We start from the raw sequence: 70562 nt of genomic DNA, 5'->3' as shown, positions 1-70562 counted from the left end.
TTTTTCCACCTTGAACAGGTTTTCAAACACCTCAGGGAAGCAAACCTTCGTCTAAAACCCAGAAAGTGTCATATGTGAAACCTCAGGCTGACTGTCTGACACATTGTTCCAACAGAACGTATTACACCAAATCATGAGAAAATTCACGCAGTAATGAAATTTCCACTATCTACGTATACCGGGACAGTGATTAAAATGTAAAAAGGGCCTTCTTATGGCAAGTGACTGTATATTGCACCTCCAATACGCAAGAGGCATGCATGAATATAGAAGAGGAAAACAATCAAGGCTCTAAAGAGTTAGCTGGCGAAAAACGATTCCTTTTCAAGTTTTACATGCGAACTGCTTCGTTCGTTTTTGACTACTCGAGTCATGTTTGTGTTTTTTGGGGTAGGGCTGTTTGTTCGCAAATTAACCTTTTTCCCGTTTAACTTATTTACCTAGTTTTAACTCTAACCCTGCATTTGTAAATGTAAATTCCTGTTTTGGTCGTGTTCTAGCCTTTAAGTCCCATTTCACTGTACAATTATTCTTCTTTTTTCAGAGTTACTATTTCTCGCTACGCAAATTGCTTGTGCAACACGCATCAGGCATTTCTGTCAAAATCAATTACTAAGTTTTAATAGTTTAACATTAAGTGTACGTAATTTCTGTCATGTCACGTTTCCAAGATAATGCAGTTTTCGACTTGTATTTTAGGTTTTGTTATTTTCTTGTAACGTTATTAGTCACTTTTTTATTTTGCAGTTTCTTATACTCATCCACAGATAATTTTGTTTTGTAATCTGTGAATTACTTTAATGTTTTTTACTCATGTTGTTAACTTTTTCAAGTTTATTTTCCTTTCTTGTAATATAGTCAATATTCTGTTGCATGTAAATATTTAGTTTGATTTGTATTTTTTTCAACTAGGTGTAATCCATTAGTTAATCCCGTTTATTTTTATTTTTTCTAGTTTATTTTGTTTCATTTATTCGCTTGCTGTATTGCTGATGAGTTTTGGCTTTTAATAAACAATAAGAACATAAAACATCCTTGAATCCTACTTGTTCCTACCAGCCTTTCCGCAGCCGACTGTTACATTTTGGTGTCAGAAGTGGGATTCAAGTGTAAAGATCTACTGCTTATGCAAGCAGGGGACTGCGGATCCGAGTATGTGGTCTTTACCAAAAACAACCCCCTGACCCTCATACAGTCCAAGAGTAAGCTGAAAGAGGTGGAACAGCGGTGGACAGCTGAATTAGCTAACTTCAATTTCAGGATCGAGTACCGTCCTGGCAGACACAATGCCAATGCTGATGCCCTGAGCCGGATCAGGTGGGTGACTCTTGCAAGAGAAATGCTGAAGAAATAGAGGATGCCGCAATGCTGAAGAAAGATAGGATGCCGGACACCACACAACCAATGCTGCTGAAATGTTAGCTACTGATGCTGATACCACCAGAATTCCTGAGAGAGTGCAGATGGGACTGCTGAAGGATGCTATCCGAGTCCATGTTTTAGGAGTGACGAGACCGGCTGACGAGTGTGCCGAATAGGCAACCTCCCTTCCATCCATCCCAAGAGATCAGAGTGCCGCTTTGCTGCAGCTGTTGCAAGTCTGAAAGACTATTTGAACCTAGGAAGAAAACCCTCCGAGAAGAAAGGAAGCAAGAGACACAACAAACTTTACAGCTGGTGAGCTATCTAGGTGACATTGTTGAGAAAGATAGTGTGTTTATTATTTAGCATTATTGCTGCAAAGCCACTTGAAGTGTTGGCCATGGATTTCACTCAGCTAGAACCAGCATCGGAGGACAGTCGAGAGAATGTATTGGTGCTGACTGATGTCTTCACAAAATTCACTGTGGCGATTCACAAGGAAATGGCCAGTGTGAAAGATTTAACCGAACCTTGCATGAGCTGTTGCGCACCTCACCTGCTGAGGAGAAGAGGAGATGGGGGATTGGCCTGACCATTTGAAAGAGTTGTGCTTTGCTTACAATGCTACTCCTTCATGTTCTTAACTTTTTAAAGTTTATTTTCCTTTCTTGTAATATTGTCAATATTCTGTTGCATGTAAACATTTGGTTTGTTTTGTAATTTTTTCTACTAGGTGTAATGCATTAGTCATTCCCGCTTATTTTTATTTTTCTAGTTTATTTTTTTCGTTTATTCGCTTGCTGTATTGCTGATGAGTTTTGGCTTTCAATAAACAATTGCATAAGAACATCCTTGATTCCTACTCGTTCTGAATGTGACACGTTAATTGCTTTCCACCAGACGTACATCAGTGCCAGGAGCAGCTATTGTCACTTTTCTGAAAGTCCAGAAGAAACAGCACCAATGACAAACAAAAGGAAGCAGCAGGAAGAAAATGGCCAATTAAAGAAACAAAGGAACTTCCCAAGATCAGAGGATCTTGAGTTTGACAAAGATGGGCTCCAAGAAAAAAGTAAATAAAATGAAGGACTGATGGAGAAAAACTCATAACCTCATAACCTTATATAAGAATAGAATAAAAAATGAAAAGCCAAACTCAGTAAGGTCATCCTTTCAGCAGTAGGAAACACTGGCAAAGGTATGCAAGACTGCATTTAGGAAATGCTGGATTATCAGGAAGCAAGATAGAGGTTTTGCTAAAAAAAATAATCCTGATAGTCCATGTATATGGCAAGATCAACAAGGGCACCAAGAAAGTTTTTACTCTTTGTGAAGAACAGAGTCATTGACTTTATCTGCTCCCATGAAGCGAAGACAAATGCTAAAAGGTATTCTGACTGGAAAATTTCAATGCGTAAAATGTGGTCTATTAAGTTCCTTACAGAAAACTGTGATTTAAAGACAACCAGTTTTAGACTACAAAACAAAGAACCAGTTCTAAGTTTGACATCTTTCAGAAATATATTTTATAGTGAGTTGAAGGAAATGCTCAGTTTTTAGAAAATCAAGGCAGGATACATGCAAAAATTGTGATCAAAATACCAATGATGTCAATGAAGAAAAAAGAAACATCAGGCTTCACGAGGCTCTAAACGGGTAGCAGAGAATATAAAAAGAGCTGCTAACGAAACTAAAAGAACTGAACACATAGAAACTGAATTTTCTGTTAACGAACAGTCAGTGCATGACATGGTACAACGTGCCGTTCGGCAAGAAGTCTCCAAGCTCAGCCAAGTTTCTCCGTCAGTAAAAGCAACTCCATCGCCCCATAAAAAGTCCAAGACAGTGGGAAAGATCAATCTATCTCCAAAAATTGGAAACAGCAACGCCGTCGAGATTTCAGCCAAGATGCCGGTAACCAGCGCAGCTGGTAACACAGGCGTTGCCATGTCACCCTGCACCGAGACATCAAACACAATGGTCTCAAATGGCGTCGAGACATGCTTGCTGAACAACAGCCATTTGTTTGTCGCCGGAACGAACACAGATGTCTTGTTCTCGCAGAATGAAGCCTCTGTGCTCAACATGGTGATGACTTATTGTTTGATGCTCGACATGTTTGCCTCTGTCGAATTCACAAAAGTGTTTATCGCACCATTCAGCAACACAACCGATGTCTTGACAGACAGGACCAGCATGTTGATGCAGCACCAGTTCCAGTCTGCATTGGTGATCGTTGAAGGCAAGTTCACAGCAGAAGCAGTTTCATTTCTGACAGAGATGGGAACGGCATATCCGCCACAGCCACAGATGGAGTACAGTCCTTCAAGATACGCGCCCATCGACAACACGCCATTCCTGCCCAAGCTGCTTGGTATTATCCACAAGCATGATGCGCGAATCACACACAACCCAATGGAGTACACCTTCTTGCACACCACGCCACATCACAAGAAAAGGGGTGTCACCTCTGCATTTGTCGTGATGGACATTGATCTCTCCCTGTTGCATGTAAACATTTGGTTTGTTTTGCATTTTTTTTCTACTAGGTGTAATCCATTAGTCATTCCTGTTTACTTTTATTTTTCTAGTTTATTTTTTTCGTTTATTCGCTTGCTGTATTGCTGATGAGTTTTGGCTTTCAATAAACAATAAGAACATCCTTGATTCCTACTCGTTCTGAATGTGATATGTTAATTGCTTTCCAACAGACGTACATCAGTGCCAGGAGCAGCTATTGTCACTTTTCTGAAAGTCCAGAAGAAACAGCACCAATGGCAAACAAAAGGAAGCAGCAGGAAGAAAATGGCCAATTAAAGAAACAAAGGAACTTCCCAAGATCAGAGGATCTTGAGTTTGACAAAGATGGGCTCCAAGAAAAAGTAAATAAAATGAAGGACTGATGGAGAAAAACTCATAACCTTATAACCTTATATAAGAATAGGATAAAAAAGGAAAAACCAAACTCAGTAAGGTCATCCTTTAAGCAGTAGGAAACACTGGCAAAGGTGTGCAAGACTGCATTTAGGAAATGCTGGATTATCAGGTAGCAATTAAGATAGAGGTTTTGCTAAAAATAAATAATCCTGATAGTCCATCTATATGGCAAGATCAACAAGGGCACCAAGAAAGTTTTTACTCTTTGTGAAGAACAGAGTCATTGACTTTATCTGCTCCCATGAAGTGAAGACAAATGCTAAAAGGTATTCTGACTGGAAAATTTCAATGCGTAAAATGTGGTCTATTAAGTTCCTTACAGAAAACTGTGATTTAAAGACAACCAGTTTTAGACTACAAAACAAAGAACCAGTTCTAAGTTTTACATCTTTCAGAAATATATTCTATAGTGAGTTGAAGAAAATGCTCAGTTTTAGAAAATCAAGGCAGGATACATGCAAAAATTGTGATCAAAATACCAATGATGTCAATGAAGAAAAAAGAAACATCAGACTTCACGAGGCTCTAAACGGGTAGCAGAAAATATAAAAAGAGCTGCTAAAAGAAACTAAAAGAACTGAACACATAGAAACTAAATTTTCTGTTAACGAACAGTCAGTGCGTGACATGGTACAACGTGCCGTTCAGCAAGAAGCCTCCAAGCTCAGCCAAGTTTCTCCGTCAGTAAAAGCAACTCCATCGCCCCATAAAAAGTCCAAGACAGTGGGAAAGATCAATCTATCTCCAAAAATCGGAAACAGCAACGCCGTCGAGATTTCAGCCAAGATGTCGGTAACCAGCGCAGCTGGTAACACAGGCGTTGCCATGTCACCCTGCACCGAGACATCAAACACAATGGTCTCAAATGGCGTCGAGACATGCTTGCTGAACAACAGCCATTTGTTTGTCGCCGGAACGAACACAGATGTCTTGTTCTCGCAGAATGAAGCCTCTGTGCTCAACATGGCGATGACTTATTGTTTGATGCTCGACATGTTTGCCTCTGTCGAATTCACAAAAGTGTTTATCGCACCATTCAGCAACACAACCGATGTTTTGACAGACAGGACCAGCATGTTGATGCAGCACCAGTTCCAGTCTGCATTGGTGATCGTTGAAGGCAAGTTCACAGCAGAAGCAGTTTCATTTCTGACAGAGATGGGAACAACATATCCGCCACAGCCACAGATGGAGTACAGTCGTTCAAGATACGCGCCCATCGACAACACGCCATTCCTGCCCAAGCTGCTTGGTATTATCCACAAGCATGATGCGCGAATCACACACAACCCAATGGAGTACACCTTCTTGCACACCACGCCACATCACAAGAAAAGGGGTGTCACCTCTGCATTTGTCGTGATGGACATTGATCTCTCCCTGTTGCATGTAAACATTTGGTTTGTTTTGCATTTTTTTTCTACTAGGTGTAATCCATTAGTCATTCCTGTTTACTTTTATTTTTCTAGTTTATTTTTTTCGTTTATCAGTGCCAGGAGCAGCTATTGTCACTTTTCTGAAAGTCCAGAAGAAACAGCACCAATGACAAACAAAAGGAAGCAGCAGGAAGAAAATGGCCAATTAAAGAAACAAAGGAACTTCCCAAGATCAGAGGATCTTGAGTTTGACAAAGATGGGCTCCAAGAAAAAGTAAATAAAATGAAGGACTGATGGAGAAAAACTCATAACCTTATAACCTTATATAAGAATAGGATAAAAAAGGAAAAACCAAACTCAGTAAGGTCATCCTTTAAGCAGTAGGAAACACTGGCAAAGGTATGCAAGACTGCATTTAGGAAATGCTGGATTATCAGGTAGCAATTAAGATAGAGGTTTTGCTAAAAATAAATAATCCTGATAGTCCATGTATATGACAAGATCAACAAGGGCACCAAGAAAGTTTTTACTCTTTGTGAAGAACAGAGTCATTGACTTTATCTGCTCCCATGAAGTGAAGACAAATGCTAAAAGGTATTCTGACTGGAAAATTTCAATGCGTAAAATGTGGTCTATTACATGTAAGTTCCTTACAGAAAACTGTGATTTAAAGACAACCAGTTTTAGACTACAAAACAAAGAACCAGTTCTAAGTTTTACATCTTTCAGAAATATATTTTATAATGAGTTGAAGGAAATGCTCAGTTTTTAGAAAATCAAGGCAGGATACATGCAAAAATTGTGATCAAAATACCAATGATGTCAATGAAGAAAAAAGAAACATCAGGCTTCACGAGGCTCTAAACGGGTAGCAGAGAATATAAAAAGAGCTGCTAACGAAACTAAAAATAACTGAACACATAGAAACTGAATTTTCTGTTAACGGACAGTCAGTGCATGACATGGTACAATGTGCCATTTGACAGGAAGTCTCCAAGCTCAGCCCAGTTTCTCCGTCAGTAAAAGCAACTCCATCGGCCCATAAAAAGTCCACGACAATGGGAAAGATCAATCTCCAAAAATCGGAAACAGCAACGCTGTCGAGATTCCAGGCAAGATGCCCGTAACCAGCGCAGCTCGTTGCCCGCAGCCAAAAGTGCACAAGGGAGACGAAGTCGATCAAAACAGCGGAGACGACCCAAGAAACCGAATGTAAGGTTTTCTGATAGCCGCTCTCCCTCTGTTTCTTGTCGGCAGCATTCAATTGTACATAATACTTTCATTTCAATAATTTATTGATTTTTTTATGTTTTCAGTTTGTATTTTTTGCTTCACTTCACTTCATAATGGATTGGGTGGTCCTACCATGCGATCACATTGTCTGCATTTATTGCTTTACCAAAAAGAAAAAGAAACTTAAGAAGATGAAAGATAGTGGCTGTGGGTAAGAAAAATTTGGGTTTATTTGTACTAATTAGTAGTAAATAAAATGAAGGATGGAGAAAAGGTGAGAAAAACATATAACCTTACATGTATATAAGAATAGGATTAAAAAGAAAAAGCCACACTCTGGCCTAACAAACTAAGACAATAATATTACTGCGTTATCTTTCAACACTGTGAAGCTGATATTTATGTAGAATGAACACAGTACATGTACGTGCATTAAAAAAAATTACCAAAAAAAATTAAACGTTTTTTTCTCATAGTAAACCAAGAATGTTTTAAACAGTAAGGCAGTCCTGTCAGCGGTAGGGTACTGTGACTGTTGCTGGTGTGATAAGATGAACTGGTCATTAGGGTTTACTAACAGTCATTAAACTGAAGGGCCAAAACCAACAGATCTCAAGACTTTTTGAAACGTATCAAGTGCACACAGCATCTCATGATTTGGGCAGACAACTCAACACTTTTAAACCATGGTCACCTGCTTTTGAATGTAAATGGGTCATCACTGCTGGTTTGTGGAGATTCAAAAAGAAAATAATGAAACTGATGAACAATAATGTGATGAAAATTAAGTTGAGAAAGGTTTTTTTGTTTAAAGGGGTTGAGAATGGGATATCTGCCTTTTGTACATCAATGTCCAATTAATCTTTTTCCACTTTGAACAGGTTTTCAAAACACCTCAGGGAAGCAAACCTTCGTCTGAAACCCAGAAAGTGTCATTTGTGAAACCTCAGGCTGACTGTCTCTGACACATTGTTCCAACAGAACGTATTCATGCAGTAATGGAATTTCCACTACCTACGTATACCACAGAGATTAAGGCATAAAATGCAAAAAGGGCCTTCTTACGGCAAGCGACAGTATATTGCACCTGCAATACGCAAGACGCATGAATAGAGAAGAGGATAACAATCCAGGATTTTGGAAAGAGGAAGTTGGTTTCTATTTGGATGGAGTGTCTTTTCTTTTTAAGACGAGTCCTATCAGCAGAGCAAGCTGCCGGCATTAAACAAGAAAAATCCAGGGGAGAGAGGGCTACCTCTTAAGTAGAATACACACCGATACACATGGTCGGAGGTAGTCCAAGCCAAACTTGGTGGTGTCGACGTGTCATGCGTTGTGGATTCAGGTTCCATGGTGTCCTTCGTGACGGAAGACTTCTACAATAAGAAACTTAAGGCGACTTGCGGACGAGTGAGAGATGGCCAAATGCTGACCCTGCGTGCCACTAACAAGCTTGAGATTCCGTACCTGGGCTACCTGGAGTTGTCTACAGAGGTCGATGGGGTAAGAGTACCTAGCTGTGGTGTACTAGTCCTAAAGGACACCCCAGCCACTACCAGACAGAAGTGTACCTGGTCTCCTTACGTCGTAGGAGTTACAATGAAAGGTAATTATAACAGAAAGGGAAGAGACTGAGCTTGCTGCTCAGGCTGAAGAAAGCAGCAGTCACAGCATGGTGGTTGATATTTGGAACAATTATCTTGCCGGAATATAAAAACTAAACCTTGCTGTATTAAAAGAAATCTTAACCTTGTTAAGGCAATTAATTTCCAAGAACGATTGATAGTAAAGTAAAGTAAAGTAAAGTCTGTCCCCAAACCATGAGGCCCATGAACGATTGATACAAAGCATCAATTAAATGCTAAACACCGTTATAGATTGTTTGCCTTGGGATGCCCCTGAACAAATTTGTTTAACATGCTTACCAATGACATCCCAAACAGCTACAGCCAAATTTCCTGTAGTGTAGAGCCAGTAGAGGCTCTACACTTACGCTGCTCTGTCTACCTACAGCCTGACTGACTTAGGAGAAATGTAGATGACAGACCCCATCATTAGACGTTTTCACTTCTACTGGTCAAGTCAAAAACCCACTCCTCACGAAAATAGATAAGAAACCTAAGACACTCCCGAATGAACAACGACGTGGAAGCCTGGACTAACAAGAGTGTATGCTCCACATCTCAGCAACCTCTTCTCCGTGTCTGTCCAGCAATAGAACATCTCCTTGCCACAGACTTTATCGTTTTGTAGCCAGCCACAGATGCATGACAGAATGTTCTTGTCATGACTGATGTTTTTTCCAAAGTTACTCACGCAGTTTTAACTAAAAATTAGCAAGCAAGTACTACAGCAAAGGTTTGACTGAAAGAATGGTTCTTTAAATATGGCTTTAATCATTTTTGTGAGGTTTTGTTTACCTTGAAGTTATATGCATCTTTGCCTTGTGCGAAACCTTGTTCATCTTGTGTCTCAAGAGTTTGAGGGAATTTTTGTTTTTGAAGACCTAATGGCAGTTTTGAGTGCCTTAAGCTTTCAAAGTATGGTTGAACAGCGTTACTCTGAGCTTGACGATATTTCATTCTTTACGTTACTCTTTTCTCTAGTTGTTTCAGTAATTATGGATATGATAAGTAACTGGACTTTTGTCTTTTGCCAGACACTAAAGAGTTCTACCAATTGCAAATACCCCATTGAGTGGATGTGCCTTCCCTGTGGCTGGTTGAGTTGTTTTAAACAGAGGCAAAATATCCTCCGACATTTGTTTCAGTGCCTTTACTGTGGCCAGTTGTTGTTCCAGGAGCGGGTTCCCTTTATGACTGGCTTGTTACAACACAGGTCGCTGCCTGGATGACGAAATAGAAATGAGCTGCACGAGCTCGTTTAGTTTATACCCATCAGAAAAAAATCATAGTTTAGATAAACTTTGTTTTTATGTACATTTTTATTATTGAACATTGGTAATTTGCGTATCAAACTTTTCCATGAGCCTGCACGGCCACATTCCTTATAAGGAATCTGAAGATCAGGACCTTTGCGTATTCTGTCAACAATACTTTCAAAATTCAATGATACACGATGCCGCTTTGCACATTAAGTTAATGGATTAGGTTGAATATCAATTGCCTTATCTCTCGTCAAAACCGACGGACAAGCGAAAACCTATACCTCAGATCTGCCACCAGTGCACTTTAAATAATGATTGTGGCGCAATTGCGCCAAGAAGTATCACGCAACCACATCATCATGACGGCGAGAGATCATGACTTTGTGGAAGACTTTTCGACGGACGATGAAGCAGTCGAAGAAAATGAAGACCCCAACCAGCTCTGGTAGGTGGAAGACGTGCTAGATCTCCGCGGAGAAGAGTATACAGGTTCTCGTTCAGTTGAAAAATTATAGCTCCGAGTTTGACTCATGGATAGATCTTTGGTCAAACCCGGAGCTAAGATCTTTCCTCGAACAGAACCAAGCGAATCCCGATAGTTCGAGCTTGGCAAGACATCTGGTGCCAGCCTACGACCCTAATGACGAGCAGAGGCTCAGCATTCGGCAAGCTGTATTTGATGAGCTTGGTGCACAGCGTGCAACGCCAAATGCTGAACGCGGAAGGGCTAGGAGGTCTTACTCTGATATCACAGAAACAGCTTACCCTTAAGATCCCTCGAAAACCGTGCTGTCTTGTAGAATGTTGAGAGCGCGAAGTAAATTGTAAAGTAAATTGTTTCTTTGAGAACATTTTTAAGCTGTTGTAGGTTGCGTGAGTTGAACGTCTGCAGATCAATAGAGGTAATCGGTTACCTAGTAACTCTCTGAAGAACGAGAGGATTACTGACAGATAACTTGCAAATACGCGAGATCGAATGCTGGCTTTTCAAGAGGACATCAATTAACACAGAGCTCTTGTTGCTCACTAGTACTACTTAGTAGCATAGCAACTAACCAGCCTACACCACTCAGGAATAACCGGATTAAGTCTGGTATTTCGCCGCGAAAGCTCGATACGATAATATGTTTGAAGAATCTTAGATGAGTTTTGTTTATATAATATTTTTCGTGATATCTTGGTAATATTTTGCAGTATATTTTGGTAGTTTTTCACTATTTGCTGTATGGATTGGGTATGACACTATCAAGTGTCACTGCATGACTAAGTATTCAACTTTTTGCGGTACAAAGACGACTTGTCTGCTTATTTCGCATTTTGCTTATTTCATTAGAAATATGAATTTTAAGGCTTTATGAGCTTTATCAATTTTGTAGAATTTCCTTGTTTTTAATATCTATCTTTCTCAACTTTTTGGCATTGAGGGAAATGCTTTGTCTAAGAAGGGGGCATTTGTTGCTTCCGTTCGAGTCTTTTGATGAAAGGGACTGATTGCCCACACTGATGTTTTTGGTTGTTTACCTTTAAGGGCCCTTATCGCTTTTTCTGTAGTCTTCATCAGTGGATATGTTTGGGTTAGTTCCTCGAATGAGGCAAATGTGGCTGGAATTCATAAGGAGAAATCCAGACTTGAAGATCAACCTTTCAAGACAAAAGAATAACGACTCCTAATAGTTAGGTAGGTACGTATTTTATTTGATGTCAGTAATACTGCACTCCATGCGGCGATTCTTGAGTCTGACTCCCTTGCGTGTTTCCAGTCTGGACTGCGCGATTACATAGGTAGCAATTAGAAAGTATGTGCGGCATGTCATTTTTATTTATTTAGTTGTTTACCCATAGAATTTTAGAATTTTTAAAATAATATATATATTTTTTTTAGAATTTTTAGAATCTTTTTTACATTTAGAATTTTTCAGTTATTATACATGTACATATTGTATTTTACTTATTTTTAGACGTTGGTGTGATATCCAAATGGGCTTTTTACCGACATAATAAAATATAGATGTAGATATAAAAGTTAACGGAGACAAGAAGGATATTGACTATGTTATACCTTACATTATGCGACAGAATCACACTACAGGAGGTCAAGAACTAGAAAAAAGTACTTTGAATCAAGTACAACTGTGAGGCAAATGTGGCTTGAATTCATTACGAGAAACCCAGACTTTATGATCGACCTTTTAAGACAGAAGAATAAAGGACTCATAATGAACGTTATCTTAGGCAAGAAAGAAGGCTAATGACTACATTAGCTCGCATAGAAATGTAATGTGACAGAATCACACTACAGGAGGTCAAGAACATGAAAAAAGTACTTTGAATCGAATTCATTACGAGAAACCCAGACTTTATGATCGAACTTTTAAGACAGAAGAATAAAGGACTCATAATGAAAGTTATCTTAGGCAAGAAGGAAGGCTAATGCATACAAATGTAATGCGACAGAATCACACTACAGGAGGTCAGGAACATGAAAAAGTACTTTGAATTGAACTCATAAGGATAAACCCAGACTTCAGGATCAACGTAAATTGTTATTACAATTGTTATTACAATATTTTAAGAAGCATATTTTAATTTACATCGGGTTTTTATATTTTTAGTCAATTTTTAATTAAAATTGTAAATGCACTGAGACTTCTGGTAGTGCGCAACAAACATTATTCTGGCACAAATGTCTGCTATTCAGGAGACTGTGGCATCATCAGTACATGAAGTGATGAGTGTTCTTCAAAACATGAAGCTTAACCAGGGCAGTATGATGACCTACGTATACTAAAGCACTTGTACTTTCTATGTCGCTACCCCTCTGGGCCTAAACCTTTCTCTGGGCAAGAGGTTGTTTGATCGGTCGGAAAACCGATCCAAGGGCTGATCGGGCATAAAACGTTGACTATGTCATCCCTTAAAAAACAAAGCTGGTCACTGACTCCTCAACTTGTTACTCGCCTTAATATCCGATGTTTCTAAGGGACCAGAGTTTGTTTGCTGGCCTACTACTCGGAACAGAAGATGCAGACAACCAGAGAATGACTGGCTTGCCACTCATAAAGAGTGCCTGAGAGATGCATACCTCAATGCAGGGGAGCAACTCAAGACACTAAGCAGATGTCAGGAAAGCTGCAAACGACAAGAAAAGATTTGACCCATCAGTTAAGGAAGGACAGCTTGTGTACCTTTGCAGTCCCCAAAAAGGAAGAAACGATATCCAAGACGCATGGGACCCAACCCTGTATCAATTGAACACCTGTATTACTAGTCATGAGTTGTTGTCAGTTTCACCCTTGCGTAACATAACACTCGCTTGGTTTGTTTTCATTACTCGCATAGTTTTAATTTGTAGTTTCTTGTTGTTGCTTTAGATATCATTTCCCTTTAGTTGTTATCTTTAGACTCGCAGTTTAGTAATTTACGCATGTTTGTTTCTTAGCGCTATTGACCTTTTTTTAGCCTTTTATTGTTGCCTTTTGTGCTTACTTACTGGATTTCTGTCTTTTTGTTTCTGCCTATTTTTGTAGGTCGTTTTTATATTGTTTGGCCAATAAATAAACATATACGGAGTTCACATTTGTCATTTGTTGCTTGCCTGGCTTGGTCACATTTTGGTACCAGGAGTGGGGTTAGTGAGAATATTGGTTCCAAATTTAAAGCACAAAGGGCACATAGAAGTTATAAAAGGGCAATAGAAGCCACTCCCAAGATGGCGGGGCAGGAGGTGGCAGCACTGAAGACCAAACTAGAAGAACTTGAGGAACAACAAAAACAAGCGCATGACCTGCTCAAGACACTGCAAGCGCAAGCCGCCTCGCAACAGCAGGGCACCCCGGGAACAGGAGGCACCCCACCCAAGCCAGAAACAAGGCAGCTAGTGGTTGTCCCCAATGAACATCGACTTAGAAAATTCAGTGGTAAACAAGGGGAAAACGAACTGTCGATTGACGACTTTATTGACAACGCAAAAAGCGCGGTTACCTCTAGAGGACTACCCCCGTCCAAACAAGCAACTTTCATTTTCTCCTATTTGGAAGGACCCGCAAAAGAAGAGACCAAGTTGTTCCCTAAGGGTGACCTAAAGGAACCTGAAAAAAATCTTCGGCCTACATAGGAATTATAAAAGGGTAATAGAAGCCATTCCTGAACTTGAGGAACTTAAAAGCAAGTGCATGACCTGCTAAAAACACTGCAAGCCGGGTCACTACAGCAGGGTACCCATGGGCAGAAGGCACCCCACCTAAGCCAGAAACAAGGCAACTAGTGGTAGTCCCCAATAAACATCGGCTAAGGAAATTCAGTGATAGATAAGGGGAGAATGAACCGTCATTGACAATTTCATTGACAATGCAAAAAGTGTGATTACCTGCTGGGGACTGACCCTGTCCAAACAATTTGAATTATGTGAAAAAAATGAATTATGAATTATGTGAAAAATGTAGAAAGATTAAGATTGAAGAATAGAGAGCAGTACCTCAAAAATAGAGAGTTCCAACAATTGCAAGGAGAAAAATTGCAAGGAGAAAAATTTCAAACAGGGGTGCAAAGATTCTGGTCTTAAGTAGGGGACAATCAAACAGTTAAAATAATGATCTTGAGGAAGCTTTGAAGTTAATCAATAAGGATTTAAGGATTTAAGCCTAGGTCAGAGGAAAATATTGTTGCAAGTCCTGGCATTACTGAATAGTAAAGGGAAAAGCCATATGTCTAAGGAGACCAAATCAAGTGAGACCGTCCCTATGACTATGAAGTCATTAGCCAACGACACAGGCCAGGAGGAATTGCTGAAAAAGAATGGAACAATCTCAATAGATGACCCATTATCAGGCATTCTTCGAGCCACTAGAAAGAGACCAGCAGGATCATAGAAAACTTGTTTTCGTTGGAGCAAATCTCTAAAATGCATCACTTCCATAAATGTGCACTACAGCGTTTAGAGTTTGTTATTGCATGGCATTTGAAGAAAACAAAGGTAATGACATGCATGATGGTGACTTTAATACATGACTTAAAAAGGTAAAGGTAAAGCAACTTTATTTATACACGGTTTGTGTTTAAAGCTAGAAGCTTGTGGGGCCGTAACCGTAACCAGTATCACATTCAAGTACATTCCAAAACTATAACACCCCAAAAAAGTGGGAAAACCATCCACAAATTTACACAATGTTTGACCAAAATATATAGCCCCATATTGAATGTCTGGAAATCAGTTTTCAAAAGGTTATCCCAATGGGGCAGGGGGCCACCCCCCCCCCCCCATACTCTCACCAAACGATGCACAGTATGCATCATGTCAAGCTGCTCTGCGACTCCACACAAACCCTAGCTGCCTTCTTTTTGGATGGAACCTGCCATTCAAAAGCCTACTGCCAACCCTGCTACCTAAGTTGAGAGAATTTGTTTAAAGATCACAACCATTTCAAGTTGGTGATCATGATCATTTTATTCATTCTCATAACCTTTGCTCACGTACTCATCTTGGCTAATAAGTATAACTATGAGCTAGATATTTTAAAGGGATAAAGCAAGCCAAGATTAAATCGCAGCATGATTGCATTTCCACTTCTCAGAATGTATAACCCATTGATGCAAAGCTTAAATTCAGAACGGAAGAGAAATTGAGAGGGTAACATTGTAAACGAGATTGAAAGAAAATAAAACGCAACCATTAGAAAGATACAGTCCTTTTGATTGTGAACCAGCATCATGAGAAGTTACCAAACATGTGGTACAAAAAGACAAGAAATATAAGTGGAGAAGTAGTTGGTGAACTTGCCGACTTTCACTTTGTTTACCTTTGTTTGGTTTAACGTTTTCCCTTTTAATATTTAACTTCTGTTACTAATCCACACAAAAGGGAATTCAATTTTTTAAAATATTTGGTGCATTTTCTTAATCATTGTACATCAATTATAACACTATATAGGTGCTAAATAATCTATTTTTTACATAGTAATGTAAGCACATTGAGTTTTTTTAAATGTGCCCCAAAACTTTATTACAATTATATTATTTATATTAAAGAAGTGTTCGGAAGTGTTAGAAGAAAGCAAATTCAGAAAAGGCTTTTGGAAGAAAAAGTCCCATGTGGTACACATCCACATCAAATTATATATTAGTTAATTTCAATTTTCTGTAGAGGGAGCACACTGACATTTATGTATTTTTATCTTATTTGTTATTTGTTAATTGTATTTATGTAGTGCCTTTGTTGTAAATTAAGTATTCATTAAATGCAACAAAAAAAAAAACAAAAAAAAATCCAGCAGATTATAAGCTAGCCTGTGATTTGGGACAACAGAATGAGACTGAGTCATGCATCGCATGCGTCTACGGCACCGGCTTGGACAAAGAGCTCAAATACGCCTTTTATAATTGCTGCATGGATCTGTATGGCGCAAAAGGTAAATAATCTGACGACTTGTTAACTTTATTGACTTAACCTTGTCATGTTGTGTTACAATTGTGACCCTCCACGGGAAAACAGGTAAAAAGGTGATGACACGGGCACGCTAATTTGACACCCTAAACAAAAGAAAATTCTGTTAACACGTTAGCACCGTGTCAGAACGCACGACTCATTAAAATTTTCGTTTGATATGGCACGGAAAAAACAAAAAAACCGTGTCCATTCTAACAAAGAAGTGTGTCAGGATTTGGATAACAAAAACAGCGAGCTAGATGACACGCTAAGCGAGCGCAATGACACACTCACCAAGCTAAATGACACGGCAAGCAAGTGAAATGCAAACTGTGTCGAAACGCTCACTACACTTACCTGCTATCCATGTTTTCACTTTTTTATATGTCTCTGTTGTCCTAAGAAATTTCTGCATTGGCAGACTTAATGTTTATTATCGATTGCACCTTTTTAATAATACTGTTTGTAGATTTTACTACTAAAATTCGTTTTTCTTGAGCTAAATATTTTTATCCTTCGCATGGTTTCCACGAAAATATCCCACTGAGACATGTTTCCCGACAGCGAGACATTTAGGAATTCTCCTGCAGATAGTGGCAAACACGATGTGAAACCAGCACATCCACACACAAACTTGTTTTCGTCAGAGCAAATCTCTAAAATGCATCGCTTCCATAAATGTGCACTACAGCTTTTAGAGTTTGTTATTGCACGGCATTTGAAGAATACAAAGGTAATGACATGCATGATGGTGACTTTTATACATGACTTAAAAAGGTAAAGGTAAAGCAACTTTATTTATACACGGTTTGTGTTTAAAGCTAGAAGCTTGTGGGGCCGTAATCATAACCAGTATGATTGCATTTCCACTTCTCAGAATGTATAACCCATTGATGCAAAGCTTAAATTCAGAACGGAAAAGAAATTGAGAGGGTAACATTGTAAACGAGATTGAAAGAAAATAAAACGCAACCATTAGAAAGATACAGTCCTTTTGATTGTGAACCAGCATCATGAGAAGTTACCAAACATGTGGTACAAAAAGACAAGAAATATAAGTGGAGAAGTAGTTGGTGAACTTGCCGACTTTCACTTTGTTTACCTTTGTTTGGTTTAATGTTTTCCCTTTTAATATTTAACTTCTGTTACTAATCCACACAAAAGGGAATTCAATTTTTTAAAATATTTGGTGCATTTTCTTTATCATTGTACATAAATTTATATCAAAGATCAGATATCCCAATATCTTTCAAGCTTGTGCAAACAGATAGTGGACTAGTTGCACATGACATCCTCACAGATAAAAAGAAATACAGAAATTTCAAAGCCTGACTTATTTTGTCACTATAGAAATGAAATGCTATTTTTGGGTAAGTTAAAAGTCATCAATGCAATTGAAAATGAGAGGTGGGGAAAGGGATTCCTGAAGTGTTTGTTCCTATTTTTGGATAATTACCTAAGCAAATTGATAATCTGTAATCATTGGCTAGCACACCCTAACCACTGTCACATGATTATTCCTTTAAATCATTGTACATAGATTTTTTTGAGTTCTAATAAAGCTGTTGTGTAAGTACTTGGCCTGATTCACTGCATACTCTAAAGTAGTACCTCAAACCTGAATACACAACTGGCAACAAGGATGGCCATTCTGGAAACAATAGAGTCCTTCAACCCCAGTTCAGAAGACTGAAACATATACTGCAAACGTTTTAACCAGTACATGATCCCAAACAATATTAAGATGAAAAGAAGATTGTGGCTGAGTTTCTGACCTTGATAGGCAGCAAGACCTCAATGTCTAGAGAGATTTGCTAGCTTCGTCAAAACCATCTGATATCAAGTATGAAGATTTGGTAAACACTTTACGAAACCACTATGAGCCAAAAGCCTTTCGTGATGGGCAAACGATTTCACTTGCACAAGCTTGAACAATACAAGGGAAAGTGTTGCAGCATTAACAATGCAGCCCTATTATTTTTGATTCATTTTTAGAAACCGTACCTAGCTCTCATGTAACCTTAATTTTAAGTAGTTGTTCAATTTATTTCATTTATTACTGTTTTAGAAAATTATAACACTATATAGGTGCTAAATAATCTATTTTTTACATAGTAATGTAAGCACATTGAGTTTTTTTAAATGTGCCCCAAAACTTTATTATAATTATATTATTTATATTAAAGAAGTGTTCGGAAGTGTTAGAAGAAAGCAAATTCAGAAAAGGCTTTTGGAAGAAAAAGTCCCATGTGGTACACATCCACATCAAATTATATATTAGTTAATTTCAATTTTCTGTAGAGGGAGCGCACTGACATTTATGTATTTTTATCTTATTTGTTATTTGTTAATTGTATTTATGTAGTGCCTTTGTTGTAAATTAAGTATTCATTAAATGCAACAAAAAAAAAAAACAAAAAAAAATCCAGCAGATTATAAGCTAGCCTGTGATTTGGGACAACAGAATGAGACTGAGTCATGCATCGCATGCGTCTACGGCACCGGCTTGGACAAAGAGCTCAAATACGCCTTTTATAATTGCTGCATGGATCTGTATGGCGCAAAAGGTAAATAATCTGACGACTTGTTAACTTTATTGACTTAACCTTGTCATGTTGTGTTACAATTGTGACCCTCCACGGGAAAACAGGTAAAAAGGTGATGACACGGGCACGCTAATTTGACACGCTAAACAAAAGAAAATTCTGTTAACACGTTAGCACCGTGTCAGAACGCACGACTCATTAAAATTTTCGTTTGATATGGCACGGAAAAAACAAAAAAACCGTGTCCATTCTAACAAAGAAGTGTGTCAGGATTTGGATAACAAAAACAGCGAGCTAGATGACACGCTAAGCGAGCGCAATGACACACTCACCAAGCTAAATGACACGGCAAGCAAGTGAAATGCAAACTGTGTCGAAACGCTCACTACACTTACCTGCTATCCATGTTTTCACTTTTTTATATGTCTCTGTTGTCCTAAGAAATTTCTGCATTGGCAGACTTAATGTTTATTATCGATTGCACCTTTTTAATAATACTGTTTGTAGGTTTTACTACTAAAATTCGTTTTTCTTGAGCTAAATATTTTTATCCTTCGCATGGTTTCCACGAAAATATCCCACTGAGACATGTTTCCCGACAGCGAGACATTTAGGAATTCTCCTGCAGATAGTGGCAAACACGATGTGAAACCAGCACATCCACACACAAACTTGTTTTCGTCAGAGCAAATCTCTAAAATGCATCGCTTCCATAAATGTGCACTACAGCTTTTAGAGTTTGTTATTGCACGGCATTTGAAGAATACAAAGGTAATGACATGAATGATGGTGACTTTTATACATGACTTAAAAAGGTAAAGGTAAAGCAACTTTATTTATACACGGTTTGTGTTTAAAGCTAGAAGCTTGTGGGGCCGTAATCATAACCAGTATGATTGCATTTCCACTTCTCAGAATGTATAACCCATTGATGCAAAGCTTAAATTCAGAACGGAAAAGAAATTGAGAGGGTAACATTGTAAACGAGATTGAAAGAAAATAAAACGCAACCATTAGAAAGATACAGTCCTTTTGATTGTGAACCAGCATCATGAGAAGTTACCAAACATGTGGTACAAAAAGACAAGAAATATAAGTGGAGAAGTAGTTGGTGAACTTGCCGACTTTCACTTTGTTTACCTTTGTTTGGTTTAATGTTTTCCCTTTTAATATTTAACTTCTGTTACTAATCCACACAAAAGGGAATTCAATTTTTTAAAATATTTGGTGCATTTTCTTTATCATTGTACATCAATTTATATCAAAGATCAGATATCCCAATATCTTTCAAGCTTGTGCAAACAGATAGTGGACTAGTTGCACATGACATCCTCACAGATAAAAAGAAATACAGAAATTTCAAAGCCTGACTTATTTTGTCACTATAGAAATGAAATGCTATTTTTGGGTAAGTTAAAAGTCATCAATGCAATTGAAAATGAGAGGTGGGGAAAGGGATTCCTGAAGTGTTTGTTCCTATTTTTGGATAATTACCTAAGCAAATTGATAATCTGTAATCATTGGCTAGCACACCCTAACCACTGTCACATGATTATTCCTTTAAATCATTGTACATAGATTTTTTTGAGTTCTAATAAAGCTGTTGTGTAAGTACTTGGCCTGATTCACTGCATACTCTAAAGTAGTACCTCAAACCTGAATACACAACTGGCAACAAGGATGGCCATTCTGGAAACAATAGAGTCCTTCAACCCCAGTTCAGAAGACTGAAACATATACTGCAAACGTTTTAACCAGTACATGATCCCAAACAATATCAAGATGAAAAGAAGATTGTGGCTGAGTTTCTGACCTTGATAGGCAGCAAGACCTCAATGTCTAGAGAGATTTGCTAGCTTCGTCAAAACCATCTGATATCAAGTATGAAGATTTGGTAAACACTTTACGAAACCACTAGCTATGACCCAAAAGCCGTTCGTGATGGGCAAACGATTTCACTTGCACAAGCTTGAACAACACAAGGGAAAGTGTTGCAGCATTAACAGTGCAGCCCTATTATTTTTGATTTATTTTTAGAAACCGTACCTAGCTCTCATGTAACCTTAATTTTACGTAGTTGTTCAATTTATTTCATTTATTACTGTTTTAGAAAATTATAACACTATATAGGTGCTAAATAATCTATTTTTTACATAGTAATGTAAGCACATTGAGTTTTTTTAAATGTGCCCCAAAAACCTTTATTATAATTATATTATTTATATTAAAGAAGTGTTCGGAAGTGTTAGAAGCAAGTAAATTCAGAAAAGGCTTTTGGAAGAAAAAGTCCCATGTGGTGCACATCCACATCAAATTATATATTAGTTAATTTCAATTTTCTGTAGAGGGAGCGCACTGACATTTATGTATTTTTTTCTTATTTGTTATTTGTTAATTGTATTTATGTAGTGCCTTTGTTATAAATTAAGTATTCATTAAATGCAACAACAACAACAAAAAAAAAAATCCAGCAGATTATAAGCTAGCCTGTGATTTGGGACAACAGAATGAGACTGAGTCATGCATCGCACGCGTCTACGGCACCGGCTTGGACAAAGAGCTCAAATACGCCTTTTATAATTGCTGCGTGGATCTGTATGGCGCAAAAGGTAAATAATCTGACGACTTGTTAACTTTATTGACTTAACCTTGTCATGTTGTGTTACAATTGTGACCCTCCACGGGAAAACAGGTAAAAAGGTGATGACACGGGCACGCTAATTTGACACGCTAAACAAAAGAAAATTCTGTTAACACGTTAGCACCGTGTCAGAACGCACGACTCATTAAAATTTTCTTTTGTTTTATATGGCACGGAAAAAACAAAAAAAAAGTGTCCATTCTAACAAAGAAGTGTGTCAGAATTTGGAAAACAAAAACAGCGGGCTAGATGACACGCTAAGCGAGCGCAATGACACGCTCACCAAGCTAAATGACATGGCAAGCAAGTGAAATGCAAACCGTGTCGAAACGCTCACTACACTAACCTGCTATCCATGTTTTCACTTTTTTATATGTCTCTGTTGTCCTAAGAAATTTCTGCATTGGCAGACTTAATGTTTATTATCGATTGCGCCTTTTTAATAATACTGTTTGTAGATTTTACTACTAAAATTCGTTTTTTCTTGAGCTAAATATTTTTATCCTTCGCATGGTTTCCACGAAAATATCCCACTAAGACATGTTTTCCGACAGCGAGACATTTAGGAATTCTCCTGCAGATAGTGGCAAACACGATGTGAAACCAGCACATCCACACACAAATGCCCAGGCTAAAAAAGCCGCATTTGCCTTGTGGCAAGAACAGCATATTTTCAAAAAGCTGTTTTCAGATAAAAACAAAAATGCATTATTTAATTTTCTCTTGAACCTTTGTAATAAAAAAGAAATAAGGACTAGTTCTTGTATGAAAAAATCAGGATAGGTCACCAAGCAGTCTTTTGAGAAAATCAGTTGATACAAACCCATTTATAATGACAGCTGTCAACCTTTTTAAGCCTCCTTAAATAGGCATGTATGTAACCTTGGCAAAAAGGCTTAGTTATTCCTGCACGCCTGAGTCAAAACCAAAGTCCCAGTTCCATTCTGGGAGAGATTAATTAAGAAGAATTGGATCACTTAAAGAGTACGGGAGTAATTAAAAAGGTCAACACCTGACCTAAGTGGGACGCAAGTGGAAATTACAGTATGGCCCTGGTGCAGTCCTCCAGAAGAGGGACGGATTGCCTATGCTTCACACATGTTATCCAAAAGCAAGCATAATAAGGCACAGATCAAAAAAAAGAAGCACTCCCCATAAGTTTTGGAGTAAAGAAATTTCACTATTTTAAATGTTCTCGAAACTGATGGAGATCAAGTTGTGTCCAAGTGGCCGAACAACAATTAATTACAAGATTCCAAGCCAGGGACTGGTGTGCAAAGAAGCCTTTTTGAAATGTTATGGTATAAGTCAACAAAGACACTTGTATAAGGAAGGAAGTTTTTTAGCCACACATCACAAACTGTTGACCACCTTGCTAGGGCCAAAGACTTGAATCACGACTCTGGCAGCCGCACAATTACAAAGATGGGCAGATTGCTGCGTATCAATATAGGTCAAGTTTAATCCAAAAATCAGTAATTTAGTATGTTATGTCGCCATGGTGAATTGTGATTGGCCTTAAATTGTTCTTTAATCAAATTCGTACTTAACCCTTTCTCACCTGAACCAACCAACACCAGCCAAGTAGAAATGCGCTGTTATTCCTGAACCAGCCAAACCCGGCCAAAAAAAGTCATTGTTTTCTAAGGTCTTTCCCTTCTCCAATAAAGAATATATTTTCACCAGCTCTTTTTCTATTGTTGTCAAGATATTGACCAATCATATTGTAGTTACTGCTCATTACAAAGGCCTCACTAGGAAGAGCTAGAGCTGCTGGTTTTGTCTTGCATTGCAAACAAAATGCACAAACATGGCAGCAGTCACAAAACATTTCTTTGAAAGAAACCTTTGTGCTTTGCGAGAAGTTACACCACTGAGTCTTTTATCAACTTAGCAAACACAAAAGCAAAAAAACTTCCTTTAAAAAGGGAATTTGCTTTATTAACTCTAAATTAAGTAACCACGGTTTGAAAATGGTGAGGCGAGAAGATCCTTAAGATGTTAGTTTTAAGAAGAATACAGGGCGATTTTTAGGGATACTGATGAAGAAGACAGGAAAGCAATGAAGAAAATACCATGGTTGAGAGCGATGGTGAAGAACCATCACAATGGACAGTGACTTAAGTAACATTTAATTTATCTAGCTTACTGAATACATTGTATGTAAATTAGATCTTTTGTGTGAATATTTATGTTATGTTTTCCTTTTCTTTTTTTTTTTCCTGTAAATATTTGTGTAATGTATCGTAATTTGATGTAAATAAATGCTGTTAATTAAAAATAAAAATAAAAAAATAAAAAATAAATATTATACCGGCTAAACCGACGAAATATGGAATTAAAGTGGTAGCTGATTCTTTGAATGGTTACATTATCAATTTTTTCTGTTTACTTAGGAAGCCAAGGAGAAATTCAAAGGTGCTATGGCCTGGCTCATCCATTTCTCATGTTTTCTTTAATAATTTCTCTTCAAGCCCTTTTTTCGATTTTTTTTTGCTTGTTTACAAGCAAAAAGTAGGAGAATAGCGTTTACATAGGCTAAAATCTGAACCGGAAGGGATCGCATTCTTGTTAACTCTCAAGGGACTGTTTTAATTTCTCAAGGGAATACTTTCCGCTGTGGGTGATCAAAGTGCGTGACTTGTAAAGTGTCACTCTATAGTTGTGCTTCAGCACTTCCGTTCTTGTAGAAAAAACGTGACTTGTCAAATTTACAAACATTATATAAGAATCAAAAACGTGAGTAGCCCAAATCTTACGTCACATAACCAATTAAGAATGTAAGGGGTTCAGCGCTCGAAGGCAGCGAAGTTTAAAACGATTAAAAACGCAATTTTTACGAGTACAAGTCTTTAGGCGCTAATATTAATTTAACCTAAAACGATTAACAACGCAAATTTGTACTCGTACAAGTCTTTCACACACTAAAACGTTGCTAATAGTTAACCAAAGGGAACTCATTTCGTGACAATTGATTATTTCTGCTGAGTTGCACAATTTAGAATTGCAACATCATCTAGCGAAGCGCACTATCACTAAAAATAGATTTCGCCACATGATACCCCCCCCCCCTCCCCGCGTGAGTCGGACAACAATTCGACACATGATAGATAGAGGGCGAAAATATTATGCAATTCAAACGCCTTTCTAATGGAATTGACGGCGGGTTTGATTTTAATAAAGCTGTTATTTATCCCCATTACTATTACAGACTGCAGCTACAGCTGCCGAGCTCGATCAGTGTATATTAAATAGTATTTGCCGCGACAATTGTGTAACGAAATTGACCTCTTTAAATATTCGGGTCAGGCAATGGGACCGATCGGACGAGCGTTTCTTTGTGTAATTTTGTGGTGGCATAAATCTGAGGTTAGCTCTCAGAGCTCTGTTGTGTTGCAAAATGTGCCCGGCTAAGAACAGTGTAAACGTTTTGCATTTCTCATAAAAATAAATGTTTTCTTTCAGCAAATCCCGGCAGCAAATCGGGCCTTTATAATCCATTCAATAACTGAGAGTAAAACATTTTACACATTTATTGAATAATCGCTCTGTTTGACAAACCTTTTATTTTAAAACCACGGTTTGAGCTTTCTACGTTGCACAGGTAAGGCTTTCCGAATTCCGAGCCAATCTGGCCATGGTTTTGTGAAACAATCGCTAAATATGCCTACAAAGCGCCCGCCAACCATACATTGCTCTTACAGAGAGCGGTTTTTTTGTCCGAATTTTGACTCACATCGGGGGTCAAATTCTGTGACGTGATTAGTGCGCTTCGCTAATTGCAACTTCATTAAATGTGTTAAGTGATATTTATAAGTGTTTTTGTAGCCTGTTGTGAAATTAGTTCCGGTGGAAAAAGTAAACGTTAAACGTTTCTTCTGTTCAGAAGTTAATATAATGCATCGCCATTAGAAAAATAAACAGCAACTGCTTTGCTGGAAATGTAGTCGTTAGAAATGGCATGTGTAGCCGTAAGGTAAAGAATAACGCGAGGAGAAGCGGCTTTTGGTAATATCCAAACGAAAATTTACTTCTCAATGTGGGGTGAGACAAAAGGTAACTCTGTCGCGCGTAACCTTACCTGCGATCAGGCGTTATTTTTCTGCATTAAGCCGAGTAGAAATCTTTCTAACTCGAAAGGAAACAACTATTTCGATTAAACATGTTAAAGGCAAACGTCAAAGTTTACCTTTTTTAACCAAGCCAAAGTATATGAGTCGCAAAGCACCCAGCCGTCGCGACTGACAAATACAGCATTTACACCGCGAAAATAAAAAATGCTTGAACTGAATGACGTTTGAATTCTTCCATGATATGTTCGAACAACAATGGCCAGGATAAACATTCTACTCATACTAACTTCATGCAAAAAAAGTCGATATCTCGAAGAGATCTTTGATCTCTTGTATGAGTTACTCGCTTAGCAAACATACAAGTGTTCAACAGTAAGATGCACACGCAAAGATCTGCTGCCACATGCTAAAAATTAACTTTGTAAACCAGCACAAACAAATATGCCTCAAAGAAGAGGCATTTCATTTACAAAAATTATGGCATGACAAGCAAGAGGTGGCATTTTTGCTGACAAATGTATTGCCTCAGGGCCTTCTCGGATCATGCAACAGAAGAAAAATGGAAGGAAAATCAACATTCAAAAGCAGTGTGTCTCGGATAATTACACTGCAAACATGGGCAGTGTAGACTGAGCCGATCTTACTATACTGTTGGAAGGCAGTCATAAAAAATGGTATTGTTACATCTTCTGGTTCCCTTTCAAGTCGCTACTTGGAATGGTTACGTCCTTGATTGTGAACACTGAAGAAGCCATCAGCAAAAAGGACCACAAGCAAATTTAATTTTCTTTTTATGAACACAAAAGTTTCGAGTGACTGAACTTTGACAGCTTTCTTATTTGCAGCTTTCATTTAAAACAAATCAATAATTTAATCTTATTTATGCTAATTGTTTTTTTTACTCAAATACTATGGACTGCAATTTGTACACTTTCAAATGAGATAGATAGTCCACACTGCTGTAAATATCTGTTTAGATATTAAATAACATGCAATTCTATTAAGTTTTTGTCTTTTTGTGTCAGTCAGAAAAGAGTTTAGAGTTTACTCAATCAGAGAGCTTTATTTTGACTATTTGTCTCTGTTATGATAACGTACATTTAGGAACTCTTTGTTTTACAAGCCAATAGTTCTCTGGTTGGCACATAAAAACATTACGTGACCTCACTGATATCTTCGTTATTTACCCTGGTGGAAATATATCAGATGTAATTTCATACGTGTTTCGTGCATTAAACAGATTATCACTTACCTCAAAATGGCGGCCAACACCCATGACAAGAATGCTTCAGATGCTTCTGTGTTCTTTGCGCAGTTCTTCAGAAACGACAGAAACCACACCAAAAAGATGGACTGTTAGGCCAGGAACTCTACTCCACTCCACTCCTCTTTACTCCCCTTCATATTAAGAACTCTCTTTCTGTGAAATATCCAAGAGACATTCGTGAAATTACGAACAGACACAAATCGAAGTCTAGCTTTCATGATGTTGTCGAAACGAACCGAACGCCTCGATCGAGTGGACAAACATTCTTCGATTTTACTGTAAAACCAGCCGTAAAGATGAATAAATGGACGCAGTTTTAAAACGACTTACCTCAACCAGTCATGCCTCTGATTGATTTGCTTCTCGTGGCATTTCAGGCCGTTAAATGGGAGGAAATCGAAGGAACTCTACTCGCAGAGAAAGCTAGGGAAGGTCTGAAATCGCTCTCAAATATCCTCTCAAAAAATGTCACTTGAAACCCGATAGCATAAACTCCGCTGATCATGTATCGCGCGCACTCACCGAACACGATCTTTTGGCGCCAAAAATTTCACTGTTATTTTTCTGGGGAGGGGAATAAAAATATTGAAAACATAATTGTTTGTAGGGCCTAAAAAGACAAAATAAAATTGATTGCAAACACGATATGTATAAATAATACATTTCGAAATATGTGGAACGATCCACACAACGATAGGACTAATCAAGTCTATGGACTATTTTTAGATGAACACAACGAGGGTCCTGAAGGGGGCGTCCCAAATCCCAGTCCAGTTCCCGTTCCCAGGCTTCAAATCCCAGTTCCCAGGCTATTTTTGGTCGAAACCCCAGTAGATAAACAAGAAATCTCATTTCCAAAAGTACAGGTTAAAAACCTGTGCATATAATGACTACAATATATAATATAATAACTTAAAAGGGCAAACTGTTGATATTTGGATATTTTTCATGTGTGCCAAGTATGCTACTTGTTCTACCGTGTGTAATACTGCCCCCCCCCCCCCCCCCCCCCCCCCCCCCCCTGGGTAATACCGCCGCATTGTTCGAAGAAACATATTTCAAATCGATAATCATAGTGCGCCGATAGCATTCGCTCATGCTGGACGACGTCATTGTGGTGTTTGATTTCCGATTTCTGATACGGAGGCCAAAACGTGGGAAAATACTGACTTTTTGCGTCATCAAAGCGGGATAATTCGAGTATTTGTGTGAAATTATAGAGTCAGAGACTAGCAAGTCTCGCAAAGAAGAGAAATCCCATTCCCATTTTCCAAAGTGTTTGTCCCATTCCCAGTGGTAAAATCCCAGTCCCAGTGCACGAATCCCATTTTCCCAGCCCAAAAAGAGGCAAATCTCAGCTTCCATTTTACCCCTTCAGGATCCTCACCAACGGATCCTGGTGGATCTGATCAGCAAATTGTATAAATACGAACAAATTAAAAAAAAAAAACAGAAAGGCTGACCGTACGGTAAAGGGATTGAATTGGATATTTGTCTATTTTTTTGAAAAAAATGTTTGCGGAAGTTCACTCACTAAAAAAAATATTTGCAGTGGAATTTTTTTCTTTCCTTCCCCTCCATGCCCTCAAAGAAAATAATCATCCTTCCCTAAAATCAGCTGCGTGTGAGACTTATCCTGGAGGGACGGACCATTATTTTTTTTTGGGGGGGGGGAGGGGCTATTTTCTGGTCAAGACGATTTGTTTTAAAGATTTTTTTCGGATCTTTTTTCCCCATGGCTCCCCTTGCACGATTTGTTTTTCAGCCGTTTTTTCTGTGCAGGAATTTTTTTAGGGGAAATGTACCCCCCCCCCCCCCCCCCCACAGAAAAATAATCATTTGTCTCTTAACTTTATACTTCTCTCGCCGCTTTGGTAAATTAGTTAAGCTTAGTTGATCTGTTCGGGAGAATATTGACCGTGGTCAAGAAACGGTGATAGAAAATTATTCAGAAAAAGTAAGTGTTATAGGTTTAAAATAATAACAGTTAAACAGTATATCTACAGTTAAACAGTTTTGTTGAATTTGTTCGCTTTCAAAAATAATGTAAAGAATGTAATATCACGCCGTTTTAAGATCAGTCAACATTTTGATTTTCGAGCCCGGTGCGCGCCCTCGGTATCCAGTGTTAATAATTTTTTTTGGAAAGAATTTAAATAATTGTTTTAAAAAAATTAAATTTTCTATGAAATCGTTGACTTCTTTTGATCTCGATAAGTGTTCTAAACCTATTGTTGCTTCTCCATTCATGTAAACGCCAGAAGTTGGCTTGCTCAAAAGATTCCAAGCACAATCGGGACAAGCTAACGGCTTGCTACAAATTCGGATATTTTTAGGAACTAATTTCACTTTTAATTTTTATTTTAGCCCGAAGCTTCGTCCACAAAGCCTTCTGGTTCCTGTTTTAGCCTGCCAACGCCAACCAGGGACCCCAGGGGTAAACTCCCGGGCCCAGGGCGGTACTCGGGGTTTAAACATGTTAAGGTGACGGGGATGATAGAAGGATTTTTTGGGTTTCAAAGTTTCAATTCCGGGAGTTTTTTGGGAGGAAATTTTGCCACGTATTTTTTTGATTAAAGTAGGGATTTTGGGGGGTATTTAAAATGATCTTAAGATTTGTAATAGTGCTTTAGCTGCCAAATAAAGTAAAAACAAACATGTTCTGTTGATTTCTTGAGGGTTAATTTTTGGTTAAGGGATTTTTTGGGTCTTGATTTTTGCCCCCATTCGATCATCCCCGTCACTTGAAACCCCCCCGCCCCCCCGGGAGGCGGGGAGGCTCCGATCGAAAGGAGTACCTTTTTCAGGCCTAAGGTATTTAAAAGAATAGGGATTTTTCAGATCTAGGTATATGAAAGGATAGGGAAATCGGTCATTAAAAAGGCCTTTAAATAATTTTAAAAATATTTTGAACAGACGCAACTTATAGCTACTGTATCGTCTTACATGTAATTTATTAAACGCTAGTATATGTCATGTCGTGTAGGCATATGAAAGGGCTACTTTTTTCCAATAAAAGGCATACGAAACGGGTGCCTTTTCTGTCAAAATGGTATAAAAGGGTAAGGCTCAATGACGCCAGCACGGAATTTAGCTCGGGAGTTTTATAGCCTGGCTTTCTGAAATTCCCATGCAGTGAATGTGACGTGCGCCTCCTTCATCACTCATCATGGTCAAGTCAATGGGGTCAGGCCAGGCAGGGAACACAAATGGGATCACGGTTCATGGTATTTAGGACATCATTGCAGTGTTTATACCGTAATTTTTGTATCAGGGTAAAAAAAGTGAATAAAAGTGGAACAGGGAACGAAAAGGATGACAAACGTCGTTAAAACCATCACCAGAAGCATAGTTGATATGCTTCTGCCATCACTCTTTTTTTCCCTTGGATGATGGAATAAAATTACGTAATCAACATTATTCACAGGCCGACTGTGCATGCCAACGGGCCAGGCTATCTCTAAATCGAGGAGCTGGAAATCGGGAACGAGGAACCTGGGAATGGGGAACGAGGAACGGGGAATCTCTAAAATGAGGAGTCTCTAAGAGGGCCATCTCTAAAACAGGAAATCTCTTAAAGGGAGGATCTCTAAAACAGGGAATTTCTAAAATAGGGAATCTCTAAAGGGGGGCATCTCTAAAATGGGGAATCTCTAGAATGGAGAATCTCTAAAATAGGGAATCTTTAAAATGGGAAGTCTTTAAAAGAGAGACGCCCCATTTTAGAGATTCCCTGTTCCTCGTCCCCCGTTCCTCGCCTCCTTTTCCCCGTTCCCCGTATAAGAGGTAGCCCAACGGACACCGCAGTGCAAAAACTACTAGACTAGGTACAACAGAGCTCTCACATTTCAGGCTAAGCTGATCCAAAATTTCTCGAAAACGGACTTGATAAAGTTTATTCGATGTTTCTTTCCTCTCGACCAAAATTAGTTGGAAATCAGAACTCAGCAATTATAAACAGCAATCTACCCTTGATTGTTTTAGGCGCGTCATGCAATGTGCATGCAGTTGCGCAATTCAAATCACGTCTGTTCCTCGTTTGTTGCTGTTTATAAATACGATATTTCATAATATTCAAAGTAATTGCAAGTGTATTGGGAAACTCAGTTGCGACCCTTCATAATAAAAGGCGGTTGAAACTATATTTCGGGGACTCTGGTCTGTTCTTCCCGAAAAGAAGAGATTTCGTTCTGGACATTAGTATTGAAGCCGTTTTCGACATCACAACACACAAGTTATGGTGAGTTTGTTTTACTCTGAGCTTTTTACGTTCCTGTTTGGCGTGCTTTGAGAACGACAAATCCTGAGTGCTAACAATTATTTTAACTGCTTAACCACCTCAGTGTCTGAGTTGTAAAATTTAACGTTCCTTTATTGTATGTTTCACGGCATGATATGAATTTCTGGCAACGAATATTCAGTCGTTATCAATCGGGTTCTGTTCTTTTTACAATCGTGCAATATCTGTTTCTCGTGATAATGTTATGGCTAAAACGAGATGAAATGAAAGTTGCTAGGCTCGCGAATTGGGCTTAAAACCCTCGCAAATTTATATTATAGCGAAAGGATATACACAACAGTCAGTTTTGTTACATCCATTGGGCATACAGGTATGCAACAGAACAAAAGCTTACCCTGGAGTTTACCTGAGTTTACGGAACAAAACGTGCTTCTGGTTGTAAATTCTTTCCTGTACATGTTAATGCTTGCGAAATAAATAACCTGAGAAAAATCAAAGAACAGTTATAAAAAAGATGGAAATAGTACAGAACTCGTTTTTTAAATCCCCTGTATACCCAAAGGAAAAGTACTCTTATTTCACAAGACCGGAAGCTCGAAAAGTTCGCGCATTTTCCCCCTTTTCCGGTTTCGCGCTGTGATATTGGTTCAAAATTTTTTTACTTATCCCTCAAACTCCAATTTTATTATATTTGGTTATCTTTTCTTTGTAGGTGGAAAAGCGAAGATTACTGAAACTACCAACAACATCCGATGATCACAAGAAAACAGACGCTGCAATAAGCCACCGCTGGCTTCCAAAACCATTACCACGCTCAACTGAAATCGACCTTGCAAGTTTCCACGGAGAGAAACCCAGCTTAAGGCTTATGGCAAAGTACGAAAAATTCTCAACTGTTTGTCATTTAACCAGTTGTAAAAAGGCAAAAAGAATAATCGAGGACGGGGGTCTTGATGAGGAAAAAGGGAATTTTCATTCACTGCTTGTCAACAAGTCGTGCGAGGTCAAAGGTGTTGGTTTCGTGGCAAATACGGAGAGGACCGTTGAGGAGCTGAAGGCGACAAGTACTGAAGGGGAGAGTCTGCAGGTTAAATGGCTGATTGGCCTTCACGGAGATTCTGGTGACTGTGTTTATTATAGTTACTGTCGGATCTTGTCCATTGTTTGTAGGGACGGCGGAGCTTTTTCCAATTGGGGAGCTGACTGGTGAATTGAAGTGGGGGGCCTTAAAGACTCTTAGTAAGTCTTTATTTTTTCGGAAATATTAGCTCCCCAGTTCCCCCGGTTCCGCGGTCCCTGGTACATTTTCCTCAGTATAGAAGCCATTGCTGAATTATAGGCCTGGGAAACAAGGCTGGTACACACGAAGAAATGGCAAAAATTAAGGGTTTTTTTTAACAGATTCTACTGTTGATATGGTTACCAGTGACGTAATGAAAATGACCACAACTTGTTGAGCAATGATTGGACATATGTTTGATATTACAATTGAAGTAGCAACTGATAAATATTTAAAGTACTGACCCATCATCTCTGACTCATCTTTTATTTATTTCGTTAAAACAATTTGGGTGGGTAACAGTTTGGCAAACAACTTAGTAGAACATGCTGCAGTTACAGTTACACACTTATTACAGTTCTTATATCTGAGGAGAACTGAGTATACTTCTAAACTTAGACTGAGTGATTAGAGCGGTTTTCACTTGAGTGTCGAAAGTTAATTCCGTTTGCTTTGGTTTTGCATTGCTACGCTTAGTGATTGGCTCAAAAATCTCGCGCCACTTTCTCAGCCAATCAGAACTAAAACCAAAACCAATGACTCGCTCGCGCACGTTTTCCCGCGCTTCGTGCCGGCTACATGTATTTGCTTCTAGTTTTGATTGGTTCACTGGATTGTCTGTGTTCTTTGTGGTTGGCCAGAGTAATTACTTTGGTTTTGGTTTTACGACACTCAATTGAAAACTGCTCTATAATATAATATGATCAACAAACTGTTATGGTGAAATATGAACTCAAGCGTGTACGCAATTTTGCGTTTAGAAATACGATTTCCACCCTGAAAAACAGGTATTGTGAACAGGAAACCTTCACGCTATCGCGTCACTGACGATGACGTCAACAGATGGCATCATTACATCATGGACATCACGGACTACGCCAACACATCGGTGTGTCGCATCCTCGTCACCCCTCGCGTCTACCGCCATTTGATTCCTTACGACCCCACAAAACTGGGTGGACCGTGGTACTGGGACCTAGCTAATGATGAGCATTACTGCCTGAAGAGAGTGTTGGGATACAATGGTTCCGAGCGCGCTTTGGTGACTGAATTTTGGCGGGAATCTGACTTCGTCGGCTTGTCAGCCCCAGGCCCTGACTGGAGCGTGATACGAGACATAGGTAAGCACTGTCGAGAATAATAACATGTTTTGGTTCACTTCATTGAAAAAAAAAAACACAGACTCTGATTGGTCTACTACCGTGTAGCATGCCAATTGCTGCCGATAATATTCGTTTTATGCACAGTACTGTCCTGTCTGGGAGATTGGCGCTTTTCACAGCTTTGTACACAGGGTCTTTGTTCCCCTTGACCAGCGGTCGGGAAACGAGCGTCAAGCTTGCGCATTAAGGAAAGAAGACTCGAGGTACGAGATTGGCGCTTTTCACTTCATCTCCGGTAGAAGTTTCCATTCTGAGAAAGAGTTTGGAAAATACGTTTACTTTGTCGAAGGACCTAAGTTATTGTCAAACTCTGTTGTTCATTAACTTATCAATGGCTTGCATAGTCTCCTTCGCAGCTGTCATTATTTGGGATGTCGCGCAACGCTCCCCCAAAAGGAACGGCTGCTCACATTCCAGCAAGTGGAGCGAGCGTTGCGTGACATCCCAATAACGGTTGCAAATGAGACTATGGCTTGCATTTTTATTTATGTCTATTTTTCGCCATCTGCTAATAATTGATCCTTAAATTGAAGTTGTTGACTTTCATCCAACAATTACTTGTTTATTAATTTTGAGAAAGATGTAATGTTCATCGTGTCACAAGTTTAACCCATAACCTCCCAAAACACCGGGTGGGCGCCAATCTACTGAGCTATGGAAAGACTCGTGGTGAGCAAGAACGTACTGGGTTCATATATAATTTAATTTAATTTATTAATTTAATTTAATTTAATTTATTACAATTTATGGCTAAGGCTTAGGCTAAAAAAAACAAGGCCAAAGGATGAAATGCAAAAGAGTCAAGGACCCCATATTAAAGCAGATCACCTAAGATACTAAAATAAAAAATACAAAAAAGAAAGTGAAATTATAATAGTAACAAATAAGTAAACAAGAAAAATATTTAAAAAATTTGCTGATCCATAAAAAAACTTTCTAACTAATGCTTTAAAAGAATTCACACTTGTTGCCTCACGAATGAAAAGCGGAAGCGAATTCCATGTTCCCACTACTCTATGGGAATAGAGTAGTGGGAACATGGATCCTGCATACTGCCTGTGCCACGCTCGTAACATAATAAACAAACACGTACCCTTTCTCATTTCACTAACGAACTTGAAATTCACCATAATTCTTTATTTCTCACTATACTTGTAATTTTTTTTCCTGTTAGAGTTTATCCACCCCGTGACATCTCGTACCGCTAACGGAGACATTGATGACGCGGAGCTACTTGTGCTCTCCTGGGTTCACAGTCAGTCGGAGACGTTCATCAAAAGCCTGGATGGCGTCAAAGGTTTGGCAAAGACTCGCCTACAGTCAGCTGTGCAGGATGTTCTGAAAGAGCTTCCCTCTGTTGCAAAGAAATTTAATCAAACGTCCGAAGCCATTTTTTTTCTTTCTTTTTCCCCTCTTTTTTTTTTTTTTTCTCCTTTTTTTTTTTTTATTTTTTTTACAAAAAAAAAAAAAAAAACCCCCCCCTTCAAAAAAAAAAAAAAAAAAAAAAAAATTTAAAAAATTTTTTTTTAAAAAAAAAAAAAAAAAAAAAAAAATAAAAAAAGTTTGATTTTTGGGGAAAATGACAAAAATTTTTTTAAAAAAAAAAAATTTTTTTTTTTTTGGGGAAAATTTTGAACAAATTTTTGAAAAAATACGGGCAAATTTTTTGGAAATCTCGAGCAACTTGTGGAAAGCCCTATCCGAACAAACACCATTTATGTGCACAATGATGCCGTTGCCTCGCTCGCCGCACACTCTCCCCCGCGGGGTAATATTTGTAACGAGGTACAGGTTTCAAGCAGTTTAGTTTCAGTGAAAGCGTGTTTGGGTTTACTGTGCCAAAGTCGAAATTTAAATGACTTGAGAGAATACCTTGTTGAGAACCCTGTGAGTCTGCAAGCTCTTTTCCAATGGTTAAGTGATTAATGACTCGATGCTTTATACTACAATTTACATAGACTCGAGGACTTTCAAGGGTTCATCATCTCATAACTCTATTTAAGTCGCCGTTCAGACCAGGCAATGTTGCGGACTTCTACAGAGTCCGCTCTACCAAAACAAAGGCTATCAATTTGCGGATTTTGTCGTCTAAGGCTACGTAACTTATTACATGTAAACTGACGCAAACGAAATAAATGTACTGAGAACAAATTGTGTTTTTTTCTTTGTTTGAAATTGTGACGATTTTACTTGGGTGAGGGGTGGGGGATATAAAAACAATGCATGATTAGAGCGGTTTTCACTTGAGTGTCGAAAGTAATCATGACTCGCGCGCGCACGTTTTCCCGCGCTTCGTGCCAGCTACATGTATTTGCTTTTAGTTTTGATTGGTTCACTGGATTGTCTATGTCCTTTTTGATTGGCCAGAGTAATTACTTTGGTTTTGGTTTTACGACACTCAATTGAAAACTGCTCTATTGTAGTCGTGTATTGAGCTCAATCTACTGTTTTCAGATTTGCATAAATACGTTCGTTCTACGGTCTTACAACTTTAATACAATAGGGCGATATTGCTCCTGAGAACAACATTTTCAAGAAACATAGTACACTTGGTTTTGCAATATCACAAACCACAGAAGGTCGAGATTATGAACTTCTGCTAACTACATTTATGGGTTAGCCACGGAGTTAGCCACGGTTGTATGTCCCTCTGTACTAACATTACAAAGGTATAATAGCAGCGTTCACGGAGAATCGGTTAATTTCAAGAAACGGAAAAGAAGCAAAAATGCCGGGTGAAAATGTATGCAGTGTTCAGCAGTCCTCTCTTGTATGAAAGAAAGTCAATTCGTTTTTTTCTGTTAATATCAGCAGCAATATCCTAGTTCAAAAGGAAAGCCTTAGTTAATCAATGCCTTCCAGTTTTTTTGGCTCATTGTTTCGTTCGGTGCTTGTTAGCGTTAGCTGATTATTCGTCGACTGATTTAGTTTTCCCTAGCTCAGTAAGCAACTGAATTTATTAATAGTTGAATAGTTCATGTTGATCAATTTTCTTTTCTTTTGTGACTTTTGCCGTTAATGAAGTTGTCTCTTCAGTTAAGAGAGCTCAAGAGTGGGTAATTCCCTTTATTGAGTGGTTTTTGTCATTGCTCGAGTAAGCTTTTTTTGGACAATCGAAAACTGACTGGGGCTGTCTGTTACGACAACTTGACAACTTTTTTGAGGGAGGGGAGTGGTGGTAATATAACCCTGCAATAGACCAGCCTCGCATCCAGGGGGGAGAAGCAATGCTATCATTCCCTTCGTCCAACGGAAGTCAGCTACCTTGTGTTTGCTGTAATTTGCAATATTCGTATGCAAGCTAGCTTTAAGCTTTAAACGGAGGAAAAAAGAAGAAATATTTATGGTGCAATTAAAGGCAAGAAACAGGGCATAGATTCCTGATATTAAAGTTAAGGGGCTAATTTTTTCGCGTTATCGTGAAATATTGGTCCGATATTAATTTTCAATGGATCCCTTACACTTTTGCAATATAAAATTATAAAATGAGATCTCAGAACTGACAAAATAATTCATACAGATCTTTTGCAAGCAAAAAATGACACTTGACATTAGCACAAAGTTTAGCTGATATTATTAATCACTTTGGTTGCAGTATGTATAGAATACAGTGAAATTTTAACACAAAAATGTCAACCTATTATATCGCATTCAGAAAAAACCAAACCGGAAACCTAACAATTAAAATATCAATCCAATACTTATTGCGGTTGATTAAGCAACTATATTTATTTTGACGACGATAATTTGAGTAATTTAAGCATTCATTCTTTGAAACCAGAAAAGCATGTCGAATTTCATTTCAGTGTTCAATATGTCCTCTCAGACCTCTTAATCTGCAGTTATACACTTTTACATTGTATAAAGATACCTTCAATTAACATCAAGCCTGTTCGTTTACACGGAAAGAAGACCCTGAGCTACAAACATGGCAACTCAGTTTTTCTTGATTATGTTGTTCCTTGACATCGCTTTTAAACCTGAACTTGCTGATTCTCAAGACCCATTTCACTCTAAAGGTAAGTTGGTTTTCAAGGTAAACTTTTTTCAACGCCCAAGCCTGTTTATGCATTTTTCTTTATTATTGGTAAAAGTTCTGCTAAAACAAAGGCTTGAAATAGTGCGAGAAACCTCTTTAACGATGGATTTGGAAAAAAAGTGACAAAAATAAAAACGACATTATTTCGAATAATAATTTCGACATTTTTCTATACTTTTATCTTAGTTCTGTTTTGGATCTGAAAAATAACTTTTTTCCACTGTATATGTTTCATTTACGAATGGGTTTGAAGTACAATTAAAAGTGCTATAGTATTGACATATTCTTACTAACGGCTCGAAATATAACGAAAATTTCCGTTTATTATTATTCGGAGTATAGAATTTATGCACATGAAGCAAAAATGATTGATACTTTTTCATCGGTGTAAAAACGCAACATGGTATTTCGTGGATTTTGTTCAAGGCTAGGAACTTCATATTTTTTTCCGATATTTTTTCTTTCGACTCGTGTATGTAATATCACGAATTTACATCACAGATCGAAAAGTGAATTCATGAGAATTTTCTTTTTCTCTTGTATTTCTACAATACTGAAGAAAACACATTGAGTTTCAATAGGTCACTAAAAAAGAGTTTTGTTAACGTTAAGTATGCTTTGTTAATTGATCAGTGTAAACTAAACTGAATGACTAGTATCTATTAAGTCTATTAAGTGGAGTTCGCAATTACGACGGTAAGTAGGTCAATATCTTTTAAGTGAAACGGCAAATGATACAGGGTCTACAAATGCTACAGAAATGCTAATCATGCTACAGAAAGCTTTTTTAGTAAAGTATTGGCGCTTTGAATTCTTAATATCGTTATCATTCATTGATTCATTAAGCAATTTGCCCCAAACTGAAAGCTACGGTTGTATCGTGCATTCAGTAAACGTTGGAACTGTTTCAACGGCGAAGTATTTTAAAACAATTATTTCTCAGGTTAAATGTGAAAGATGATTGCCTCTCCTCAGTCTCCTGACCTTTTTCTAAATTTTTAATGTGAACAATGATTGTCTTTTCCGCAGTTTGTAGTTTGAACTTGTGTAATTGCCATGTAGACACGAGCTGCTGCAAGCCATTAAAAACAACTTTATTTTAACAATTTTTTCTGAATTTGTAATGTGAACAATGCATTGTCTTTTCCGTTTGTGGTTTGAACTTGTGTGACAGGGACGGCGGAGCATTTTTCCAAGTGGGGGGACTGACTAGTGACTTAAAGTGGGGGGGGGGGGGGGGGGCTAAAAAGACTCTTCTCTTAGTAAGTCTTTACTTTTTCGGAAATTCTGGGGGGGCTTTAGCCCCCCCAGAATTTGGCCATGTAATTTCGCCATGTAAACACGAGCTGCAAGCCATAAAAACAATTTAATTTGAACCAAGACTAAAACTTTAATCCATATTTACAGTCTGTTCTGAGCCATTAGGAATGGAGAGCCATAGAATCCCTGACTCAGCAATAACAGCTTCCTCTGAGCGAATTTATTATCTCCGAGCCTCACAGGGCAGATTGCGCATGCGTTCCTTTTTCCCGTGGCTGCCAGCAGGCTGGTCAGCGGCTGTCTCTAACAGAAAGCAGTGGCTCGAGATCAACCTGACAGTGAAGACAAAAATAACAAGGATTGCCACACAAGGACTGAGCAGCAGGTGGTCACCTGACCAGTGGGTTACTAGTTACCAGGTCTCTTATAAAGATGACATCGGTAGCCAATGGACGTTCTATGAGGAACGAGGACAAGTGAAGGTATTTGATACATCTCATTTCGAAAAGCTTCTTTGGCTTTTTGGGGGTAAATACGTCGGATGAGAGGAACTGAATTTACTTATTTCTAATACTATCCCTAACCTTTATATCCTCACACTTAGTTGATGGTCATCTAGAAGTTGTATTAGTCGAAATCTGCAGGTTCAAGATAAAGTTAATAAAATTATCGGCAAAGGTAAATAATTTGGGTAGCAAATCTTGAAAGCTGACCGTAACCCCATCTCCACCCTTCCTGACCAGATCAGCTGCTTATTCTCTAGTCTTCTTTTAATTTAACGAGTGTGAAACGCTTCCACGATCCTGGGAAGGGGTTGCTGAACCACCCAGTCATGACCGACGTCATGAAATAGAGGGTGGGAAACGCCCGGGCACAAAGCTTAGTGGTGAGCCCACTTTTTTTCGAAAAAAAAAAAAAAATTTTAAAATAAGGAGGGAAACTTTTGGATTGCCCGTGTGCTGATTTTTCACTTATATCGGGAAATCTAAAAAATCCTGCCTTAGGTGTAAAATAAAAAACCATCAAATTAATTTACTATTTTACCAAAAATACTATAATTATTTTAAAAAAAAAAAAAATAACACTCCTTTAGTACTTGTGTGTACGAATACTTTTCCGACTCATCACAGGACTAACTGTGATCATTACGGCCTCAGTGTTATTTCTACTCGCTTGACACCGATTCAAGACAAACGTTGTCTCTTCGTGTGCATCTGAATGTTAATTTGTTGTGCATTCAGGTATTCCTTGGCAACCATAATGCAGACACTGTTGTTACGAACCAAGTTGCACCCGTCTTTGAAGCTGTTACTGTCAGACTTCATCCTCAAACATGGCGTCGCTGGATTTCCATGAGAGTGGAGTTGTTTGGGTGCCCAGGTACAAGTCGTAAAATTATTTTTTCGCCGTAAATTGCATCGGAAACCACTGTCAATTCTCTGTGTTTAACCTTACAAAGGAGTATCCTAAATTCCCAAGCACTTAGCCTGTGAAAACTTAGAATTGCAGTAGACTGTATTACAAAACAGGGAGCATGGAGATATCCAGTTCATCGTCGTTCTAAATAGGGGTTAAACTCTACACAAGGCGGGCGGGGAAGGGAAAGTTCAGGGGCTGGACTAAAAGATAGCAATTGAAACATCAAATTAATGACCGCATTACGAGAATAAAATGGTGTTAATTTTTCTTAATTTTAAATTTACCGAAGAATTTGCGGTGTATTGCATTGGGGCGCTGGTCAAAACAATCCCTCGGCACTAACACTCCTCTTGAAATAACTTTGGATAATGCCCTTCCTCCCTACATCTCATCTCACGTTAATCATGTTACTCTTAGACCTCCAAAGAGAATAAAAAAAAAAAAAAAAAAAAAAAAAAAAAAATAAAAAAAAAAAAAAAAACAGAGATCCAGATGCCAGAAAAAAAAAAAAATGACGCCAGGAAAAATGAATTCTGCAAGGGGAATGTTCGGTCTTATTAAGTTATAACTGATAAAATAAAAAGTTTTTTTTTTACTTTTCAATGTCAGACACTTTTGTTTTTGTCTTTCATTTTATCTAAAAGCTGACCCTTGTTTTATGGCTGTTGGCCTGGAAGACAAATGGATACCTGACGCAGCTTTCTCTGCGTCGTCGATTCTAACTCGAGCTCATTCTCCATCGCGTGCTCGACTCCACACTCAAGTTAGAAACCTACAGGCGACAGGCTGGGCCCCAAGACTGAGCGACAGAACACCATGGCTACAAGTGGATCTGGGAACTAGGATGATCATAGCTGGAATTGGTACCCAGGGCGGGCGTTACTTTTGGTGGTCGATGGGTGGCTGGGTTCGAAAGTTCAAGGTGTCCTTTAAGACCAGTGAGAAGGGCTGGCAGATTTATGGAAAGAATACCTCAGAGGAGGTACGCAAAGTACAGATTATTGTCATTTTACAAAAAAACGACCTAAGCCGTTGTTATGTAAGATTTTCCGTATTTGCGTTTGAAAAACTATTTGTGTAACTGTTAGTGGCTTGCAACCCCCCCCCCCCCCCCCCCCCTTGGTCCAAAACGTTATTATTACTTATTTGTTTTTGATCGACAACAGGAATTAATTGGCAACAGTGATGTTAACTCGTTGATTATCAACCAGTTCTCGCAGCCGTTCGTAGCTCGCCTGGTGCGCATCCATCCTATCTTACAGACAACATTTGGATATTTAAGACTGGAATTTTATGGTTGTCCAGGTACGTACGTATTGTTTTTTACTTTCTTGTAGCTCGGAACTGGAGGAAACTATTTCGCTCAGGCCAGGTTATTAAAAAGGACACGCCCTCTCGCCCATGATCGACCAAATCCACGCGCGCGCCGCTGGTCCGGCTAGCTCTGAACACAAGAGTATAATTTTCTGGATACCGGCAGAAATATTTACGGATTGTTCGTTCAAAAAGATACACGCGCTCGGTTTGTGGTTCACGAAACCACAAACAGACTTAATTTTAATAGGGTAACGTTTGCAACTGGTTAACTTGCAAATACTGATATTTATTATATAGATGCGTGCTTTGCGGTGGTGCTCAGTGGTCCACCGGGTCGGTTCCCCGTGGGTTCTGCCTCCGCCCGCGCTCGGCCAGTTTCGTGTCCCTTCCCCCCTCTCCGGTCCCCCCCCTCTCTTCGTCCTCTCTCGGTCCCCATCGTATGTGGTCTTTTCGGCGCTCTCGTGGTTGGCACTGAGTCCTCCGCACCAGTTTCCTCTATATATTAAATATTTTGCCCACAGTACGCGAAGAAACTCTCCGTAGACACGGAAATGCCACTACTAATTCCTTTCTTTATTTTTAAATAATTAATAAATCAATTTATCTTTCTCCTTGTTATTTGTTTATTCGTGCAGATAAAGATGAGTGTGCTAGCTCTCCATGTAAAAACAATGCCACGTGCACAGAACACGCGAACAGTTATAGCTGTGTATGTCCTGCTGGATTCACTGGATTGACTTGTAAAACAGGTTTGAAACAAATTTTGTCGTGAAGTCCTTCACGGACCTTTTTGTGTTGTTTTTGTTCTTGGACAAGATACTTCAATTCCACGGTACCTCTCCTCATCGGTGAATTGTAAGGGGAACTTAGAATAATACCCGAAAGGGGGTGTCTTCTTCAGGCTAGAGATATAAAAGGGTAGGATTTCATGTGTTAGAGTTCAGAAAATGGAAAGGAAACTGTTTGTTAGGTATTTAATTAAGCAAAAGTCCCCAAGATTGCTTTATCGCCAATTTCTGGTTGTTTCAAATTGCTTTTGCTCCATAGATTGGATTTCAATGGAAAGAAGCACAATTTGAAGGGAATTGCCCTTTTCAATTAACCCTTTCAGTGCTAAATTTATCCAAAAACAGGGTTTTTTTCTACCGTTAAACTGAATTTTTGATGCTACGATCCTGAATTTCCTTTAACTTTGCTTAAAAAGCACTTTTCCACAATGCAGCAAGATTTTGATGAAGATTCCATTAAAAAATGTACAAAAATGCACTTTGGCGCATGCGCATAAGCCAAAATTTGGACTTTCTTGCTCCTTTTCCTTTCGTTTCTCTTGGCTTTGTTATTTCCACTTCTTTCTACTGTATCCGTCCTTCCTTTAGACCAAAAAAGTTTTGATTAAAACATTGGTAAACCCTGAAAAGAGGACCTCGATCTTTTGCAGGTGTTTTGGCCTGTTTAAGCACCGATTTTGCACTAAAAAGTGATTGACTTTTTCTCAATTAGCTCTGTCAGGATGCGACCGATACGCAAAATGAATAGTTCTTTGAAAAGGTCAAACCTAGCTCTATCAGATGCTTATCACTAAAATCTGCTGACTTTCAAATTGATGACGTCACAAGTGGTTCATTGACTGCTCCTCCAAATGTCGAGAAAAGTCGACTTTAGCAGTGAAAGAGTTAAAAGGGCCTTTCAGGACATCTCGAAGAGGCCGACCAAAAGATATGTAAAAGGGTTACCCTTTTCTTTCAAAAAACGGTGTATAAAAGGGTAAGAGTTTGGACTCCGGGGAGGAGCCTCCGCGTATAAAATGTTTTTTAGTAGCCACCCCTGGATAATAACCTGCAATGAAGTGGCTTCCATTTCCAGGGGGGGGGGGGGAGAAACAATACTCTCGGTTTATACAGAAGTGGCGTTATCCAATTCCCAGGCTAACACTTTACCTTTAATTCATTTGTAACTGCATATATAGATGAATGTTCTAGCTCTCCGTGTAGAAACAACGCCACGTGCACCGATCACGTGAACAGTTATACCTGTGTATGTCCAGCTGGATTTACTGGAATCACTTGTGAAACAGGTTTGACAACTAACCATAAATAACACTTTAGTATTTAAGCTTTCACACTAATCGAATGCAGTAAAACCTTTATTACAAAAAAAAAAAAAAAAAAAAAAAAAAACCCCCCCCCCCCCCCCGAAAAAAAAAAAATTTTTTTTTTTTTTTTTTTTAAAAAAAATAATTTTTTTTTTCTTTTTTTTTTTTTTTTTTCCCCCCCCCCCCAGCTTTCTCCCCCAAAACAAAAAAACCCGGGCGAAAAAAAATTTAAAAAACCCCGAATAAAAAAAAAAAAAACCTCCAACAGACAAACAGAGCGCGCGTACTATTGTAGCCATATAATAATGTCCTGTAATGAGTGCATTTACGCATTCTTCCACAAGAAGCTACATATTTTGTATTTAGAAAAATTCTTTACTATTTTTTCGATAGAAATTGACGAATGTTCAAGCTCGCCTTGCCAAAACGACGCAACATGTCGCGACCATTTAAATGGATACAGCTGTTCATGTCGCCCGGGATTTACAGGAAGGAACTGTGAATCAGGTGTGTTAGAGGCATTTAGGACTATGCGGGGAGGCTCTGCCCGAAAAGCGCACATTTTTTATGGCGAAGGCATATACAAGGGACGTGAATTCACGAGTGTAATTATTGAAAAGGGTAGGGAAAACCGCCGCTGTTCGGAATTTACAAGGGGCATTTGCGAAAAATATCTCGAACAGACGCATCTAACGGCTGATTTTTCCAAGTTTTTTAACTCATTTGAATAAATAAAAGTTGCTTGATTTTGTTTTTCCGATATATTGTTTAAAATTCATTCCAAGGTTATAGGAATGGGCCGAGCCCCTTATAAAAATAATTAGGTTTACATAAGATTCTGCAATACTTATTATGCTCTATGATTGTTCCTTTTGTGGTAGATATTGACGAATGTTCCAGTTCTCCGTGCCAAAACAGCGGATCATGCGTTGATCACGTGAATGGCTTCAGTTGTGTATGCTCTAAGGGATTCACGGGAATGACATGCGATACAGGTTGTCAAATCCGGTTGGCAATAGACTCAATAAAGGCTTACAGGCGTGAAAAGTTATGGCCTGTTCCGGGCGTTCGGTTCATTGGGAAGGAGTAAAAAAAAAAACGGGATTAGCGCGAAGAACGGCGAGTGGAAAAGGGAAACGGGTTTGGAGCCTCACTGTTCTTTGTGCTGCTCCACACTAACCGAATGCCAGGAGCGCTGGAGATTAAAAAAGCGAGGAAATAGAAATAAATAGAATAAGACCGGCTGTAAAACAAGTTTCTTGATCTTCTTTATCGGTTTTGATTTTGCGATATTTTAAAAGAAAGGACGCGTTTGCTGAAAACATGGATAAAAACTTTACTCAGTTTAAACAAGTACACCTTAATTAATTTAGCCTGCGTCGCTGACAGTCTAACACAACTTATATCGAGGATTTTATGACACAAATTGACGAGTATGAAATGCAAATATTTAGAAGACACCCCTTAAATAATGCTTTTTGACAAAGACATGCCTAATTGTACTGAAAATACAAAAAACGTATCCGTGAAATTGCCGTACTCTTTCATAAAAGTACAAAGGAGAACGCAATCTACAGCAAAGAATTACGGCATTGTTTCCACGCTGTATTTAGTGTTCCGTTTGTACAAAATGAAACAGAGTTTTTAATGAACCTGGGCCACGCCCAAAGGACAGTCATCTGTTGCCTTTAATGGTAACCTAAAATCATGCCCTCCCTCCTAAAAAGAAAAAAGAACGCCTGATCGCAGGTTACTTTAATGGTAACTTTTTTACAATTTGGAACTTCTGACGGAATCTTATACCACGTGTTTAAATATATTTACTGAAACAAAACTTAAGTGAAAGTCACTGAGAAACAGATGCGACACAAACTGAACCTTAAATTCTGCACAAGTAAGCAATGGCTATATTTTTTATGCTATATTTTTTTTTCTTAACATTGCAGAACTGAAACCAACCTGTAGTTGTGGCCGACGCACTACAAGACGTATAGTGGGAGGTCAGAGGGCGCTTCCCGGTGAATGGCCGTGGCAAGCTGGTCTTATGGTCAAGAACACAACTCAAATATACTGTGGTGGAGCATTGATCAACAACGAGTGGATTGTCACGGGTGCGCATTGCGTGACATACCGAAACGCCTCAACTTTGTTGGTGGTGCTTGGAGAGTACGACGTGACAAGAAACGAAGGGATAGAAATTTTCCGCGAGGTTGACACTTTCTACATGCATCCCAACTATCACTTACTGACGGCGGACTTCGACATTGCCCTTGTTCGTTTCAAACCAGCTTTAAACCGGTTCAGCAGGTTTATATCTCCTGTTTGTCTGCCAACTGCTAATGACAGCTTCCCGCCAGGAACCAACTGCACCGTGACTGGTTTTGGTCGGCTCGCTGAAGCTGGTCACCTAGCAACAACGCTGCAACAGGCAGTTGTGCCAATCGTACCACGTGACACTTGTCAAGCTGCATACCCGCATTACAACATAACGCCAAGAATGATGTGTGCTGGGTACCTCACAGGAGGCATTGATGCCTGTCAGGGGGATAGTGGGGGACCTATGGTCTGTCGCAAGGATCAGACACACTGGTGCTTGGCTGGGGTTATCAGTTGGGGTTTGGGATGTGCTAGGCCCAGGTCGTATGGGGTTTATGCTAATGCAACAGTGCTAGCATCATGGGTTCGGTCAACGTTGGTTAATTCTACCATTTGCACCCCTGGATTGTGATATAAGCTAAATTTTGCGATGGGCCATTTCACAGATGTCACATGTTGACGAATTTAGCATATTTTTTTCAAGTTCTCTGTTTCTTTTTGACTTTTTATTACCTCTTCGTTGTTGTTCCTTTTAAGTATATGTCTATTACAGTACCTTATTTAATTTAGTTATTGGATTTGAATTCCCCGTTATTCTGACTGTTTTGAAGCAAAAACTAATTTCCCTTGAATTCCCCAGTTATATACTGGTAAAATTCCAGTTAAAAGCCCCCCTCCCCCCGGCTTATAAGCCCCCCTGGTTATAGGCCCATCTACCTTGGAAACGCCCACCCAATACCCCTTGCGAAGTTGTATAAGACCAGGGCTTAAAACCGGAATTTTGAAGGTATTTACAACAGAACTGGGTGAACTTTGGTACCTCCAATTTTGTGCATTTGACTGATACAATTACAACAGCACGACTAGCAGAAAAAAACCAAATCCTTGTTAATCTCAAATACCCCCCCCCCCCCCCCCCCCAACACAAAAAAAAACACCCCCCCCCCCCCCACCACAAAAAAATTTTGGGGGAAAAAATATTAAACAAAAACCGAAAAAAAAAAATAATTGTCCCAAAAAAAAGCCCCTCAATTATGGATTAAAGTATGATCAAGTCTTTTTAGAAAAAGTTCTTGTTGACAGTACTGTTGTCTAAGACCTCTGGCAACGACAAGTCTAAAATAATGCTAAAACTTCTACTAACTATGCTAAAATAACATACTCCTTTTCTAAATTACAAAGAAAAAACGTTCTAAAATGCATTATAAACTTTAGTCTTATTCTCTGAATGTAAACACAATTACCTTTTGTTGATGTTGAAGATATGTATTACCATTATAGTCAATTGTACATGTATTTGAACTAATGATCATTGAATCTTAATCCTAATAAAATACAATTTTAAGCATGGATAACTAAATAAAGAACTGTTGGGCTTAATTGTAAAAAAATTGCAGATCAGTATAGTGGAGGATATCCCTGTCTAGATGAACGTAACTATTAAACAGGTGCCATATACTACTCAAACATAAGCCTCCCAGACAGGCACTCTTTCAGTTTGCAACCCTGTTCCCTCTTCAACAAACTATGCCTGTGTAGGAGGCTACTCAAACACAAGTGACTGTGTTGTATTTGACTTTGTACTAAAAAATAAAAATTCTCTCTTAAATGATTGAAAAGGATATCTCAAACAAAACATCAGGTCTCAAGACACTCAAGATCGCCGTCCACCAGTTCTCGTTCTTCTAAACTGGACCCTTCCATTGCTGAATAATGCAAGAAATCATGGTCTCATCCAGGCAGTAAATACTAGACAAACTACAGCTGTCATCTAGGAAGAAACTCTGGAAATGCTATCAATCTCTTACAGAGACACTCGCATTACCCCACTGAGTACTAACACTGCCGCACTGCTGTGGGCCGAAGTAACCCTTGTCAAAGCTACAGCTTCCCTTTTATCCTTTCTTTAGATAAATATCAATAGCTGTCTCATGACATTCTCGCAGGTTAAAGTCGCAAAATCCAATGCAAAATTTCCCTGGAGGGGCCTTGAAGTAATCAAGTCCTCTTCCAATTTTGATGATCCAACCATTGTTAAATCTAATTTCGCGGTCATGAAGTGTCGCAGAGTACCCAATTTCAAGATTTATGTTGTGTTTCTTTAAACTGTTTTTGAGTCCTTGAAGTCTCTTGGCCTGATTGTTTTGGCTTTCTGGATCTTCGTCTTGAGCTATGAAAAAAAAAAAATGGAAGAGTTTTCCCCATTTGAATGAATGTTCCTTAAAGTAACCCTGACTTATTCCTTGAAACTTTTGGAGGATACGCTGCCTATTACTTAAAACCCTGACCTGATAATCCATCCAAAATCTGTGCATGAACATGTTTTCATTTCTAGACCCTGGTTAGTGGCCTATATGGGGAGGTTCTGCCCAAAAGGGGTACCTTTTTCAGGCTTCAGATTATATTAATGAGAAGTGATTTCACAAGTATGGGTATATGAAAGGGAGGGGAAATCTGTCATTTAGGTATTAAAAGCGTCTTTATTTAAATATTTTGATGGGACACCCATAGTAACTGGTGACGAATTGGACCCGCGGCGGTGCCTCCCGTATATAGCTTTTTCAAGTACCACCCCCCCCCCCACCCCCAGCTTGACAGCTAGAAATATTACTGTTCTGTCCTGACACCCCTAAGCGAGACAACAAGCATCCCTGCGTCTTTCACATGGAATTCCCACCCTTCCCAGAGGGGGGAGGAACAGGAGGGTAAATCTCCCTCATCCCTACTTTTTGTGCCAATTTCTCCCTCCTTCCTACTTTTGAGCTAAAATTATCCCTCCTCCCTATTTTTTAGCCAAAATTTATCCCTCCTCCCTAATTTTTTTGGCCATTTCTCCCTCCTCCCTATTCTGTACCTCCCCCTTCTCCCCAGGTCCTGGTTTTAAACCTGTATGTAATGATAATTTTCAGAAAAATAATAGCTGATAATTTGTTAAACCTTATTCATGCTTATAGGATAAAACACGTCCTTATTTATTTCTCCACTTACTGGTAAGAAGTTTAATGTCTCGAACTGTTCCCTTGCTAACAAGCAGCTCGCAAAAACGAAGAAAGTTATAAATTTGATGAACGTTTCGAATGTAAGGGTCTTCCACGACAACTTCTTTTACATTTCCCTCTAAGTACTTCTCGAACACTCGCCGATAGCTATATCCAATTGACCCTTCCTTTATATTGACTTTCTCGTGAAAAGTTCCCGCTTCTTTCTGCTCCCTGACCAATGTTTTCAACTTTTCTGCGCGCTCAATGTAAGACTCCATCTTTGCTCGGTAGTGCACCCTGGTCGAGTCATCTTTTGTGTCCTTCAGTACGTTCATTAACAACGCGAGGCCTTCCTGATAACAAACTAAGGCTTCAGAGTAGCTTTGTGACTGATCGAGCTCTACAGCCCGTGTTAAAACGCTGACTGCAGCGTCTAAACTCATTTTGAAATGGAGCTCAATAAAGCTGTTGTTCAGGAACGAGCTTCCGGGGTGAGAGCGTGGTGCACATAAATGTGTTTCCAGTATGAGCCCCTCAAAAATGCACCACCTGAAAACGCGCCCCTAAACGTCCCCGAAGGGGCAGGTGCAGTTTGGGTTGGTGATGACAAGATGGCGGATTCTACAACAAGGGAAAGGAAAAAGTCCAAAAAACCATCAAGTAAGCGTTTCTGTTCTCTGTTTTCACTCATACTAACTTAGAATTCAGTAGTGATCTTTTCAGTTGTTTTATTATAGATACCAACTTCAAGCAGCAAAGATTAAAAGCATGGCAACCAATTCTGACAGCATCTACGGCTTTGCCTTTGTTTTTCATAATTGGACTTGTGTTTATACCCATCGGAGCCGTGCTCTTGGTCGCTTCCGATAAAGTAAGCGTTAAAACGTATTTTTAAGTTATTTTTGTGGACCTAAACTGCATTAGTAGCATGTAGAAAGCCAAAATCTTCAATAAACCTTAGTACATATCGAACGAATCCTTGTGCAATTCGACTTCATCGAAGTGCGCGGCCGATTTTGTTTACTGTGTTAAATTCCGTATTGGAAACCAATTCCTTGAATTCCTTGTATGTTCAAACGGTGTAGTGTTGGATAAGGGTTTTATAGTTTATGATCTCAATCTTAATACTTGACAACAGAGTTGTTAGAATTTGATAAACAAGGGAGGGATCACACCTCTTTGTTTAATAAGATCAAACTCTGCATGATTACGGTATATTTGTTGGGCTTTTCTCAGTTTCAATTTAAATTTAGGAATCACATGCTACGTACAAAACAGCAAAATTTGTGCAAGAAATTTATTGTTTTATGTGTTAGTCAGTGCTTATCGTATCAGGAACGTAATTTAGTTTTCAAATCTTGTACCGATTGCACAAATGTTGTTTGTGATTAATTATTAGCATTCATACTTGGATCAATGTCACATAGAAATGGGAAATATAAAAAGAATTATTTTAGAATGGTGCAGAATACATACATGTAATTAAGTATTTTAGATTCAGTCCTATAGGAAAACTAAAAATTTTCTCAAACCAGTTTCAGTTGTTTCGAGTAAAGGCACTGTTACAACAGACATTTTTTTGTATGTCTAGGCTGTCTGGCAAGTTTATTGCAACAATTTTTTTTTATAAAAACAATTCCCTATTGTAAAATACAATCTTGCAAAGTTAGGGGTGGTGAATGGTCCTTAAAAAAATGTGTCTCGCAAAATTTTAGCCAAATCTTAGGGGTCTCGTCGTCTTGGCTTTTTCTTTGACGCCTTCTTGCAGTCTTGATTTCTTTTGCGAGGCTAAAAGGTCTTGGGCTCGCAGAAAAGAAATCAGTCTCGCCATCTCGCAAAGTCTCACATTTACCATTCGACACCCCTAATGTTTTCCTCACAGTAATGAATTTCCATAGAGAACAATCAAGTGTTACTGTTACAATGGTTTGTGGGGGAAAAATGTGTTACATAGGGGAGTTACTTGTCACAGAACAGTGCAATAAAATTGTAAGATAAGTTGCTCAAAATATTGTGTCTACCCATAGGAGAGCTAGAGGTGAGACAGTTGGGGGGGGGGGTGGGGGCTAAGGAATAGGGATCCTTGTATGTGGTGGGTAAAGATGGGTTTAGTGCCTATTTTGTGTTTGAAAGACCTTCTGAGTTGTGTGTTGTGCCTACTACAGAAAAACAGTCATGAAAATACATTGATTTTGTTTATTTGATGTATAACATATAGGTACAAGAAAAATTTGTTGAGTATACAAACTGTGAGACTTCAAATGGTGAACGATGTGACAAGTTTCTTGAAAATGTCACCAACACAGGCAAGACTTGCGTCTGCACAGTACAGTTTAGTCTATCTCAGGAGTTCAAAGGCGATGTGTACATGTACTATGGTCTATCAAACTTTTATCAGGTGAGTAAACAATAGACCATTTCCAAGTTACCCTTTGCCTCTGTTTCATGATGAGTCTACCTGTGAAACCATTCATATGAAAATGAGTTTCGCCTACAGGTCCATTTTCATGCAAATCAAACTCATTTTCATTTCAATGTTTTCGCACTTACACTCGTTTTGAAACAGAGGCAAAAGGTAACTCGGAAATGGCCCATTGTTTTCACAATAACCAAGGGAGTGGCACACATTCTAAACAACCATTGGAGAAGAGTTGTTTTTTTCAAGTCTTTCTCCCAGAATTTCCATGGCCATTTTTCCACTCATGCTTTCTTTCTGTTTCACGTTGGATGGACTTAGAAAAAGAGACTGCTCATAGCCTATAGTCAGTGACCTTTAGATATCACCATGTGTATGAGATTGAGAATAAGTAGGACTTTTGAATTTCAGCCCAGTTATGATTCCAAAGCCCTCACTCCTCCCTTCTGTTGACATTTGTTGACAGTTGAATAATGAGACTTGGCAAGAGATAAGCTTGAAATGTGACAGTCAACAGCATCAGCACTACTTTGAACATTTGTACTTGTACTCAATCTCTTATCTAAAGGTCCCAATATATTTATTCAGGCTAGGTTAGAATGATAATTATTGAGATATAATTTTATTTAGTGATATATCACTATTAAAATGCACCAATGTACTCAAACCTTGACAATACTGTTTGTTGTTGTTGTTGTTGTTGTGTAGAACCACCGGCGCTATGTTAGATCAAGAGATGATCTCCAGCTTCATGGACAACTCAATGGCAAAGTGTCGTCTGACTGTGATCCATTTGGAACATTTAATGACACCCCTATTGCACCTTGTGGAGCAATTGCAAACAGCCTTTTCAATGGTTAGTCGCGCAAAAAGTTGCAGACTGTTTAATTTATCTTTGGTTTACAAAATGTTTCAAACCAGTGTGAATTTTATCTTTAAATGTACCATATTTTATCATAATAGAAATCAAACTGGTCTAAAAAGTTTAAAACCAAAGATTTTATATCACAATATAGATAGATATGGTCGGTACATGACATGTAAGGATATTTTGTGATTTGTCTGTCTGTCCATCCGTCTGTCTGTCTGTCTGTCTGTCTGTCTGTCTGTCTCTCTGTCTGTCTACATGTAAGTGAAGATGTTGTAGTTTATTTTTACCCTTAGTACAATCTGGTATTTTTCCTTTGCTTTATATTCGTTGTCATATTTAACCCTACACCAGAACAAGGGAACTGTACCAAAGGGAAAATTAAACCACAACATAGATATATTTTGTAAAGTGGGATACTTGTTTGTGTTGTGGTCCAATACGGTGTTGTGTAATATGCAATTTGCAAGCCACTGGCTAGTGCATGACAGTAACACTTTTACATGTATGTTGGTATAATGATGTGTTAATATGTTACCTTACAGACACTTTCAAATTGACGTGGCTCAAGAACTCTAATGAGAAGTTCAGTGTCAACTTGACGTACAAAGATATCGCTTGGAAGTCTGACCGAGATGTCAAATTTAAGAATCCTTCTGGGAACCTCAAGGAAGGTTTCAAAGACTACACCAAACCCCCCAACTGGCCAAAACCTGTGTATGAACTGGATACAGAACACGCAGACAACAATGGCTTCCAGAACCAGGACTTCATTGTCTGGATGAGGACTGCGGCATTTTCAACATTCCGCAAGCTATACCGAAAGGTTGTGCACACAGGAGAGTTTGAGAATGGCCTGCCAGAAGGCGACTATCAACTTGACATCAACTACAGTATCCTTTGTCAAATAATTTCATTGGGATTTCTTATTTTAATTTTTTCCTCACTGTACATGGAAATTAAAAAGTAGGATGGACTAGCATCCCATTTAGGGGGAGTAGAAATATTCCTAGCCGCTTTATGCTATGAAAACCGGGATAAGCTCCGGCAGTGTGGGACGCATGGCTCGTGCCTTCCCTTTAATGAAACATAATACATATACAACAATCCTTTTCGTGAATAAACATAAAAATAGACGACATTAAAGTAAGCCATGTGAAAACCAGAGAAACCTCTTGTCTGGCCAAATGCCGCTTGGACTGAGAGAAAAAATATTTGCTGGCTGGATAACCTTTGAAGGTTCATAGTGCCTTCAATTAATGCTGATGGCAGACAAAAAACATTTGGCTACTTCTACTTTACTCAGAAAAACAGTCAGTCACATTTGTACAACTGTACTCTACTCAAATCAGCTGTCTGCCACACTTTTTATTGAAACCCCAGAGTTCATGGCAGCTGAGTTTGTTGCTCGCTTGTCAAGTATGTACATTGTACTGTCAGGTATGTTTCATCAAACTAAAAATTTTGTCAAATGTTATTTCTTTCACTTGTCGTCAATGTGCACAGATTTTCCAGTGACTTCATTTGATGGTGAGAAAAGAGTGATTCTGAGTACAGCCTCATGGATAGGTGGAAAGAATCCGTTCCTTGGAATTGCATACATCACTGTTGGCGTTCTCTGCCTTGTTCTGGGATTCTCTTTCCTGATTATTCACCTCAAGTTTGGAAAAAGGTAGGCTGATTATTTGATTGTAAAACTTATAATAACTGGATGGGCTTTCAAAGATAGTGCCACCTCATACCGTAGTTAACACTTTGACTGAGTATGTGGTACCCCATAATTAGAGTTTTAATTGTTTTTCTTTTAACTCATTAACAATTCAACAAGTTATTCAAAGTAAATCAGAACTATGACGGTAGTTCAGATATGTGATCTTGATAATTGAGAGAAAAAAATAGTTTTTTCTCTTTTTTTCCATAGTGTTAGTTTTGATTGAGAGTACGGTACCGTATATCATAATATTAAATATTATTATACCAGATATGGAAAAGACTAGTGTTTCAAAACATTTCCAAACACATCAAAGTTCATCAAAAAAATACTCTGCTGTGCGTCGTATTCCCTATTCTTCTCAGTGCTTGGAAATTTGATGAAACACACACACACACTCATGTTAATATATCACTGGGATAGTCTGCCAGACCCTTACACAATGGAGCAAGGAATATAGATAGTTTACAAACATGAAATTCCCAGTTTGTTTACCCACGGACCACAACAGCAGGTATATTTCAGATATTGCCTTGACTTGAAACTGTAAGTTATTATGATCAGTACCACCAAATTAGGGTTACACTTTGCTTCTTTTCACCATTTAGTGTTAATGTTGTTCCCCATAAAATTATTTAAATAATTTACTTCCTTCAATTTAACCAATGAAGCTTTAGTATCACAGGGCTCCAAATAATTTCTTTCACTTGAAAGGACATATGTCCTACTAAGACACTATTATAGTCGGACAAAACAAAATTACGGTCGGACAGATTTGTATTCATTGTTGTCATAAAGTGATTTACATTAAAAAAAATTGTCCGGAAATCATGTCCGACCACACTTGGGATTTTGTCGGACATGAGCAAATTTTAGTCGGCCAAACTTGTCCGATGACCATCATTCTTCTGTACATCTTTAGAACCAAATTCAATGTTGCTCTTATCACTTATTATTGTATTATACAAATTATTTACTATTTATTACATCAATGCATCTTAAATCTCGAATGTACCAAACAATTACTTGTAATGGTTAAACTGTAACAGATAATTAACCATAAATAAAATTGATATGAATATGTGTCCACCTTGAATTACCTAAAAAAATACTAAACCTTAAATTTTAATGTATGACTTCTTAAGCAGCTGCATTCTATTGATTGTCCATGGCAACTTGTTAAATTTAAGATGACCATTGGTAGTTTGATCCAAAGACATGGTCAAGAGAACTTGCAAAGTACACATGTTCGTGGAGGCATTTATTTTAGGGGGTAATCGAGGAGAAGTTTCATTTTGTTGAAATATTGCTGGCTGGATGTCTGTCCTAAAGATTTTGTTTTATTATCCCAATTAACCATAAAATAGCCGCATCAAGTTTGCTAAATTGAGTGTTGTTCATTTCCTGCTCATTCAAGTGAAGCTGTAAGAGACATAACAAAACTCACATCTTAAATCTTTGAGTTTATCCCTGTGGCAAATAACATTTTACAAATTATGTGCACCTGAATTTTTGAAATTTTAAATTTCAAAATTTAGTTATCTGTTACAGTTCTACCTGGATGCTACGGGCTATGGAGAAACATCCATACTTGTAGTCTCTTGAAATTGCACTAAAAATTGATGAAAGTTTCTTCTATATGCTGAAATATCTGCTTAAACAAAACTTTATTTTTCGTTCACAGGGAGTATACCAATACTGATCATGGAATGCAGCTGCGAGAGATGGGGAATTAAACTTTCAATGAGTAACTTAACTTTCATTTAAATTATAGGCATAGTTTGCACAGTTTTGCAAGTTCCTTAAATTTTAACTAAAATTTTAAAAGACTCTGAGTAAGAAGGGTAAAATTCTAGCACTTAAATTATAGCCATTGAAATAAAGGCAAGCAAGTAGTACTCTCATGTAGTGCTGCCTGTTTTTCATTACATCCGCAAAATGGAATGGCGAAGCACGCAAGGTCTAAAACTAGAATGCAAATGAATATAACCGCCACAAGGCTGAAAAAAATCAGCATGTTCTGAAAGAGATAGAGGAATCAGCAAAATTTTTCATTCTATGTAAAAGTGTTTTAGGAATACTGGCTGCTTTAGAAAGTTTTTCAGAGAAATCGTCCGCCGTTTCGGTTTGTTTGTCTGAGTCTTGTCTCAGTCGTGACGTCACTCGCACGCTTCGCTATTTGCCTCTTTTCTTGAGGTCGGCACACACAAGGGGACTAGTTGCAGGAAGTAGTTCCCTAATCACAGGGATGAGTCCCCTGTAGTGTTTACACAAAGGGACAATTCACAGGGACCGACCCCCTTGGTCTTTGATTGGTTTATTTTTTTTGGGTTGCAGGGACTAGTCCAACAAACATTTCACATGAGAGAACAAGCACAATTTTCTTGGGCCTAGTAACAGAGACCAAAATTTGGTCGCTGCTACTACATTTTTTTTGACTAAAATGGGTAGTTCACACAAAGGGGCTTAGTCCCCTGGAGACTAGTGGCTAGGACTTGTGGTATGGACTAGTTCCCTTTTGTTTGCTTATCTTGAAGTTAGGAGTCAAGTTAAGCCCTCTTGGTAGTGAAAAGTTAACTTGTAATTCTAAAAGTGCTTTGGGCAGTGTTGATCTGATTTCCAAGTAAATCTTGTTTCTGATATCACATTTAATGTGCTTATTATTGCACAGCTGTGTTGTGCTAAAATCTTTTTTCTCAAAGGCATTTGGCTATTTGAAATACCAGTACTGTTTAATATGTTTCTTTAAATGATTTATTACCAATGGGTTTATTTATTCAATTGACAGCAAATCTGGACATTGTTACAATTTCAACTTTAAGTCTTTTGTCAAAAATAATTTTGTTATGTTTCCCCCAAGGTAAATTACCACTCAATATGCTTTCATAACTTTATTTAAATTTTCCACATCAAAGAAATAATTGTTACATGTACTTGTAAAGGAAACAGACCTTTTAGGTTTTTCTTAAACAAAGTTAATCTTCTTGGATAACCACTTCCCTACATTTTCAGGGTAACTGTTTATTAAAAGAAAATGATTTTTTTGTTGTTGTAAGTCTTTAATTCTGAAAGGGTTTAAATATTAATGTTAATAAATTATGTATAATTTATTTAAGAGATACATACATGTAGCACTGAGGCATGTCAAAGAAATCACAGTTATTTAAAAGGGTTGTATAATAATTGCAATGTACTATTGGTCACTATTGCCACATTAACATGTAAGCTGACATTCCAAGTAAGGAAGCAATAACAGCTATTTAGGACAGAGGGTACACATATTACAAAAATGTGATGTTGAACAGGTCGTAACCTTGCATAGTAGTCATCTGGAACAAAATGGCTCAAAATAATGAGGCAGAATATAAGCTCTTAATTTAATGCAGACCCTGATCGTATTGCAACCCAAAACATTATGACAATTTTCTCTTGAGTTTTCCTGAGACTGACACCTGGAGGGAGGGAGGGAGGGAGGAAGGGTACTTGGGATTTTTTTTTTTTGATAACATGGTACTTGGGATTTTAAGTGATGGGGATGATCAAAGATTCGTGGAAGTGCCTTGGCTGCGTAATTCTGTGAATAAAGTACAAACAAACATGCTTTGCTGTTGATTTTTGAGGAGTCAGTTTTTGATCTAGGGATTTTAAAGTGGGGTTATGGCCTAGGCCCATCACTTGAAATCCCGAGTCCCCCCCCCCCTCACCCCCCCCACAGTGACTGACAGCTTACTTGAAAAAAAAGCATGTTGATGGTGTTGCATTTATTAACAACATTGCCCTTATTGAGCAAACTAGTAGCTAGTAGTGCAGGCACTCAATGTATTTAATTGAAATCTGCAAATCTGATTGATTCTCCCTCTGTTGTCTACAAGTCATTTCCTGATAAAACACAACTGCATGTTCTTTGCTCTTGGAAGACAAAATTGTTCTTTGTAAGTTTTGGGCTGTGAGCCTTCAGTGAGAGTCAACTTGGCTGTGCTTTGTTGACTTTAATCATAGATAACTTGGGCTTGTAGTCTAATATTTGTTATTTACTAGTCTATTAGTGATGTGTTTGGAATGAATGAATTATTACAGTCTATAGTGGTGGCATGTTTTTTCAGGATATTCAATAAACTGTTTCACATTTTTCTGTGAGTCTAACTTGTATGTTTTTCTATGGGCTTAAACAATATACTGAAGAGTCCCGTTAATCTGACCATCCACCTTGGTTGTATATTTACCCGGGGGGGGGGGGGGGGGGTACTCCATATACTGGCCTATACGGGGAGGCTCCGCCCGAAAGGGGTACCTTTTTCAGGCTTCAGGTATATAAAAGGGTAAGGATTTCACAAGTTTAGGTATATGAAAGGGTAGGGAAATCTGTCATTAAAATATTTAAAAGGGGCTTTAAATTAATTATTTTGAACAGACGCAACTTATGGCTCTATCGTCTTAATTTATTAAGCGCTACATAAAAATGTCAAGAAAACGTCCTGTTTTAAGTATATTCTGTGTCATGTAGGTATATGAAAGGGGTACCTTTTTTCTATAAAAGGTATACGAAAGGGGTGCTTTTTCTGTCAAAATGGTATATAAAAGGGTAAGGGGTTGGACCTTGGGGCGGAGCCTCCCCGTATAAAACTTTCTTGAGTGCCCCCCCCCCCCTGGGTATATTTACACCTGCTTACAGTGTGCTGTGCCATAGCAGCTTTCTATCAACATCCATCTTGTGCTAAACAAACAAGACGGATTGAAATCTGCCAATCACAGCCCACTAGCATGACCTTCCGAACTTGTGGGCTCATTTGCTTGAAACCAACACCTGTATGCATCGGTTTTGATTGGCTCATTTCAAACAGCACGTCGATAGAGGGTTTTGAAAGATGGATGTAGAGTTCTATTATCAATATCTTGCATTGCACACTTTGCAAATAATGATGGCCATTAAAGACGAAAGAGAGAAAGTATATGTACATGAAGTTTCACTGAATACAGCTGCACCTTGTGTTGATGCAGACATTCCTTTATGGGGGCGGATCTAGGGAGAATGGTGCAAGGGGTTGTGCCCTCCCCCCCCCCAAGATGACCTGCGGCTTTCTAATACAACTGGTATTCTGCACAAAAAGAGTCAGTTACGCGGTTCCTTAGTGGTGCACCCCCTCCTAAGATAGCTTGCAGAACAGATAGTGGTTTTATTCTAAATGTCTTAATGACACTTTACCTACCCCTTTCTACACTATACAGATAGTGAATCCCTACCCTTTTTATAGGACGTATACAAAACATGGACCCGGGTCCATGGACCACCCCTGTGGACCCGGTCCATGGACCACCCCTGTGGACCACCCCTAATTTTCGAAAGAAAATCAAAGTGTAGAATGGGGACAGGGTATAAATTGACGGCAGGTACCAAAACCCAAAACAACGAAATGAAAAAAACCGAAATGAAACGACCAAAACAAGTTAAACCACCAAAACGAAACCGCCGAAACAACTGAAACGAGTGACAAAGACAACAAGACAAAATCACCGAAACAAGCAAAACCTTAACCAGCTACCCGTAAACAGACTAACCGGAGTCCTAGTTAGGCTAACCGGAGTGCTATTCAGGCTATAAACCGGAGAGCACCTTCCATGCCTTCCACTCTGATTGGCCACTCCAGTTAGCCTAGCTTAGCGTAATAAGCGCTACACAGTTTTTAACAATATTTTGATCTTATTAGCCTAATTAGCACTCCGGTTAGCCTCAATAGCACTTCGGTTAGCCTGAATAACACTCAGGTTAGCCTGTTTACGGTTAGCTCTCGCTAATGGTAATAGTTTCAGTGATTATGTTTCGTTTTGCTCGTTTTAACCGTTTTGGCGATTTCGTTTTGGTTGTTTCAGTGGTTTCGCTAATTTGGTTTTGGTCATTTCGTTTAAGTGGTTTCATTTCGTTGTTTTGTGTTTTAGTACCTGCCGTCAATTCATACCCTGTCATGTCATGTCCCCATTCTACACTTTGATTTTCTTTCGAAAATTAGGGGTGGTCCACAGGGGTGGTCCATGGACCGGGTCCACAAGGTGGTCCATGGACCGGGTCCACAGGGGTGGTCCATGGACCCGGGTCAATGTTTTGTATACGTCCCTTTCTATATACCTCTTCCCACAAAGGTCCCCTTGACCAGTAGTTGAGTAGCGTGTGAACAGGCCTCTGGAATCTCCGGAAAGCCTGTTCGCACGCTAGTAGTTGAGAAGTTATTTTGGGCGAAAGATGGGATATTTTAGCCCCCACTCTGCAACACCAGATTTACCAGTGCAAGTGAAGCAAATGGTTATGGGTACACTGATGCAGTGATCAACATGGCCACTGAATGCACTTCATGGATATACTTTCATTTCATAACACTATTTCACTTATTTTTTTCAGACCCAGCACTGTTCAGAGCTTTAGAAGATAAAGAGTAAGATGTTCCTGATCTTCTCCAACAGAATGTGATCAATTCCAGGTTCTTTCTAAGGGACGAACCATTAGAAGTAACCAGAAGGGGGTAAAAATTTACGGTGCAGAATTTTTTTAAGGGTTCTTATCTGCAGGATTTTTTTCTTCCATTGTACGAAATGTTTTTAGGCACAACTGCTTGAAGTATTTTTTAAGACAAGTTTCTCTTGCAGGATTTTTTTTGGGGAAAACTCCCCCCCCCCCCCCCCCCCCCACCTCCTCCGGTTATTTCTAATCTTATGGTCCATCGCTAAATAAAATTGAGTAAATGATTGGCCAAACAGGTACAATGTGTAAATGGTCAACAACTACTTTTAAAATGTTATTAAGGATCAAAAGCTGCTATGCGTTTATATTGATCGTCAAATTTCTTTTACTAAAGAAAAAAAAAAATCTTGTTATTTAAATTTTCCCAGCAAGGAAAGTTTAAGATTTGATTCCTTAGAGGAAATTTGTTATGCATAAAATTAATCATGCGAACCCTACAAGTGTATACTGCAGAAAATTAGGTTATTGAACAGTCATAATTAATATAGATTTTATAGTTCGCTAAATTTGTTAATTTTCTTTTAAAAAAAATAATTATTTCTTTAGTATACTCTTTTTATTTTATAAGAATCTAGTTTATAAGAATATCGAGGCTGAAATTTGCAATTTTCAAGAATATTTTAAGAATAAATCCGAGGCTGAGATTATAGATGAAACAAAATCAGGTATTTCTATTTCCGTCACTCTATCTCCGTGAGGAATCCTTTTTGGTTTTACACGATACAGATCTGGACACCAAACACTTGTAATTGATTACCCAATACTTGCTAAAACGGAAATGTCAAACGGTATTTCCTAAGAATGTTCATAAGAATATTTTCAGCCTAAAATCGGCAGAAAAATAAGAATATTCAGCCTGGGTCGGAGAAACTGTATTCTTATAAAAAAAAAAAAAAAGAGTGTAGACTTTGAAATAAAATGTGTATTGTTAAATTAAAAATTGTAGCCATGTTTGTTTTAAATATAAAGAGATGTGTACAGGAAGTAAAATGAATAAAAATTATTGATAATTTGCATTTGTTGTTGTTGCTGTTGCACTCGTCCGCAAGCTCTTCTGATTTTATTGGAGTGAATTTTTAGACTTTCTCTAGAGTAAAACGGTAACTGCAACTCGCAATACAATGCTATGCTGTATTGCAGACGGGATTGCAGACTGCAAAAACGGGGTGTAGTCTGTTCCAGACGTTCGGTTAGTGGAACAGGCTAATGGGGGTGTTGCACGTGGAATTTTTTTTGGCAATTGACAATGCAAGATTTTAATGTTGCAAGTTGCAAGGAAAAACAAACAACACATGCGCGTGCTGCCCATATATGGTCAAAATGTTAACATTATCTGTCATCCGTACATAACAGATATCCTGCGGTATACGTAGGTTGCGAAGATTCGTCCGAAATCTTGTAAAGCGCTGCATAATTACCGTTTTTCTTTCTGCAAAATGTGTTTCGTTGACAATTTGTCGAATAATAAAACAATTATCCTGCTCAATCTTGCGGAATATCGTCTGATTTTAGCCAACTCGGCCTACGGCCTCGTCGGCTAAGTATCAGGCGATATTCCGCGCGATTTCGCAGGATAATTGTTAATTATAACCCACCGATTAATTTTCGCGCGCGGTCATTGGACAAAACGCATCACGTGGTACAAAATCGGACGACGGGTATCAGCGAATATACCCCGTCCGATTTGATATCCGTCGCCCGATTTTGTAGGCAAGCACAAAACAAACGAATGAAGTCACCTTATTCAATTCTAACTTTTAATGAATTCACAGTTATAAAACTACGTAAACCAATCAACTTACATTTGTTTTAACCACAGTTACGCCGAGTTTATTACGTAGGTTTTTCCTATAAATTTACTGGCGATTAAGCGCGATGAAGAAATTAATCGGAGGGTTATAAAATAAATAAACCCCTTTCTGGCTTGCTGGTATATTGGAGGATAATGCCCTTGGCTGAAAGATTGTCCTCAAAATTTCACAGTTGCCCTCGAAGCTACGCTTCTCGGCCAACTGTTCATTTTTCGACAATCTTTCAGCCTCGGGCATTATCCTCCAATATACCAGCCGCCTGAAGGGGTTTATTTTATTCCGCGCGATTTCGCAGGATAACTGTTAATTATCTGATTTTTTGTGAAGAAGAGGGTAAAAAGGTCTAAAAACATACCCGAAATCAAGATAATTTTTTGAAAATTTCCAAGGAAAAAATGGTCAAATTTGGGTCATGAAAAACTTTGAAAAAGGTCATGGATAGTCATAGAATTTCAAAAGCTCAAAAGAGTATGAACCCTGTCTGCCACGCAGGCTACTACAGGTACTTACATAACCGTTTTAATAACAACTAGAGTGCGAGTTTTCTTTGACCCAAAACCCCTGAAATTCGTATTAAAAATTGTGTAAACGGAGCTCTGGGAAAATGTTACTGTGCTTTTTGTACGGGCAAACCAGAAATAGCTTGCATGGCCGGCGTTCAAATCTTCAAAGGGGAGGGGGAAAGGGAGTTCGAGTTCGAGTTCTCCCTTGCTCTCCCTCGTAGACTACTAGTTTCCACAGTGGTCAATTTTAACGGGTTCGTGACCGTTTTTTTAAAGGCGTTCTTTCTGACATTTTGATTTTTTTTAGTTTTAGTTTCAGTTTTTTACTGACAAATTTTCGTTGCCTGGGAGGCCTTTTGAGGTTGGATTGGAACAGATTGGAATTTTCTAAACAATCTAACTTCGTGCATTTTTCGCGCGCCCTCGCACTATTTCAGATGCATTCCTCTTTGACCAATCAGATGCGAGCACGTACAATACGCGACAGGTATCTCCTTGGAAAGCAAAAACAAATATGGCGGACGGAGTGACGCAACTTTGTGAACTCTGTAACCGGCTTCGATTATTGTTATTTTCGAGAAAAAAGTTGGGAAATATGCCGCCAGTTGCCCATTTACTTCTTGCTAGCCTCACTGGAGTTGCCGTAGCGCTGATCGCCACATATATTCCTTCAATATGGAGGCCGTGGTTCGGGAGACCATCGCTCGAATCATACGCACCTGGTTTCAACCTTGTCTTAGCACCACAAACTGCTTTAGTGGAGAAAAGTAAGTTCAGTTCTGATCATTGCAGTTACATGCCGTTTAATTTTATGCCTCGGGGATGTTGGAAGGTTTCAGCTTAAACTCTAAAGAAGAACTTGCATCGAAAGTGAATGATACGAACATTTTGACATCTGGTTCGTTGAGAAGATCGACTTCCGTTTCTAACGGGTGATCTTTCATCTTTATCGTAATTTTTATACATTAGAATCTGTCACTTTGACAGCAACATGAAAATAGATAATGCTTCTGAATTTCTGAACATCAAGTAAAACTTCAGAAACCAAACGAACATTAGATCATTTATTTATGTAAACCAAAACATCGCAGACATTCCATCTTGTAAGGGGTCTCCGGGGAGTAGATAATAATGTAGTGTTTAATAATTCTACGTGTTGCCATGACAGATCTTTCTAGAAAGAGTCCATTTTCTCTCTCCCACAAGAACTGCTTTCCAAGTGTGAAAGAAAAAAAAACATCTATTAAAAAAATAGTGGAGCAAGATACCAATTTAGATACTATTTTAAATTATTTTGCAAAGGACACAACTTAATTTTTGGATTTAATTAATGTTACAGAAAAGGACCTTTAAAATGTCTATATTATAACTAGAAAGTTGCATAATATGGCTTGAGCTTTTTGTGATAGTTTTTTGTTTCACTTGCCTGAAAGCTGAACAAACAACAGCTTAATATGTAAAATGCTCAGCTGTAGTACATAGTCATTTGCTGATTGACATGTACACCTGTAGCACTGAAAAAAATGAGGTCCAGGAGGTCGGAGCACACAAGTGCATAACCAGGGGACCCAGAGGGCGAGATTTTGTGTGAGGCCAGGGTTTAGACAATAAATTAGCACCAGTAGTTTACAGTCAACTCTCGTTATAGCGGACACGCTCGGGACTTCGTTTAGTGTCCGTAATAGCGAGAGTCCGTAATAGCGGGGTGTGAGGAAAAAAATGGCATTAACATAGGTTCAATAGTATGGGTTATGACGAGCTTATCAACAGTCGTGAAACAACTCAGTAGTCGTTAGGTATGGAGAATGACAATGGTCGAGGGTTTGAGGGTTTGGTTTCTCCAAAGGAGTCGTCTGGAAGAAAAGGGCGCAAGCTGAAGTGAAAAAGCAAAGTCTGGTGTACAGCTACTGAAGCAATTGATGCAAAAATAATTATTGCAGAAGACTTCTGAAATGTGTTTCGACAAATGGTATTCAACACACTGCAATTTTCCGTGATAACGTTATGTGAGAAGTTCATGGTGTCCGCTTTATCGAGAGTCAAAACAATAAAATTGTTCTTTTGGTACCACGAAAGTGTCCGTAATTCCGTAATAGCGAGAGTCCGTAATAGCGGGAGTCATTTTCAGTCAAACCTCTATAACTTTCGCCGGGGATCTGAATTTTGTCCGTAATATCGAGCGTCCGTAATAGCGGGGTGTCCGCAAGGCGAGAGTTGACTGTAATAGGCAAATCCAAAAACCAGAACAACAAAATGGCCAACAAGGACCGCCGCACACGCATGATGAAACTAACTATTAAAGTACCACTGATTGGTACTGGCATAGCATGAGCAATTTTAAGTAGGGGTGGGGAAGCATCTGGTGCTACATACCTCCTCAGTTGGAAACTGGCAGGAACTTGTCAAACTTAGGGGGGGACTCCTATATGAAACGGACAGGGATGCTCGTTGGAAATTTTTGAAAAGTGGCTCATGCTTTTCTTGAGCCCTAAAAGATACCAGAAAACTAAAAATAGAATTTATATTTGTATATTTCTTTGTTTGTAACCCTTAACAAGACCATTATGGCTAAAAAAAACATTGGCGTTTTGCCCGGAACACCATAAGCGAGACCAAAAATCTGAAATTTACACCCCTAAGCGAGACGACGAGCATCCTGTCACTTTCATTTGCGAGTCCCTCCCCCTCCCCCGGGCCCCTTCTGGCTTTTGGAGGAGGGTTGAGGGGTTGATACAGTGATCAAGTTATTAGATACTACTTTTAAAAAGAGTGGTTTGTTTTGAAACAGCCATACATTTATTTAATACCTGAATATGACGAACATTGACAATGACACTGGTTGTTTGTAATGAGATGGTAGGCAAATGAACATCAGATATAATGGGAAAAATTTAAAACAGAGTGACTTGGGCCATAATGTATTTATCATTAACTTTATATTTTGTTTTGTTTTTTAGTTCCCTTATTTGGAGAGGCTCTTCATGCACTTAAACTTGCTCTGGAAATGAAAAGTGAAGGAAAGAGAGACAAGGCATTGAAATTATTTAAACAAGCTGAAGCATTAGCACCTCATCATCCGGAAATTCTTCTGCATTATGGAGAGTTCGTTGAAGAAGACGACGTTATTCATGCCGAGCATCTTTATGCACGAGCTCATGCAGTTAGTCCTGGTAACTCCAGGGCATTTGCGAACAGAGGAAGAACATTACCGAGAGTACGACAGCTCGATCTGGAAATGCTTGATAAGATAGACAACAAGAGGGATGAACTATTTCGTGTCCCCAAAGGCAGTCTTGCTATGAAAAGAGCCATTACGGAGGCTTACTATAAACACATCTATCATTCCAATGCTATTGAGGGCAATACCATGACTTTGTCAATGACAAGAGCTGTAGTTGAAACAAGAATGGCTGTACCTGGAAAAAGTATCTTAGAACACAATGAAGTTTTAGGACTTGATGAAGCATTGAAGTATATCAATGGGACTTTACTTCAAAAACAAGAGAAGCTTTCTGTAGATGACATTCTTGAGATCCACCGACGGGTTTTAGGCCATGCGCACCCTTTGGAAGCTGGTCGATTTCGAAACACTCAGGTTTTTGTTGGAGACCATGTTCCTCCTGGTCCGATGGAAGTTGAGAAACACATGAATGAATTTAACGAATGGTTATTGTCTAGGGAACCCGAAATATTACATCCAATTGAATTTGCAGCTCTCGCACATTACAAACTTGTTTTCATTCATCCATTCACTGATGGCAATGGACGAACTGGTCGGCTTGTCATGAATTCTATTTTAATGCGAGCAGGATTCCCTCCTGTCATAATCAGGTATCAGGATCGACATGACTATTATGAATACCTGAATTTAGCCAATCATGGGGATGTAAGACCATTTATAAGATTTGTCGCCAGATGCACTGACAGAACTATTGACGAGTACTTGTCTGCTACAACTATCTATCCAGTGGGTCACAGTAAGCCTCGAGAACTCACAGATGAGCATGAAATAAATGATGATGATGATGATGATGATGATGATGATGATATGTACATTGCAGATAAAGAATAATGTTAGAATTTATTGTGGACAAATATAGTTGACAAATTTCAATGTGGTGGTTCAATTTTAAACTTGGTACAATTTAGTATTTTCCCTTGTTCTGCTGTATGGTAATATATCATAATGAATATAAAACGAAGGAGAATACCAAATTGAACCAAGGGTAAAACTGAACCACAACATACATGTAAATATAAACAACAGACCACAGTTGTTCAAAAGGGTGGATAATGCTATCCCCTTGATAAATCATAATCCAGTGGGTAGCGTACATGTAGTTTGTGACTATCTTTTGCAGAAACTTTCCTTGTTCTTTTTTCAACATAAAGGGCCTGATTGCATGAGCCGGGCTGGCTTGGTTTGCCGAGATGACTTTCAGCCCGGTATTACATGAGCCCGGTTTGCCGAGATGACTTTCAGCCCGGTTTTAGCACGAATGATCACAGGGCCTGATTACATGAGCCGGGCTGGCTCGGTTTGCCGAGATGACTTTTAGCCTGGTATTACATGAGCCCGGTTTGCTGAGATGACTTTCAGCCCGGTTTTAGCACGAATGATTAGAGCAGGAATGTTCTTTATCACCTTTTTCCAGCAATTTGGTGGTTAATGTTTTGCACTTATGCATCTGGAAGAAGTAGCATTGATTTTTTCGTCAGATATTGTGCTTGGAAGAGAAATTTAATGCTGGCCCGGTTAACGCGATTACATGGAAATTTTCAGCCCGGCTAGCCAAGATCCCGGCATCGCAATACCGGGATCTCGGTTAACTGGGCTGGCCCGGTTGTCATGTAATCGCAAAGTTGATTTTTTTGTCGCGTTTAACAGACGTGCCGAGACCTCGGCAAACCGAGCCAGCCCGGCTAACCAGGCCAGCCCGGCTCATGTAATCAGACCCTAAATGAAAATGCTGATACTTTTTAATGCTGTATTGTGACATGCAATAGACCATGGAAAGTTTCTATAAAAATCAGGTAGAGTGTAATTGGCTTGTCAATGAATATATAAATGGAGAACAGATGTTGTCCCACAAGATTTATATGCTAGGAAGCCAGCTTTAACAGGTACTTCTCATCTTGTTAGTCCTCTGAACTAAGTGAGACAAAAAAAATGTGTCCGTAGGAGGGGGGGGGGGGAGGAAGACCTCCCATATGAAAAAGATGGGGATGTTTATCGGAAAATTTGATTTACCAACTATATCCCGAAAGAAGACCAATCTGGGTGTCGTTCAAGAGGCTTGGTTCATGCCAGTGAGGTCTAGACAGTTACAGTATTTTTTCATTTCTTCTCATGCAACCCTGAACATAGCCTCCTATGTAGTTGTTTTTAGGGGCAACCGTGTTTCAGTCCAATGCAATCACACGATCGCCCCTAAAAACGACTGAGTGGGAGGCTACAAGGGCTTGATGTTCTGTCTTGAACACCCAAAATATGTACAAATTTATACTCTGAAAAGAGTTGATGAGCATCCGTGTTCCTTTCATATGGGAGATCCTCCCCCCCCCCCCCCCGCCCCCTCCAGGACTGTGTAGAGTCACTGACTGGTTGGTGTTCAAGTTTAAAAGGTCAAGCCTGAGCAACAACCAACCAGACACTACATGGTTCTCTTTTGATCCATATCAATAGCGTTGAATCTCAGAATCTTTTCAGTGGGGAAGGAATTAAACATGCAGAAGCGATACTTTGTTTGCTTGGCTGTAAAAGTGAATAATATTTTTGTTATATGGATGGGTATTGTTTTAGATACTGTAATGTTTTCCCTGTGTTGGGAATAGCTACTATAACAGAGTAGCAATATTTATTGAGAATTTTACCTGAAATATGTATGTATTTGATAGATGAGTATAGCATGCCAATATTATTATTATTATTATTAAAAAAAATTCAAAGAGCTGTCTGAAAGACAGCTCAAAAAGCTGCCAATTGAAAGTGTTTAATAGAACAAGAATGAGTAAAATGAAATTTATTTCTTTTTCATATGCTTATACTGTTCAGAGCACTCTATTTTGTAGTGTTTCCCTTCAATTGTTGAACTCACAAAATGCGATTTGCATTTCTTTCTTTACGTTGCTGTGAATAGTCTAGCAATTGTTCCTCTACTTGTGAAACATCTGACATCACACCAGAACTCTATCCCAGTGATGTTACACCATTTAGATCTGTGTTCTGTTTCTGATCAGTTGTTGCTGAGTTCACAGTCCATAAATATATTCACTCAAACTCTGTTCAGATTAAATTGAATGAAACGCTCGTCTGTGTTAACAGAATGTTGTCCCTATTAATCAAAACTGATCATGTAGCAATGTCAGGAGAAAACAACATGAAGACGTTAAGGCAATGAATCTCAGATGATGCACACTTGGGGGCTTACCATTAATTTTAAAAATGGAACAGTAAATCTGTTTAGAAATTGTGGACTACATTTTGAGGTAGTCCTTTCAGTTTGGTTAGCATGTAGACTGACAATCCTGTAGTTTTTTTTTTTTTTTTGATTAATGAGCAAGGGGAAAGAATGCCTAGAGAACTGGACGCCAGTGCAAAACAGAAGGCGCAAGGGGCAGATTTTTCTTTCACTTGCATTGCTTGCTCGCACCATCTTCCATGCACTTGCTTAGCTTGCTGATTCTCTCGCCTTTTTGGGTTGAAAAAGAGAGAGGCTGTGGACAGTCTAGTTAGTATGGTATGAACCATCAGAAAATTCTGTACCATTGATTCATTTCTCTAGTTTCCATTCTTCCATCATGGGAAAACCATAACTGGAAACTAATGGGGTGCCTGGAATAAAGCCTCTGAAAAATTGCCAGATTCTCATTCTAATTTGCCCTGTGTATGCTGGTAAATTAAAGGGAGAATTCCATAATCAACAGGGCTGTAGGCAGGGTGGGGGGGGGGGGATGATGGGTGCACCCACACTACCCCATAAGTCCACCTATAGTCCTTATAGGGGATTGAGGGTTAAAATGACTCTCAGAATGCAGGAAATGTGGACTTCAATAACTTAATTTTTCAAAATTTCTAAAGGGAGAATACCCCAGGACGACAAACCCCCTGCCCGAGACGCTCACACCTCCGCCGCTCGCACCCACCCATTAAAAATCCTGCTTACGGCCCTGATAAAGCAGCAGTCACTTAAGGCTTTATTCCACAAACACCTTAAATTGAAGTGTAAGTGCCATCTCTTTCAATCAGTTTGCTGTTTTTGGACATTATTCAACGGTCATTCCAAGCAGTTTATCCATCAAATGGTACATACCCAAGACGTCAATACAAAGGTTCAGGTGATCTGTTAGCTGACAGAATGCTGGGGGTAACCAGTGATGGACTAGCTAGCATCCCACCCAGGACTCCTAGTCGCAGCATGCTACAGAAATTGGGCAGTGTTGGGTCGTGGCCCAAGTGTTGCCAGCCCACTACCCCCCCCCCCCCCCTCCAAACACACACACGAGTAAACATTATTTAAAGAAACCGTTCTTTTTTAATATTATTGTTCCCAATAAGAGCTGCCTTTTTTAACGTAAAACTAATGTAACTTTGACAAAATTAAAACTGAAGTGAACTTTTAAAGGTAACAAGTTATAAATCAGTGATACAAACTACCTGGAAATGGCTATTATTCTGTGAAAATATTTGGAAAATATAATAGTTAACATTTATTAAATTAATATGCATGCAGTGAACAAATAATTATTGCCATCATTAAAGATAATTGAACAGGTCTGCATTATTTGATAATTATAACAAGCTTAATTAGTTGCTTTTGAAAAATTCTACCTAACTAGAAAGCTATTTACAATTAGAAATCAAGGTAACTGACAGTTTGAAATTTCCTAAA

General features: G+C 38.7%; 7 protein-coding genes across 9 annotated transcripts; 6 read left to right on the top strand and 1 right to left on the bottom strand.

Annotated features, from left to right (window-relative positions):
• The first annotated feature begins 11086 nt into the window (after positions 1-11086).
• LOC144652653 (uncharacterized) lies at positions 11087-14144 on the top strand. Its single transcript, XM_078512733.1, has 2 exons — positions 11087-11474; positions 13324-14144. Exon 2 carries the CDS (start codon positions 13506-13508, stop codon positions 13908-13910), a length of 405 nt encoding a protein of 134 aa, XP_078368859.1. The 5' UTR covers positions 11087-11474; positions 13324-13505; the 3' UTR covers positions 13911-14144.
• Positions 14145-30872: 16728 nt separating this feature from the next.
• On the top strand, positions 30873-36046 carry LOC144648526 (uncharacterized). The gene is made up of 5 exons (XM_078508056.1): positions 30873-30984; positions 31697-32105; positions 33052-33384; positions 34601-34812; positions 35930-36046. Exons 1-5 carry the CDS (start codon positions 30982-30984, stop codon positions 36044-36046), a joined length of 1074 nt encoding a protein of 357 aa, XP_078364182.1. The 5' UTR covers positions 30873-30981.
• A 1258-nt stretch (positions 36047-37304) lies between these two features.
• Positions 37305-42233, top strand: LOC144648525 (lactadherin-like). The gene is made up of 6 exons (XM_078508055.1): positions 37305-37445; positions 38873-39207; positions 39967-40105; positions 40789-41126; positions 41311-41449; positions 42097-42233. Exons 1-6 carry the CDS (start codon positions 37355-37357, stop codon positions 42231-42233), a joined length of 1179 nt encoding a protein of 392 aa, XP_078364181.1. The 5' UTR covers positions 37305-37354.
• Positions 42234-43424: 1191 nt separating this feature from the next.
• Positions 43425-46342, top strand: LOC144652642 (transmembrane protease serine 6-like). The gene is made up of 4 exons (XM_078512717.1): positions 43425-43535; positions 43947-44060; positions 44435-44548; positions 45500-46342. The coding sequence occupies exons 3-4, from the start codon at positions 44533-44535 to the stop codon at positions 46279-46281; spliced, it is 798 nt and encodes a 265-aa protein (XP_078368843.1). The 5' UTR covers positions 43425-43535; positions 43947-44060; positions 44435-44532; the 3' UTR covers positions 46282-46342.
• Positions 46343-46887: 545 nt separating this feature from the next.
• LOC144652631 (MIT domain-containing protein 1-like) lies at positions 46888-49343 on the bottom strand. Its single transcript, XM_078512707.1, has 2 exons — positions 48858-49343; positions 46888-48039 (listed from the first exon to the last, which is right to left on the bottom strand). Exons 1-2 carry the CDS (start codon positions 49291-49293, stop codon positions 47765-47767), a joined length of 711 nt encoding a protein of 236 aa, XP_078368833.1. The 5' UTR covers positions 49294-49343; the 3' UTR covers positions 46888-47764.
• An 88-nt stretch (positions 49344-49431) lies between these two features.
• On the top strand, positions 49432-61372 carry LOC144652597 (cell cycle control protein 50A-like). 3 transcript variants are annotated; one of them, XR_013570565.1, is made up of 8 exons: positions 49432-49510; positions 49588-49721; positions 51069-51248; positions 51975-52122; positions 52680-53027; positions 53641-53806; positions 60237-60901; positions 61262-61372. XR_013570565.1 is itself a non-coding variant. In XM_078512661.1 (7 exons), the coding sequence occupies exons 1-7, from the start codon at positions 49462-49464 to the stop codon at positions 60265-60267; spliced, it is 1056 nt and encodes a 351-aa protein (XP_078368787.1). In that variant the 5' UTR covers positions 49432-49461; the 3' UTR covers positions 60268-61372. The 3 variants fall into 3 exon arrangements, 2 of the variants coding, with proteins under 2 accessions (XP_078368787.1, XP_078368786.1); XM_078512661.1 differs by having other exon boundaries at positions 60237-61372; XM_078512660.1 differs by lacking the exons at positions 60237-60901; positions 61262-61372 and adding an exon at positions 55530-57977.
• Positions 61373-63169: 1797 nt separating this feature from the next.
• LOC144652575 (protein adenylyltransferase Fic-like) lies at positions 63170-68600 on the top strand. Its single transcript, XM_078512631.1, has 2 exons — positions 63170-63437; positions 65628-68600. Exons 1-2 carry the CDS (start codon positions 63185-63187, stop codon positions 66740-66742), a joined length of 1368 nt encoding a protein of 455 aa, XP_078368757.1. The 5' UTR covers positions 63170-63184; the 3' UTR covers positions 66743-68600.
• Positions 68601-70562: the final 1962 nt, after the last annotated feature.

The sequence above is a fragment of the Oculina patagonica genome, chromosome 4, assembly GCF_052425735.1.
Source record: "Oculina patagonica isolate OP01 chromosome 4, crgOcupat, whole genome shotgun sequence".
Lineage (NCBI taxonomy): Eukaryota > Metazoa > Cnidaria > Anthozoa > Scleractinia > Oculinidae > Oculina > Oculina patagonica.
The sequence above is the reverse complement of the archived record's forward strand: the minus strand, read 5'-3'. Positions and strand labels throughout refer to the sequence as shown.

What these genes read in the sequence shown, in the direction of transcription:
- LOC144652653 (XM_078512733.1), top strand. Translation starts at nt 13,506, where the DNA reads ATGGCGGGGCAGGAGGTGGCAGCACTGAAGACCAAACTAGAAGAACTT.
- LOC144648526 (XM_078508056.1), top strand. An exon ending in GAGCGTGATACGAGACATAG is followed by an intron (nt 33,385 to 34,600) that starts GTAAGCACTGTC and finishes TTTTCCTGTTAG; the next exon opens with AGTTTATCCACCCCGTGACA. An exon ending in AATTTAATCAAACGTCCGAA is followed by an intron (nt 34,813 to 35,929) that starts GCCATTTTTTTT and finishes TTAATACAATAG; the next exon opens with GGCGATATTGCTCCTGAGAA.
- LOC144648525 (XM_078508055.1), top strand. Translation starts at nt 37,355, where the DNA reads ATGGCAACTCAGTTTTTCTTGATTATGTTGTTCCTTGACATCGCTTTT. An exon ending in AGGAACGAGGACAAGTGAAG is followed by an intron (nt 39,208 to 39,966) that starts GTATTTGATACA and finishes TTGTGCATTCAG; the next exon opens with GTATTCCTTGGCAACCATAA. An exon ending in GGAATTTTATGGTTGTCCAG is followed by an intron (nt 41,450 to 42,096) that starts GTACGTACGTAT and finishes TTATTCGTGCAG; the next exon opens with ATAAAGATGAGTGTGCTAGC.
- LOC144652631 (XM_078512707.1), bottom strand. Translation starts at nt 49,293, where the DNA reads ATGAGTTTAGACGCTGCAGTCAGCGTTTTAACACGGGCTGTAGAGCTC. An exon ending in AGACATTAAACTTCTTACCA is followed by an intron (nt 48,040 to 48,857) that starts GTAAGTGGAGAA and finishes TTTTTTTCATAG; the next exon opens with CTCAAGACGAAGATCCAGAA.
- LOC144652597 (XM_078512660.1), top strand. Translation starts at nt 49,462, where the DNA reads ATGGCGGATTCTACAACAAGGGAAAGGAAAAAGTCCAAAAAACCATCA. An exon ending in TGCAAACAGCCTTTTCAATG is followed by an intron (nt 52,123 to 52,679) that starts GTTAGTCGCGCA and finishes GTTACCTTACAG; the next exon opens with ACACTTTCAAATTGACGTGG. An exon ending in CACCTCAAGTTTGGAAAAAG is followed by an intron (nt 53,807 to 55,529) that starts GTAGGCTGATTA and finishes TTTCGTTCACAG; the next exon opens with GGAGTATACCAATACTGATC.
- LOC144652575 (XM_078512631.1), top strand. Translation starts at nt 63,185, where the DNA reads ATGGCGGACGGAGTGACGCAACTTTGTGAACTCTGTAACCGGCTTCGA. An exon ending in AACTGCTTTAGTGGAGAAAA is followed by an intron (nt 63,438 to 65,627) that starts GTAAGTTCAGTT and finishes TTTGTTTTTTAG; the next exon opens with TTCCCTTATTTGGAGAGGCT.